Below are 72,089 nucleotides of genomic sequence, written 5' to 3'. Positions count from 1 at the left end.
TTCAAACATTCTCGATTCAATAGGAGTTAAAGCTGCTCCTTCTGCTTCCCTCAAAGCATATTCTACTGCTTGTAACCGGGCGTATTCATGAATCACCGCGGTTTTGCTGAATGCGACTTGGATAACATTAGTATTTGCCATCTTGAGAGCCACTTCTTCTATTTCCAAGAGTTTCTCCCAATGTTTGTTACCGCTCATCACCGGGATCATGTCCGACAGCTTTGTCTCACAACGGAGTTTGACCCATAAGTGATATGGTGATATTAACTCACCAGGATCTTTGTCCATATCCCTAATGAGCCGCTCAAACATCTCCTCCTCTTCTTCTGCGGATATGACAATCTCCGCCTTGGTTATGATCTCAGGTTGGAAACCGGTTTGAATGACATATTTTCCCTTTACCATGGAATCTTCGAGTAAAACATCTTTACCTTTGTTAACCTGAACTGGACCTTCAGGTGTTAAAGTTGAATTTGCTGGCCCATCTTGGGCCGATTGGATCGTTGTATCGATTGGAACGGACTTGTTCCCCACTGAACCGGATGGTTCCTTTCTTCATTATTTCCCTCCTGAGTCGGAGGGGTGATGTACACAGTTTTGGCCGTTTCTTCGACCGAATGAATTTCACTCTGACCGAGTATCTCAACCTGATCAGCTGGCTTAAGACGACTTGACACATCGTCTTCAGTTTCTTTAACAATGCTTTGGACTATGTCCACAATGACTTCTGAGGTATTTAAACCTACGTCGGCCATTATCTCGTCGATGTTCTTGTTGGTGGAGTTTTCAGAGTGAATACTAACCTCTACTTCCTCCTTTGATGCTGACTCGGTTTCGTGGTTCGCCGAGGGTTCGATTTGCCTTGGTGATGGGGAGTCAACATTGATGGGACGAACGGTGTTGATGGGAATGGGTTGGAAGACGTCTCCAGTTCTCTTCGGCGAATTGTCCGAAGAAAGAGTTTTCTCGGAGTCAGCCGGTTTGTTGGAGCTCTTCTTTGCGGAAGACTTCTTCCTTCCCTTTTTCTTCTAGGAGGCTTCGGCTTGAACCGCCTTCCCCTTCGGTTTTTCTTGTTTCGAACCTTCTTCAGCCGGAGCGGAAGAGCTGGTTCCCTTTGAAGACTTCGTTCTGGATGACTTCGGTTTAGTCGTTTTGGCAGTCTTCTTACTCATTGGCTCTGAGTTAAGAATCTTATTGGGTGGAAGCGATTCACCTTCACCAAGTTCCACATTAAGGAACTTAAGAATTTTGACGATTTGCAATGCGAAGGCTTGAACCCGACCATCCTTCTGTATCACCATCTCACAGAACTATTCGAAGATAACGGCTCCCCAATCTATCTTGTCACCGCGGACAATAGCCATCATCATTTTAAGCTTAAGGTTGTTCAGGTTATCGAAGTTACCTCCTCTACCTTGAATCGAACGAGAGATGATGTTCAGCAACCACTTGAACTTCGGTTTCAGTTTGTTCTTCCGGCTTGAGTGAATCACCAGATCCTGATCGTCAGCCGATATCACCAACCGGACCACATTAGATTCTGCATCGGTCAGGTTAGTCTTGAAGTCCAAACCGGTGTTCGGCAAACCGAATGCTTCAGAGAAAATCTCCTCCGTGATGTGAACCTCTTTGCCGCTGACGGTGGCGGAGACTTTCCTCTTCGTCAAAGTCTCTGTCGCCAGAAATTCCATAACTGCCGTCGGGTGGACGACGAACGGACTAGACAAGAACGCCTCCAATCCCGAATCTCTTAAAGAATGAAGCACAACCTTGTTTTCCTCCCCGGCGTGTTCGTCGATGTCGTTGAAATCGACCTGCAACATCCATTGAAAATGTGCTTTACCTAGAGCCATGTTGATCTTGTGAAAGAAAAAGATGAAGAACAGCGATGAACGGAAGTTAGAGAGCCTTTGAAGATTTGAGAATTTTTAGAGAGAGAAAGCTTGTGTTGCATATGAACTGATCTGAACTTATATAGGAGGCGGTTGTGAACGGTTGGAAGATGAAGCGTCACTTGATTATTTTTGGCGCCAACTTTCCCTCCAAAAGTTACTGCAGTAACTTTCGGCGGTAAATGCGGAGAAACAATGGGCGGTAAATTTTGTGCGGTAAAACCGTGGGCGGTAAGTTTTTCAAACTTTTCATTTCTGCTTGAGATTCTGATTTACCGGAAGCTTTGTTAACCGGAAGTTTCGTTTAACATGAAGTCTTGTGTTTATTGAATTCAAAACCGGAAAGAAAAATATTGAATAACCGGAGACTTTAAAAATTAGAGAATTTTATAAATAAGTCCGAAAAAGGAAGTAAGGCGGTTTTCGGTCGTACAACAAAATGACCTAAAACCGGAAAGAAAAACAAACAACTTAGTCTAGATCGATCCAATCCCCTTCTACCATTCTGACAAGCCACTTGGCCACGGTGTTGTCGGGTGTCCGTTCCTCAATCCTCGATATCCATCTATTCAGCATGGATAGAGTCATAGTGTTGGCCGATCCGACAGGGACACCGGGCCCAAGGTTGCGGCGATGAGTCTCCAAAAATCGAGAGATTTGTGGAGCGTAACCGATCTTTCCTCTTGGAGCGGTTATGAGCTGCTTCAAGTTGTTGAATAGATAGGAGGACCAGTTGATTGCCGATTTACGGATGATGGCTATCATGATGTCGAATGTCTCCCGGTTGTAGTTTTGGTTTGGCATTCGGCCCATGATAGACCGCTGAACCAAGTCATGAAAGACTTGGTAGTGAGGGGCGAGTTTTTCTTTCTTCCCGTGGTCGTCGACCGGTTCGATGGAAGAGGAAAAGATAAAGACGAAGTCTTCCTTAGCCGGAAAGAATGGCGTTGGGAAGTTAGAGAATCCTTCGGTTGGAAGGTTGAAGAAAGCAACAAAATGCTCTTCGGTAAACCGAAGAAATCTTCCGTCAATGATGGTCCTTATACTACCATCGTCGAGAATGTGCCCATTGTTGAAGAACTCGCACACTTCCTCTACAGGATGGTGTTTGAGCCTTCAAGGAAGTTTTGAAGCCCCGATTCTATGATCGGTTGGAAGATGGTATCGTGAAACCGACCATCTTTGATTTCTTCGAAGTTGACTACGATTGTGTTTCTTAGTTCAGCAGACATTTTTGAAGATGAATGAGAATGAGAATCGAAAGGAGTTCTTTTGAACTTTCAAGATTTAGAGAGAAGAGTGAAGGAGGCGTGTTTGAAGATGCAGGATTGAGCCCCTTTTTATATCTTGAGCGGTTGGTTGCATTAAATGAGGATATTTTGAAAAATCAGACCGTTTATGTCTGGTCATAAATGTTTTGTAAATTTTCAAGAGGATAAAGGCATGTCTAGTCAAATCGGATCAGACATGCTTCTTGAAAACGAATATTTCTGTTTCCAAGAGTGATTTGATTTGGTTTGATACGGCGCATTAAATGTTGGTCATTTACTTTATGATTTTTGATTTTTTGACTAAAATGGAAAGAAATGATCATCATTAATTCAATGTACCAAACCGGTAGTACAACAAAATTACCGGTTTGGGAAAGGATAAAAGGATGAGGGATGATTTAAACATTAGATGACCCAGCCGCTTGATTCCTCTTTGCCTTAGCTGCTTCCCATCGGTCGATCAGCTCTTGGACTCTCTCCTTAGTGAGCACGTGCTTTGGATGGAGAGTGACGAAGGGTCCGGAGTGGATATCCAAGCTAGCACAAAAACCGCTTAGTTGAGGAGCGTAGCCGGTTTTGTTTGAAAGAAGCATCTTCTTCATGTTGTTGAAGATGATCCAGGACCAATTTACCGGTGTCCCAACCGTAACAGCGATCATCATCTCGAAAAGTCTTTGGGTGTAGTAATAGCCTTTCTTTTTGCCCAGAATGGACTTTCCCAGAATCTCACAAAGAAGCTGGTACTTGTGAGAGAGTTGGCTTTAGCACCCCAGGGTCTAAACGGAATGTCAGAGTTGGAGAACCGATGACACATTTCTTCCATGGTCACCAGAGAGTAGGTTAAGTCGGTTACCCTTTCAGTGGGCAAACCGTAGTATTCAGCGAAATCCGTCTCGCTGAATATAAAGGATTGACCGTAAACTTGTGCAACGATTATGTCTCGATGCACCTCCTTTGCGGTCTGTAAGAATTCATCGACTACTAGGTAGTCGAGAATGAATCTGTTTTCAAGAAACCCTCTTAGCCCGCTTCTTTCAACGGCTAAGAATATTTATTTGACATCATGATCTTCGTATTGGTAGATCGAGTTGAAATCAGCCAATAGAATTTTCTTTGTTAGTGAGTGGGAGTTCATGTTCTTGAGATAGTTTAAGTTCAAGACAGTTTTTGTGAATAGTGAATTTTGTGAGGATTTGAGGGTGCTTTATATAGCCAAGGGTTCGGCTAGATCAATAGGTTAAGCATGCTTAGTGATGTCATCAATTAGTTAATAGGCTTTAACTTGTTGAAGTGTATAATGTTTGTTTCCAATGCAAAATTAATTATTACCAAGATATTCATGATGACAAAAATCTATTGACAATATGTGAGTCTCCCTCTCTTGATGATGGACACATGTCGTCATCTCGATTGCGGTAGACTATTTTTATTTATTACAGGCTTCATTTCTCAAGGTATGCATGAAAACGCGGTTAGTTGTTTCAAGTTAACTGGAAAAGTTCATTTCATCAAAACCAGAGTGCATTTGTACTGAGCGGTTTTCCATGACCGGTTTTAGTTGGATATTTTGTTCCGATTGTGAAGAAATGTTGAGTCACATCAAAATTTGTTCAACTTTGGATTAAGTATATCCACTTCTACAAGGTCACTTCAACCGTATAGTAATTATACACGTGATTTGACATCATGAAGTGATCAGGCATAACCGGAGACTTCCTCCCGGTTAGCATACTTGAATTTTCAATGGCCTATTTGAATATGGTTTGAGAAGCGAGAACTTCTCCCTGAACACATATCTCGGTTTTTCAGTGTTACGTATGTAAGCAATATGCATGCATGATCATGATATAAGTTGCTTAACATCAGTAATTCATAGAATATTTTTGAAATGAGAAAACTTAGCTTCCTGTAGCGGTTTTGTGAAGATGTCTGTTACTTGTTGCTCGGTCGAGACGTATTCCAACCGGATGTGTTTCTCCTGAACATTCTTCCGGATGAAGTGATGTCTTATATCAATGTGCTTTGTTCTTGAGTGCAACACTGAATTGTATGTGATCGCTATCGCGCTGGTGTTGTCACAGAATATTGGAGATTCCTTGGCTTCTACACCAAAGTCCCTTAGTTGTTATTGGATCTAGAGGAGTTGTGCACAGCAGCTTCCGGCTGCTATATACTCTGCCTCTGCGGTTGATGTTGCAACTGAGGTTTGTTTCTTGCTGCTCCAGGTGACTAACCGGTCACCTAGGAACTGGCAGGTTCCACTTGTACTCTTTCTATCGATCTTGCATCCTGCATAATCAGCGTCTGAGTAGCTTATGAGGTTGAAACTTGAGTCTTTTGGATACCAAAGTCGCACTTCTTGAGTTCCTTTCAGATATTTTAATATTCTTTAGGCCGCAGTATAATGTGATTGCTTTGGATTAACTTGGAATCTTCCGCATACTCCAACCGCAAACAAAATGTCAGGTCGGCTGGCTGTTAGATAAAGCAATGATCCAATCATTCCTCGATATGTTGTGATGTCAACGGCTTGACCATTCTCATCTTTGTCTAAATTTACAGAAGGACTCATTGGTGTAGCCGCCTCCGCGCATGTATCCATTCCAAACTTCTTCAATAATTCGGCTGTGTACTTCGGTTGGCTTATGAAGGTTCCGACTTCAATCTGCTTAACCTGAAGTCCTAGGAAGAAACTCAGTTCTCCCATCATACTCATTTGAAATTTGTCAGTCATCATTTTTGAGAATTTATCACATAATTTTGGTTCGGTTGATCCGAAAATAATATCATTGACATAAATTTGAACAAGTAATATGTGTTCCTTTCTCTCAAATTTGAAAAGTGATTTGTCAACTGAACCTATTGTAAACTTGTGATCAAATAAGAATTGTGTTAATGTATCATACCAGGCTCTTGAAGCCTGTTTCAAACCGTAAAGGGCTTTGTTTAGCCGGTAAACATGGTTTTCGTGTTCTGGATTTTCGAAACCTGGAGGTTGATTAACATATACCTCTTCATTTACTTTACCGTTTAGAAAAGCAATTTTAACATCCATTTGAAAAACTTTGAAGTTTTTGAAAGCTGCATATGTTAAGAATATTCTAATGGCCTCAATTCTAGCTACAGGGGCAAATGATTCTTCAAAATCAACGCCTTCTTCATGTTTATAGCCTTGAGCCACTAACCGGGCTTTGTTCCTAGTAACTAAACCGTCTTCATTGAGTTTATTTCTGAATACCCATCGTGTTCCTATAACCGGTTTATTTTTCGGTCTAGGGACTAGGTACCAGACTTTATTTCTCTCAAACTCGTTTAATTCCTCTTGCATTGCTAGGATCCAATCGGGATCTGATAGTGCTTCACCCACCTTTTTCGGCTCAATTTGTGATATGAAAGCTGAGTTTTCATAGTGTTCCAAATTTTGTTGCCTAGTTCGGACGGGTGAGGATATGTTACCTATTACTAGTTCAAGAGGATGATTTTTGTTCCTTCTAAGGTTTATCCGAGACGTGTCTATCAAGCTTTCGGTTGGCTGATCAAGGTTAGACTGATCGGTAGGTTGAACAGAGTCAGACCGACCGATTTCTTCAGTCGAAACTGAAGAGTCAACTTTCTGCGGTAAGGCAGCTTATACAGGCTGAGGTTCAGCATCAACCGCTTGGTCATTGACAAATCGTCTAAAAACCGGAACCTCGTCTTCATCATCAGAATAGATATTGAAATTTTTCATTCTGTTGTGAAGGTCGAAGGGTAATGCAGTGTTTCGTTCAACCGATTCATCAAAAACAACGTGGACTGTTTCTTCAACTGTTAAAGTCCTAGTGTTGTATATCCTGTAGGCTTTACTTACAGCTGAATATCCCAACATTATTCCCTCATCGGATTTAGCATCAAAAGCGGTTAAGTAATTCTTGCCGTTGTTGTGAACAAAGCATTTGCTACCAAAAATTCGAAAATACCGTATGTTTGGAATTCGATCATAATATATTTCAAAAGGGGTTTTGGAAAAACGTTTAGTTACTAAAGATCGGTTTTGTGTGTAGCATGCAGTATTGATAGCCTCAGCCCAAAACTTTTGAGCAATACCTGAATCAACTATCATTGACCTTGTGGCTTCTTTGAGAGTTCAGTTTCTTCTCTCAGCCAGGCCGTTTTGTTGAGGAGTTCTGGCACTAGACAACTCGTGTCTAATACCAGAATCATCAAGAAAAGTGGTTAAACTGCTATTTATAAACTCAGTTCCTCTATCACTTCTGATTTTGTTTACTCGAATAGATTTCTCATTTTGTATTCTCAAAATCAATTTGATCAGTTTTGGAGTTGCTTGATTTTTAGAAGCTAGAAATGTTACCCAAGTAAATTTAGAATAGTCATCAATAATTACCATAGTATAATGCATGCCTCCTAAATTGGTTACTTTAACCGGACCAAACAGATCCATATGCAAAAGTTCTAAACACCGTTCAGATTGATAGTTTCCTTTACTTTTGAAAGATGACTTTATTTGTTTTTCCATTTGACATGCAGCACATACTTTGTCTTTTGAAAACTTAACATTTAGAAAATCATGAACTAGTTCTTTGGAATATATAAAGCTTATTGTTTTGAAATTCAAGTGGTTTAGCCGTTTATGCCAAAGCCAGTTTGGATCATTTTCGGCTATCATGCACACAGGTTTTTCAAAATCAGTTTTCTAATTAACTTTGTAAATATTTCCCATTCGGTTACCGGTTAAAAGGATATCATTTTCCTGATTCTTGATTAAGCATGCATTTTTATGAAATTCAACTTTATAACCCACATCACACATTTGACTTATATTTAATAGATTAAAATGCAGTTCTTCTACCAGTAATACATTATTTATGGATAGGTTACCATGGACAATCTTACCCTTGCCCAAGGTTTTACCTTTCGAGTTGTCACCGAATGTTATGACTGCTCCGGTTTCATACTTGATGTCGGTTAATAGTTCATCGTTGCCGGTCATGTGTCTTGAACATCCGCTGTCCAAATACCATTCTGAATTCTTTAGCCGGTTGCTTCTCCTAGCCTGCAAAAGAAAATTATTTACACCTTTTTGGTACCCATATTCAGTTGGGTCCATGGTTGATTAGTCCCTTTGGGATCCAGACTTGAATAAGTCGGATCACTTTCCCGGTATATGTTCTTATAATGTTTGGCTTAACTTCTTGACCATTGCTCAAGAATGCCTTATGTTGTGGTGATGAGTTTCTTTGAGACCGAGATTTGTTTGTTTTATTTTGTTTCCGGTTGGTTTTCCTTCTCTTAGGATGAAGCCAGTTTTCTGATTCAGTCGGACTTACATACTTAAGTTCTTTTTCCGGTTTTAGATCATGTTCTTCCTTATTTTCGGTTGTAGAACTCTTGAAAAATCTTATGAATGGAAGATTGTCTTTTGTGAGTTTCATCCCGTTAGGTTGTTTTGATTCGTTTTGTTTGTTTGGTTCGTAACCGATACCAAATCTACATTTAGGATGTCTTTTATAATTACACATCTGTTTTACAGCTTGACGAGATCTCTCCCACGCAGTCGTAACATACAGTGCTCGTTCATCAGTTTCAGTTACCGGTTGAACTGTCTCCTCATTGTCTAAGTATAGTTCATCAAGTTCATACATTGCAGTTTCACATGTTTTTATAGCAATACTACTTGACTCTACGGTTTTAGGTTCTACCGGAGTCGGTATGTATGCAGATATGTTTCTGAACTCAGCGATCATTTCGTTGAGTGCAGAAATCAAATCTTCCTTAGAGAACTCATCAGAAGAGAAATCAAATACCTCTTCGTCGTTTGCCATGAAGCAGATTACTCTTTCTTCATTATCTTCATTGTCGGAGTACACCCACTCGCTTCCACCGTCGGATGCGATGAGTGCTTTCTGAATCTCCTTCCCTTCGTCAGCATGCTGGTCATCGTTTCTCCGATAGTCGTTCCGTTGGTTGTCATTTCTCCGGTAGTTGTTACCCTGGTACCAGTTGCCTTGATAGTTGTTGCCTTGATAGTTTCCTTCCGGTTTTCTGTCGTCTCTCCTCGGTTTTCTGCATTCTGACCTGAAATGTCCAAAACCGTCACAGTTATAACATCTTTTATTTGATTTATCTACATAATTATAATTAAAATCGTTGTTAGATGGAGGCTGATTCTTCTTCATGAATCTCCCAAATTTCTGAGCTAGCATCGCCATCACATTTTCACTGATCTGATCAGCGTTTTGACTGGAGCCGGAATGGTTGATACTTGGACTGTCGGTTCCACCGATGTAACCAAAGATCTGGTTGCGGTTGACGTGGATGCTTCATCTTCGATCCGAGACTTAATCTCGAACTCGTAGGCTTTTAGATCCTCAAACACATCATGCAACTTCATCTGCCCGAGGGTGCTTGATTCCCTCATCACCATGGTCTTGATATCCCATGTGCTCGGCAGTGATCTTAAGGCTTTGATGATTACTTCTCGGTTGTCGTACTTCTTTCCGAGTGTTTGAAGCTCGTTGACCACACTGGTGAACCGATTACTGAATTCCTTCATGTTTTCCCCCGGTTTCATCCTGATGTTTTCATATTTCTGGGTAGCCACCAAGATTTTGTTCTCCTTTGTTCTTTCGTTTCCTTCATGGATCTAAATGATCGTTTCCCAGGCTTCCTTTACATTATCGTAGTCTGATATCTTGTTCAAGGTGTTATCATCTATAGCCTTATAGATGTGCCTCATGCAATGGTTGTCCAGGTTACTCCGTCTTCGATCTTCATTTGTCCATTCGTCTATCTCCTTGTTTATCTTGATTGGCCCCTCTTTCAAGACTCGGCTCATCTCATCATCTAACGTGATCAGATATAGATACATATGTTTCTTCCAACTGCTAAACGCTTCACTATTTAGCATTAGCGGCTTGTCGCTGTGGGTCATGCTTCCCATCTTCTTCGATTGCTTGAGTGCTAAGAACCTCGCTCTGATACCACTTGTTAGGATCGGGGACGTCCTTGGAGGACCCGGGTGTTTCCGGTTTCAGGAAGGGTGGCCGCTTACACAACACACAACACTTTGGTGATAGTCCGGTTAGAGACTATAACCGTTCTCAACACTTCGCAAACTGTCACAGACTCTTGAACCGGGTTCAAGGGCGGAAATGTCTGTTTTAGTCTGAAGCAACGTATGCGACTTAGATGATGTTTAGAAGGAGTCGGTTTTAAAGATATGAATGGACCGGTTTTTGATATACGAAGTAAGATTGTTTTGGTTAGATTAAGTGAGTAAGTAGTAAATGAAGGAAATAACACGAGACAAGGTTTTTATGGATGTTCGGAGCAAACTCTCCTACGTCACCCCTTCTTCTCAGGTTATGAGAAGGATCTCCACTAACTTTCAACGTTACAACAATTACAATGCCGGTCGAGCCCAACTCGCTACTCGCCGGTTACACCAACTCACTCTTGATGTAATACACAATACAAACACACAAAGACAAAGCTTCCGGTTAATGACACAACGGTTTTTGGATCATAAGATTTTCTTTTATCTCTCTAAGATTTTCGTAACTTGTGTCGCCATTAATGAGGTCGCTTCATCTTCCTTTTATAGTGAGGACGATCCCAACGGTTACTTTCTTCTCTCACCGTGGGATTGGTCAATCCAACATCACGCCGGTGCAGGGAGGTTGCTTGCACATTTCACCTTCCTCAACACTTGGCAAGCATGCAGACACCTCTGAGTATAGGATGACGTAACCGGTTTGCAGATTCGGACACGTGTCAGGCATGCACCTTCCAGTTGTCAACGTCGGATCAATAAATCATCATTGCTTTCCTCGCATGCTTCTGATCAGATCTTATCTTCTTTTATTTCTTCGAGACACGTCTATTTCGTCATATTACGTCATCTCTGCAATTTGTAGTTTCTGGTTGCTTCTTACATAGTATGGTCCGGTTTGAATGTAAATTTTGTCTTTGCTAGCCGGTCTCTTGAGAGAGTAAAAACCGGTTCCTCTGATCTTGACTTGATCACTTGGAACTGGATTTCTTTGAAGTTTTCAACAGCCGGTTTATGAGGCTCCATCCGGTTTATACAATTTGATATGTTCCTGCACATAGAAGTTAACAGTTGTTTAGTTTTTCTAGCCTGTTCCAAAAATTAACTTAATTTTTCTCATCAGAGTGCCATTCATTTGACAAAGAATCCTGTTTATCATGGCAGGACGAAGCATATACATGTTCGTTATCATTTCATCCGATCAACTTTAGAAGATGGAGTATTAGCTCTTGAGAAGATTCATGGGAGTGAGAATCCAGCTGATATGTTGACGAAATTTGTGACAAATGAGAAATTAAAGTTGTGTGCAACTTTAGTTGGTCTTCTTCGTTAAGACATTGGATGGAAAGCCGCCACCGATCGAGAGATGATGAAGTTAGTCTCTAAGTGGGAGATTGTTGAGTTATGGAGCCTACATTTATAATAAATTCTACATTGTTAATTAGAGTTTATTGGGTTTTCTTTTTGGTTTTGGGCTTGGGCCTGACCAAAGTTATTTAGGTTTATTAGCTGAATGTTTACCCTATAAATATGTGATTATTAAAGGTTTACATGGGAACATAGAATTCTAGAGAGATAAAGTGTGAGGCAAACACTTTGTATTCCTTCTTCTTCTTCATAGTAAATCTGGTGGTGCCTGAAGTGGATGTAGCTCAATTTGAGTGAACCACTATAAATCTGTGTGTTCTTGTGTTTTTACAGATTGTTTTCAAGTAGGTCGGATTTGGGAGATACAAATCCTAACATGATTGTCATCCTTTAATCACATATAGAATTTGTCTACACTTGACCTTCCCACTTATGAGATTGTAATGATTTTAACCGTTTTCTAAAAAAAAAAACTAATGGTGAATTTTTCTGAAATTGACTAAACTAAACCGTTTATACCGCTAAAAAAGAGATTAAAATGATATAGTATTTGATAAAAAAAAATGCATACTGTAAAATCCTTCCTCAATAATGGGTAATATTTAGAGAATAATGAAAAATTAGTGACTTTCTTATCAACTTGTAAATTATCTAGTGAATGATGAATAAAATATTAAGTAAATAATACATTACTTTTATATTACTTTGATTAATATGAAATATATATTTATATACATTTATAATTAGTGTTTTTTTTTTAGATTTGCAATTTATCTAGTGAATGATTTAATTAACATAAATATTAAGTAATATATATATATATATATATATATATATGGGAAAAAAATTTGGAAGAAGAATTGATAAAGAGAATGAAATGATCGCGCAATTTAATTGACTGAATAGATAAAAAAATAATCTTATGTCCCTTTAAACTTTTTCATTTTTCCAGATTTCACATATTTCCCTCTCCCAATTTCTATTCTCTTAGCACTCATTATTAGGGAAATAGAATTTGAGGAGAGATTTAAAAAGAGAATGAGTGACCATGCAATCTATTTGACTGAAAAAAAAATCTCATTTCTCACATTTTTCTATTTTTCATCACTCCCAAATTCTCTTCTCCTATCATTCCTAAAATTAATAATAATATAAAAGAAAACACAATTCATGTGGACCAATGAATGAGTTTCGCATAGATTAAAGATAAAATGTCGTTATCCTCCACGACAAGGTCAATTGGGTCAATAGGACACCCCAAAACCTCAAAAGCCCATTAAAGTTTTGGGACGTTTGGTCTTTTGCCACAATATTGTTGTTCGTGTATATATGTTCATATATTGAATGCGTATAAGATATACAAACTAAGCGGCGGGGTGCTCAATTCTTTACCCCTTGTGCTTTCACCAACCAACTATCACATGTCGACGCAGGAACAAGCTCTGACCGGATCCTCTACAATTTGATCATAATTTGTATGTGATCATTCATTCATCTGTTCAACTAAGGTATTCTCTACAAATATATCTCTATCAATTATATATATATATATTTTATCTTGGGTCTGTGTGAATTAAGCTATATCGTGATCTTAAATATCACTTTTAAAGGAAATTGTTACCTTTCGTTGACTAGGTATCTAAATAAATAGATCTCATTGGGGCTATCTAAAATTTTGAAGACATGAATAATTTATTTGAATAATTACAATAAACTTTAAAGAATAATTATTGTAAGGATAAATTTAAAATTATTAATTGGAGATATTGGATTTAGTGCTATAATTATTCTAGAAAACATAATATAAGTAGATTAATTTAAAAAGATTTTAACTAAATCATTATTATGCATTATTTACAAAATTTATAAAATCATTTTTTATATACTTTTCACTTCTTTTTTTCTTTTCTTTTTACTTTAAATTTATTTACTTATTTTAATTACATATTTTATATCAGATATAAATAATATTATTTTCTTATATATTAACATTTATAAAAAATAATTGTGATTATGAAATAAATTATCATAAAATACCACTTTTGAAAAAGGTTTTTTTTATTAATTATTTAATATTATTTTTTGATAAAAAAATATTTAATATTAATTTTTAGGATAGGTATACTTTATTTTATAGATTAAATTATTCTTTAGAGTTGTTATTTTTATGAATGGTGTGTCTAAGTAATGTATGAATTATTTATTGAGAGATAAACAAAATAAATATATTTTATTATTTTAAGCGTAAATAAAACTATAATTTTAAGATAATTATAAATAATATTTAAAGTAAATTAAACATTAATATTTAGAATTTTTAAATTTCTTATATATAAAATACTATTATTATACATATTGTCAAATAGAAAAAAAAAAAAAAAAAAAGGCACATAGTATATGGATTTGTTTTATTAATATTTTATTTTTCTAATACAATATCTTCTTCCTTGACCAATTCCTCTAAACTTTTAGAAAGCAAATTCATTAATTTATGTATTATAATTATTTGGTACAGATTATTAAAACTTTATTATTTAAATAAAGAGACAACTATATAATGAAAAATATTTTATATAAAAATAAATAAATAATAATATTATTATTATCTAATAAAATTATTTCCAAACCTGTTAATTTAATGCTAGGTCATTGTTTGGTTATGAATATTTTAGATAATTTATGATTATTTTAAATAATCTTATTTGATAAAATTAAATTGAAAACAAAGTATTTGAATAAAAAGAATTAACATAGATAATTATATAATAATAAATTATATAAATACGAAGTTATGGTATTTTGTGAATTATTTAAATGATTTATTCAAAGAAATAATATTTGAGTGATTTGGCGAATAAAAATAATTATAAAATTAATAAAAATTAAGTGTAATATTATCCCTTAAACAAATTAATTTGCTTAAAGATAATAAATTAATTTAGTAAAAAGATAAATGCATTTAATTTACTTGTTATATCTATTTATTTTTATAATGAATAAAAATATTTCTATAAAAATTTCAATTAGAAAAAAAATGTAATTATATATATAATTACAAATTAAGGAATTTTCTTTATAATTCATATAAACTTAAACTATATTTTTCATCGTTAATTAATTACCAATATATTAGACGATTTCTTTTCCTTTTATAACATTTTAGAATTTTATAGCAAATTACAAATATTTCTGATCTCTTACCATAGAAATCACTTTCTATATCTAAAACAGATACTTTATTAAAAAAAAAGTTAAAATTTTGAATATTTTCAAAATAACTTATTTTTGATTTATGGTGTTTTGTTTGAATGATAATAAACAATTTCAGGATGGGTGTCACTATTGAGGTTATGTATATTACTAATTTTATATGTATATTATCTCAAGAGACTGGATCTAAAAAAAGATTATTTGATAATATATTTATATATATGGCGGTATATATATAATTGAATATTAAGATAAATTTGACAATAATAATATTGGAGAATAGTTATTTTAAGAATAAATTTAAATTTATCAATAATATAATAAATTTTACCATATGATAATTTGTGGATTTATATAATTTTTGGTATTTAATTTTTTTAAATGACAAAATTAAAAAATATTATTTATTTAAGAAATTTTTTAACTAAATCATTATTTTGCATTATTTACCAACTTTATAAAATCCTTTTTTTTTATCTACTTTTCACTTTTTTTTTCTTTAATTTTTACTTTAAAATTTATTTATTTTAATTACATATTTTATATCAAATATAAATAATATTAATTTTATATATTTTAACATTTATAAAAAAATAATTGTGATTATGAAATAACTTATCGTACAATACCACTTTTGAAAAAGGCTTATTTTATTAATTATTTAATATTATTTTTGGTAAAAAATATTTAATAATAATTTTTATGATAGATATACTTTATTTTATAGATTAAATTATTCTCTAGAGTTTTTATTTTAATGAATGATGCGTCTAAGTAATATAAGAATTATTTATTGAGAGATAAACAAAAGAAATATATTTTATTATTGTAAGTGTAAATAAAACTATAATTTTGAGATAATTATAAATAATATTTAAAGGTATATTGAACATTAATATTTAGATAATCATGTATATTTCTTATATATAAAATACTATTATCATAAATATTGTCATATAGAAAATAAACGATAATGTATGGATTTGTTTCTATTAATATTTAATTTTCTAATACAATATCTTCTTGACCAAATCCTGTAAACTTTTGAAAGTAAATTCAATAATTTATTGATTATAATTATTTGATATAGATTATTAAAATTTTATTATTTAAATAAAGAGACAACTATATAATGAAAAATGTTTTATATAAAAATTAAATAAATAGTATTTTTGTTATTATTATTATTATTATTATTATTATTATTATTATTATTATTATTATTATTATTATTATTATCTAATAAAAATACTTCCCGTCTCCATTTAATGCTTGGTCATTGTTTGGTTATGAATATTTTAGATTATTTCAAATAATTTTATTAGATAAAAACTAAGTTGAAAACAAAGTATTTGAATAAAAAAAAATTAACATGGATAATTATATAATAATAAAATTTTAGTGGATTATTTAAACGATTTATTCAAAGAAATAATATTTGAGTAATTTGGTGAATAAAATTAATTAAAATTTAATAAAGAATTAAGTGTAATATTATTCCTTAAACAAATTAATTCGCTTAAAAATATCAAATTAATTTAGTAAAGAGATAAATGTAATTAAGTACCGTTATATCTTTTTATTTTTGTAATGAATAAAAATGTTTCTATAAAATTTCAATTAGAAAAAATAATAATTCTATATATATGATTACAAATTAAGGAATTTTCTTTATAATTCAAATTAACTTAATTATATTTTTCATTATTAATTAATTACAATCTATTAGATGAAATCAAGTTACAAATATTTTTGATCTCTTACTATATAAATCACTTTCTATAACTAAAACAGATATTATGTTAAAAACAAGTTAAAATTTTGAATAATTTCAAAAAACTTATTTTTGATTTAAGGTTTTTATTTGAATGGTAATAAATAATTTCTTTTATGTTGTAAACTTTTAAGTATAAAAGAGAGTGCCTAAACAGTCAATTCACATCCACACCTTCTCTCTCTAAGACACCTACGTTCTTTGATTAAAAAAAGATTTTATCATAGAAAGGGATCCTGCAGCGAATCCAACTGCTCTCACTCTCTATTTTCTCGTAAGAATTTTTCATTTTTTGTTTTTTTTGGGGTTGATTTATGGAGAAATCTTGAAAAAAATGGTAACTTTAAGATTGATCGATTCCTTTTGATATAATTAATAGTTTTATCTTTCACCCAAAAAAACAGGCTGGAAATTTCTGGCAGGAAGGTGGTTTCTGCCGTCGGTAGGTGACACTTTGGCTGGAAGGGCTGATGACGAAATAGACAAACCAGCTCAAAGGACATAACCAAGGCAACTTGGTCACAATACAAGTGAGTTCTTCTTTACTTCCTCATTCATATCAGTCTAATTAGATTAGAAAATAAGGAAGCAGACAAGTGTCACAATCCAAGAGAGTGGATGATCTTGATCTAAACAAAAATATTTGATCAAGCTATATATTTATATTTTAGGTATGTATAATTGGAGTTTAAAATAAATTTGACAATAATATTTGAAGAATAGTCATCTTAAGGATACATTTTAAAATTATCAACAATATATTAGATTTTACCATATGATAATTGGAGGATATATATATATATATATATATATATATATATATATATATATATATATATATATATATATATATATATATTTGTATTTAAATTTTTTAAATGATAAAAAATAAATTATTTATAAAAAAGATTTTAACAATCATTTTTTTGACATTATTTACAAATTTTATAAAATCATTATTTATTTCTAAAAGCCTTATCTTCAATCATCTTTTCATTAAGTGAAATTTTATATAATCACCATTTTATTTTAAAAATTGATAAAGTAAAACATAAAAGAGACTCTTATATTTTCTAAAGAAATATAACTGAAATATATGCATAAACTTTTTTAGTTGAAAATCTGAGGAATAAATAAAGTACAAAATATATAATTTTTTAAATTTTTTTTATTAAATTTGTAGATCATATTACATAACAAAAAGTTCAAATGATATTAATTTACCAAATAAATATGTATTTGTTTACCATTTTGATGAAAAGAAAAATATGAAGAGAATATCAATTTTAGGATTAAATTACTTTTCTATGATGGTTTAAATATTTAATTTATTTGTGTTATTATTTCACTAAAATACATTTTTTTATACAGAATTTGAATTATTGTGAAGAAAGGCCAATTTACCCATTTAGGTGCCATCAACTTCTCCATCTGGTTCTCATGGTTGAAATCTCATTAGGTTCTTATAAGTATGCAAAAACAATGTCAAATAAACCATTCAAATTTCACTAAATGATTAAATCAACCTCAATACTTTTTTATTGTGTAATTAAATTATCATAGTTTGTATTCTTCTATTCTGGAACCAGAATTTGACTTAGTATTGTGAAGAAAGACTCATTTGATTACTCATTTTTAACCGTTATAAATCACTAAAACGCTGTGTTGCTGTGTTGCTGTGTTTAGAGAAACACAACATCCTAGTGAATTATAAATGGTAGAACTGAGAAATCGAATTGACCTTTCTTCACACGAAGTCAAATTCTAGTTCCAAAATACAAGAAACCAAGCTAAGGTAATTTAATTACACAACAAACAAATAGTTGATTTGATCATTTAGTGAAAGTTGAATGGTTTATTCGACATTGTTTTTGCACGCCTTACTAGAACATAATGAGATTTAAACCATGAGAACCAAAATGGAGAAGTTGATGATAGAAACAACTACCTTGAAGAATAAATGAAAATAAAAAATGATGACACTACAAATTTATTATAGAATAGGTATGGTCTTTTCATAAGACAATTTATATATTTTGGACATATCAAAAGGCTCATGACGGTTATAGATACATAGAGATCGGGCCGCATGTTAGCACGACTTCACGTGTGTCAGAAATAGAGGTGTACAGTATTATAGATTTTTTTGGTGAAGTTATTGACAAAGATTTTGTCGAGTGAAAAATTTGAGGCTTATTGGCGAAAAGCGGGTTTGTTGGAGCCCACCATATAAGCCGGATATGAAGTTTGTTGGGTGTCCGACCCATTGGACTTGGACTAATAATATACTATAATAATAAATTATATATTATTCTATAATATATAATAGGCAGCATAGCAAGATTTTCTATGTAGATGAAACATAGACAATAAACTAGACAGAAGAGGAGGACGAATGGAGACGTTAGGAAAAAAAATATTCTTCTTTTCAACTATTTTCAACTATTTTCAATTATATATGTATGTGTTATCTTTAATGATAATATTTTTCTTAAATATTTAGATAATCGGATAGATTGTAAACATTAATTTGTAAATACATTATTATAACACATTATAAGTAATATTATAGTGGATGGTTTAAGTGTCTTGCTGCGGATCTCGTAATTTTAACTCTTGTTGAATGATTTTCCACGCTAAAGTTCGTCTCTTTATTTCTATTACTTGTTTGGTTGAACGAAGATTGATATTTTTAACTCTTGTTGAATGATTTTCCACGCTAAAGTTAGACGAACAATTTCTATTACTTGTAGTTTTTTATCTTTGTGAAAATGGAAAAGATGGGAGAACATGTTTGGTTGCAAAATATTGAAAATGGTCTTGGAATAGTAAATAACCAAGATTGCATGAGAGAGTTTCGATTCGGGAACTCGACAAATGAAAGTTGTGCCCAGATTTCGAAAGAGACCGTTAATGACATTGCTAACATCACTCCCACTACTATATCGAGATCGATTTTGACGAACTAAGCGGAGTTGTCTACTCCCTTGAAAATTCCCTAAAACAGAAAAGAACAAAATAAGCTTTAGTTGTAAAAAAATAAAGTAAAAAATGAATGTAACATATTAAGACAACCTAACAAATACAATCATTGAGAAAGTAACAAATGAAAATGTATGTATATGTTGTGAGAGAGATCAAACCTAACATATGCAATATCTGTGTTATCTGATTTATTTGTAACATGACTCTTTTGTTTGAATAAATCTTCAGAATTTACAGGTATTTAATAACCTCTCAAATTAGAAGGGGTTGCGTTTGATAATATACTACTAATTAATAGATAAGTCCAAAATATGAACTAAAAACCCAATAAAATAACCATAAAAGGACCAATCACTTCTTATTCAAAATATATATATTATTATCTGCTACCAAACTATATTAGTAATGCTGGGGTGATGGTATTAGTTAAGAGATCACTCTAATTGAATCCTGAATTAAAACTACATATACAAAAAGAAGATATGATAAGATTTCATAAATTTACATATTTTATTTTATTTTTATGCAGTTATTTCACTAATGTTTACATAAGTTCAGCTACATAATTAAGATCGCAACTGCAATAGATATTAGAGCAATACATGTTGCAACGGTTGCGGTGTTCTCTACTCCTTCCGATGAAGAACCTGCTTGAGTTGATGGCACTTTCAGCTATGTAAACTTCTGGCTGTAATCAATTAAAAACTAAATATTAAAATCATTCCCCTGCAGTTCTTCTCAACCAAAAATCAAAATCAGTTACCTGGCTGGGTAGAATCCTCAAAAGAGTCTTCAAAGTTAGAATTTTTCTTTATGAATCATAAGCTTCTTTTAAAATTGACAAGTAATTCTATCTTTCTCAAAATTGGTTTATCTCTACAATATGCAATTATGTTCAATGATTAATACCAGGTCAATTAAGCAACAAAATAGAAGTAAATAAATTGCATGTCTATGAGATATTCTTAGACCTTGTGAAAGGAAATGAAGAATGTCACCAAAATCTTTGGTTTAATTAATTGCAATATTAGTTTAGGGGTTTATCATGTATATCAATTTATTAATAAACTCACTCTATTTTTATTCTAGATAAAAAATATTATAAGCACAATTTTCTCACAAAACTCAAACAGTTTCAATCTTACAAACTTCCCATAATCTATCATGGTGTAATTCACAAACTCTCAAATAATTTAACACTAATAAAATATCAGGCAATAGCAATGGAATTTAGTGACGGTAATAAGGTATAATATTACCGTGGCTGTTTGAGAAAAAAAACTAAAATAAAGGTATATAATAACTAGTTACCATAGTAACAGTTATTTTATCCCGTTGCCATTCCTTTTATAAAGAAATTATTAATAGATATTTTAAATAAACTTTAAATCAGAAACCTAATCCTTCAATCTTTCAAACTTCCCATAATCTATCACGGTGTAATTCACAAACTCTCAAATAATTTAATAAATAATTGTTTCAAACTGGAAAGCAAATTTTGTTAGAATTTTTTGTCTAAATCTTTATTTCTTAAGTATATATTTTTAATACTTAAGGATTCATTAGGTCGTTCTTCGGATGTTCCTTTGATCTTGGATCTTCTCTCGATCTTGAATATTCTTGTTCTGAATTTGAACATAGATCGTGTTAGGATTTGTATCTCCCAAATCCGACCTACTTGAAACAATCCGTGAAAATGCAAGAAAGAAGAACACAAGAAGACACAAATTTATAGTGGTTCACTCAAATTGAGCTACGTCCACTTTAGCTGCCACCAAATTTCACTATGAAAAATAAGAAATATTACAGAGTTTTTGTCTCACACTTTATCTCTTTAGAATTATCTCTAACTTATGTAAACCCTTAATAATCACATATTTATATGGTAAACATTACAGTAATAAAAGCTAAATAACTCTTGGTCAGACCAAGCTCAAAACCAAATACAAACCCAATAAACTCTAATTGACAATTGTAGAGTTTATTATAAGTGTAGGCTCCATAACTCAACAATCTCCCACTTGGAGACTAACTTCATCATCTCTAGATCGGTAGCGGCTTTCCATCCGGTGTCTTAACGAAGAAGACCGACTGAAGCTGCACACAACTTCAGTTTCTCATTTGTCACAACTTTCGTCAGCACATCAGCTGAATTCTCACTCCCGGGAATCTTCTCAAGAGCTAATACTCCATCTTCTAAAGTTGACTAGATGAAATGATAACGAACCTGTATATGCTTTGTTCTTCCATGATAAACTGGATTCTTTCCAAATGAATGACACTCTGACTGTCGCATCGCAACACACTTCCCTCATAGTCTTGACCTAATTCTCGCAAAAAGGGTTGTAACCACATCATCTCCTTAGCAGTCTCTGTTACAGTAACATACTCTGCCTCACAACGAGAAAGAGCAACAATTTTCTGCAATTTTGAAACCCAATTGATTGTAGTACCTCCTAGAGTATAAATGTACCATGTTATGCTCTTCCTACTATCAACATCACCACCATTGTCAGCATCAACATATCCTTCCAAACCCATATTAGACTTTCGAAAACACAAATCGAGGTCCGTACTTCCTCTTAAGTATCGTAGTATTCACTTTACTACTTTCCAATGCTGTCTACTCGGGTTACTCATGAACCTGCTAACAACTCCCACTACATGTGCTATGTATGGTCTTGTATAAACTATCGCATACATAATACAACCAATGGCAGAGGCATACGGAATAGTGACCATGTAATTTTTCTCCTCCTCTATTGAAGGCGACTGATATTTAGATAGTCTAAAGTGACTAGATAAGGGGGTAGTAACTGGTTTTGCATCATACAAGTTGAACCTACTAAGAACTTTTTCACATATTTCTTTTGTGAAAGATTGAGAATTTCTTCATCCCTAAAAACTCTCATCCCAATGATTTGTTTTGCAGCACCCAAATCCTTCATTGCAAACTGTTTTCGATTTCATCTTCAACAACACACTGGTATTCTTCGACAGTCGGTATATATTCAACTGAAAATTCTCTCAAATCGACCATATTAGTTTCTTTCAACTTGGAATCATCATCTGATGTCTTCCTAAGACAATCTTTGTAGAGAACCTGTTCATTGAAGATAACATTTCTGCTACGAATGATCTTCCGATTTTGATTATTCCAGAAACGATAATCAAACTCGATATCACCATAACCAATGAAAAAATATTTATTAGACTTTGGATCAAGCTTGATCCTATCACATTCATTAATATGAACATATGATAAACAACCAAACACTTTAAAATAAGAAAGGTTTACCTTTTTATTTCTCCAGGCTTCTTCAAGAATTTTAAATTCAAGAGGAATAGAGGTATCCCTATTTATCAAGTAAGCAACAGTATTGATAGTTTCTACCCAGAAGGTTTTAGGCAACCCTGCATGTAATCTCATGCTCCTAGTACGTTCGTTCAATGTTTGATTCATCCGTTCAGCTACTCCATTCTCTTGAGGCGTTTGAGGAACAGTCTTCACCATACTAATCCCATTTACTCCATTCTCTTGAGGCGTTCTGATTGATATATTCACCTCCGTTGTCGGATCTCAAACACTTAACTTTCTGATTTGTTTCATTTTCAACCAAAGCCTTCCATTTCTTGAAAATAGCAAATACTTCAGATTTATGCTTCATAAAATATACTTATACCTTTCTTGTTGAATCATCTATAAATGTCACGTAGTATTGTGATCCGCCAATAAAAGAAACAGGTGCAGGTCCCCACATATCAGTGTGTACCAACTCTAGCCTTTCTTTCTTGAGCTTTTTCCCAATCTTTATGAAACTCACCCGTTTTTGTTTTCCAAGAATGCAATTTTCACATAACTGATGTTCAACAAACTTCAATTCTAGAATCTGTCCATTCTTCAAAAGAATTTTTTATCCCTTTTTCGCTCATATGACCCAACCTGCAATGCCACAACTCACTTTTTTTCGAGTCATCAACTACAACAAAAACTGTTTCTCTACAAGTTGAAGTCGTGTATAACGTTCATGTTTTATGAACTCGAGCAACAACTACTACTCCTTTAGTCACATTCCATGCACCATTTCCACAACTGAAATTGTGACATTCTTCATCAAGTTGTGTAATAAAAATCAGATTGCGCATTAAACCTGTAATGTGTCTCACCTTATTAATCTTTCAAACAGAACATTTTTTTCATCTTCAATTTTATATCCCCTATGCCAACAATATCCAGTGGCTTACCATCCGCGAGATAAACTTTCCCATAGTTTCCAGCCATATAATTCTCCATTAATTCTTTGTGGGTAGTGGTGTGGAAAGACACTCCCGAGTCTAAAACCCATGAATCTATTGGGTTATTAACAGATAGAAGTAACGCATTAGTGATAGTTTTTATAACAACGTTGGCTACATCATTTTTATCATCACCGTTTCTCTTTGGTGCTTTACAGTTCCTCTTCAAATGACCCCGTTTACTACAATTCCAGCATTCAAATGTCCGCCCAGACTTAAACTGACTCCTCTTGCTCCTCGACATAGATCTGCTCTTACCTCGGTTGAAATTTCTATCATTACCTCTGCTCCTATTTTCTACATTCAGAGTAGAACCGTTAAACGTTTCACCAAAATCAATTTTACGAACCTCTTCAGCAAGAATACGATCTCTAACTTTAACAAATTTTAGTTTAGCATTTCCAATTGAATTATTAATTGTTGCCCTCATAGGTTCCCAACTATTTGGTAAAGATGCTAACAAAATCAGAGCACTAACTTCATCCCTAAAATCAATCTCAACAAATAGCAATTGATTCAAAATTGTATTGAATTCATTCAAATGAGTAGTGATAGAAGTATCATCAACCATTCTTAAGTAAAAGAGTCTTTTTTTTGGAAAAACGGTTAAAACCATTTCATTAAAATCTCAAAAGTGGGAGGGTCAGAAATCAAAGCTAGACAAACCCTAACTATGATTAAGGATGATAATCAAAAGACCTTAAAAAACTGATTAGTAGCATTGATACATTTTAAAAAACAGTGATTACAAACAGAAAAGACTACATTCAAACCTAACCATCCCAGCCTGGGATTTTCGCATGCCATCTATTTTCATTGAGATGCATTCTTCGTCTTCCCCTTCCTTTTCCTCTTCATCTTCCTTTAACGATAAAAGGAGATTGTATTGAAGAGGATGATGAGTATTGTTGATTCACATTTTGAATTCTCTCTTTGTACGAGCCCGTTCTAATTTGATAGAAAGAATTATTTCTGAGAATTTCAGGGCTTTTACCTTTGTTATCTTCAACTTGAATTTATGTATTATTGTCTTCAGCTTCGGCTTCAGACTCCACATTGGTTTTGGAATCTTCTTTATCGACTTTAGAATTCTCTGTTTTAGCTTTGAAATTTTGGGTGTTTTTCTATAGAGTTTCCTTAACAACAACTTGAGGTTCATCTTCCCTTTCCATCCTGATCCTTCGCATTACAGAAAAATTTCTTTTCCTCTTCACCTTTATTCCCTTTACTTGCTTTCTTTTGCTGCTTTTCTTTTTCTCGGAATCCTTCTTGCTTTCTTACTCTGCATTTTCCTCATTTTTGTCTTTCTTATCACTATCCTTAACTTCTACAATATGCTCTCCCATTCTTGATTCTCCCGTTTCATTGTCCTGCTTTTTTGCTTCCCAGGCTTTCATGATTTTCTGTTCTTCCTCAATTGCTTTTGCGCATTTAGTACTAACATGTTGGAAAGTATTGCAGAAGGAACACCTTTTTGGCGTCCATTCATATTAGATTTCCATGACTGTGTGCTTTCCATTCATATCAACAACTGTCATGTTTTTTGGCAGTTTACTTTGAGGATGCACTTCAATTCTTATTCTAGCAAAAATAAGGTGCTCTCCTTCCTCTGTAATTGGGTCCATATATAATGGTTTCCCCAATAGACTAGCAAAGTGACTTAGAGCTTCTACATTATACATGCGTGCTGAGATGTTCCTAAGTTTGAACCATATTTGGGTTGTTTCCTTTGGCTTGCATAGAAGGCTCAATTCTTCAGACCATCTCTCTAACTTCATACAGTTAGATCTAATATAAGTATGCCCAATTTTCAGAATATCATCCAAGTTCGTTCCCTTTTTGAATTGTAGAAAATAGAGATCATGGATGTTTGTAGAAACCTTCTCAAGTCCCTTCTGCTCCCATTGTTTCATTAGTGATTCCTTAGTGTTTGGAAAAGAAACACGGTTTTTTCCTATGTAGTTCCCAATAACTACATTTTCCCATTCTTTGACGCATTTCTTCTCCACTTCAGTGGGCAATTTAAATTCAAAAGGAGAGTTGAGAATCTCAACTTTTGTTTTAAACTCACCCAAGTAGATTTGACCTTTGTATGAATGATCTTCTGCTTTCTTTTCTGCATTCTTTTTCCAGACTTCATTTACCTTCCAGTTGGAATTTCTCTTGATAGTACAGGTCTTTAATTTTGGGGACTTCATTAGCTCTCTCATTGTTTCCACTGACTAGTTTACTATCTTTTTGTATTCTTCCTTCTTCAGTAGGTTCCAATCTTGAAGATAATGTATATTCAATTGGACGGTTGTTTGCTCTATTTTCTCTTTGTTGAGTACAATCTCTCCTTTCTTTGCATGCATCAGTAGCTTTGTGATTTGATTTTTTAGTCCAAAGAGGTTTTCTATTTCATTATACCCATTCTTCCATATTCCTTCATTTTCCCCCTATTTTCCCACTCCATTTTCTTCAAAATTTATATCAGTAATTAATTCTTTACCTTTGCTGCATTCCTGTTTTTCATGGATAATTTCTTCAGCAATTCTATCGATTTCTTTTTCAGCTACCTCCCTTAAACCCTCCATCACAAATTCTTTGACTTCCTTATTCTTATTGCTTTTCTTTCTTCCCATTTTGATGAATAGAAAAACATAACAACAAAACAGAGCAATAACAGAATAGGGTACACTAGAAATCCTAACTATTACAGAACAGGGTAAACTAGAAACCCTAACCTTCCAATCAAGCTTTACAGATGAATAAACGACCTAGTTATTAGAGTCGATACCGTGTCGTTCGTGCTGAATGTGTCGATTGTGCCGATCGTGCCGATTGTGCGCACGTTCTTGAATTTACAAGCGACTTTAAGCGACTAGCAATCGCGACTACAACAAGCGAAATCTTGACCTTGATACCGTGCCGATCGTGTTGTTTTTCCGTTCTTGTTGATTGTGTCGATCGTGTCGTTCGTGCCGATCGTGCCGTGAAATCTCCAAAGGTTTCTCTCTCTTTGTGACTGTATTTTTAATATTTGATAAGTTTTTAAAAGAGTCTTTTTATTAAGTGTACATTGTTGTTAGCAGATGGTTTCTCATACATATCAGAAAGAGCTTTCATCATACCCATGGTGGTATTCTCATTTGCTACATTGTGAGCAACCTTCTGGCTAGCGTCAATCAGACAACTCACAAAACCTATCTATCAAGGAGTTTTCATTCAGCTTGGTTTCTCACTCAAAGAAACATGAAGCTTTTTTCTATAGAGATAATCTTTAATCTGCATTCTCCAGAAGGTATAATTTGTCTCATCGAATCTTCCAATCCCATGTCATATACTACTCTCGTTTGTCATACTTTCCAATGCTCAAATCTAACCTAGCTGCTCTGATACCAGTTTTTAGGATTTGTATCTCCCAAATTTGATATTCTTAAAACAATCTGTAAAAACGCAACAAAGAAGAACACAAAAAGACACAAATTTATAGTGGTTCACTTAAATTGAGCTACGTCAACTTCAGCCACCACCAGATTTCACTATGAAGAAGAAGAAGAAATACAGAGTTTTTGCCTCACACTTTATCTCTCTAGAATTATCTCTAACTTATGTAAACCCTTAATAATCACATATTTATAGGGTAAACATTCAGGTAATAAAACCTAAATAACTATTGCTCAGGCCCAAGCCCAAAACCAAATACAAACCTAATAAACTCTAATTTACAATTGTATAGTTTATTATAAATATAGGCTATATAACTCAACATATTGTAATGTTTGATGTGGGTGGGGTTTAAGTCTTCCAACCCTCTATTTATAGCCTTCTTGAGTGCTTTTGAGAGATGAACATAAGCATTTTGTCTGATGAGAGAAACATAATATGTAGAATATCTATATAAGTTGTAGTATTTAATTATTCTTTCCAAATAAATTAATTATATGGAGATATTCCATAAATGTTTGTTTCCAAATAAAGAGAATATTAAGTAGGTTTTTATTTCTTCATATTTAATATGAATTGTCATTGTCTGCGCCGATATTTCTTTCACCATCAATTGGCCTTTGACAACTAACTCAATCTTCAAATAAAGAGTATCTAATAAAATATTTCTTTATTTTCTCATCTTTAATTTAAATTATCAATGCCCATGCCGGTGTTTCTTTCACCATCGATTGACTTTTGACAACTAACTCAACCGTACATCAACACATTTACTTTGGATAGTAATACTGAAGTCCACCATCAAATGTGTATGAGTACCGAAGTTAAATTACTCCTATAACAAAAAAAATGTAATGTGTATTCTTTTATTCACCACTTTCTTTAGTAATTTTTTTTAGGTGTAGCATCTGTAATTCCTACAACTTCATTACTGTATTATTATCTTTTATTTGTCAAATGAACAATGTAATTGACACTGACATTTATGGTTAACATTTTAAATCAAACACAATTTTTTTTTTTATAATTTTCATTTGTCTAATAATAATTATGGAATGGATTGACGTTATGTAGGTCATATTCATATTCTAGAATATTTGGAAAGTGAAAACATATCCCTCTCAACAAATTATCCATAAATAATAAGGGTAGCCTTTGGAGTTAAGTATTGAGCTACAACACTACAACAACAATATGCTAACTCTTCCACTCACTAGTAAACTGGTAAAAAATATTTCTCTCGTCCAAATTGGAAAGAGAACAAAATTAACCGATTTATCACTGAATTGTATTTGTTGGGGTTTTCACCACAAATATATCTTTCCATTTTCAGAATATTAAAACCGTGAAGAACTTGCATAGATGATATCAAAGAGGAAAATCATCATGATATTGGCGCAAAAATGAAGGCTATATTTTCCGCTCATTTGGGGAGTGAAGTCTCCATAAACTTATCAAGTTAACAAGCAATAAAGATGACATTAAGATTTTCTTTAGGAGGAACGCAAATGATCCTGAAGAACCTATTAGTATGATCTTTGCACGGTTAAATCCACATGGTTACCGCTCCCTCGACTTACCTTGTTTGATTACCTTAGAGACACAAGCAACAAACACGAGGTTTCACTATTTAGTTTCCTCCTTGATTGTGTATTGTCGGATTCCACCATAATTAATTAGGTTAACATTTTTATCGAGGGTTGTAATTTTGAATGGAAAGCCAGCTCAATCCATAATAACCTTAGCCGGACATATCCAAAGCAACATTGGCATAATACAAATTAGTTCGAAAAAAATAAATAAATATATTTTTTACGGTACAAATGTGACATTCCCTATAATTTCTTAATTTTTTTTATTTAATACATTATTTTTTTTTTATCTAATTTTAAAAAGAAAAGGCAAACTTACATTTATCTACTCTCATTTTGTTCATAATTTTCTTATTATTATTTTAAATCCATTCTAAAAATATTTTAAGCCCACCCAACTCGGATTCTTGGAACCATCTCTGCATATTTGTAAACTAAATTGACAATAAAGTGTTACTAACACATTAATTGAACAGGAAACTAAGGGAAGACATATGAGGATAATACAAGATAATTCCTCTAATGAGTTTGAATCAATATTTGTATTCACATCATTGAACAAGTTCGCACTACAACCCAACTCTACCAATGACAATTCCAAAACTCTCAACTTTTTCGATTCTTCAAGATGGGTTGGAGTCGAGACCGATGGTGTTGGATAGTTTGATGAATCAACAAGATAAGAATATCATATCAGGATATGCTTAAGAAGATCAAGGACATCCTAGATGTCTTCTAACCCTAGCTCTCAAATAATGGTTAGCAATTCTCCAATGGACGAGCTGAGTATATATGGATTATGTGGATGTTATTAGTAAGAGCTTGATGTTAAGAAACATTAAGAAAAGCTTCATGTGTAAGTGAAGATGGATCCATGCATGTGAGAATATTAAAAGATTTATAATGCTTTTGTTGTAACGATTATATCGGTTTAATTTTTGTATATATAAATGTATTTTAAAAATTAAATAAAAAACTTATTTGATTTATAAATAAATTTTTAAGCACTAAATTTTATTTAATAATTAAAATATCATAACTTGCTCATATCTGGAATCTCTTAAAAAGAATAGAGACTAAAATTATATATTTGAATAAAAATATTTTTAATTAATTAAATTTTAAATAATTGGAATTTTAATTTTTAGAATTGCCACTTTATTTTAAAAATTAAGAAAATATTTTACGTGTACAAACGTAATTTCTGATATTATTTTGAATTCGATGTTTGGTGACACTCAAAAAAATATATGTGCGGTTATTTTTTCTCAATATTAACATGATTTTACTTTACACCAACTCAAAATCGGTTGGAATAGACTTTTTTTTTTATTAGTGGGGCTTACATGTTATATTCTTGTACTCGTTAAAAACGGTCTCTTCACAAAATTTTAGCTATTTAAAAATTTTGATTCATGCGTTTTATTTATTCGATTATTTTTCTAAATTCTAGTCATGTGTTTAAGTTTGACATTTTAAATTTTAAAATATTAAATAAATGTCGATATACTCTATTGATGTCGAAAATGGTGGAGATTGTACATGAAAATATCAATTAAAGTAGTTAGATTTAATAAAATAAATTCAAACGAGTCTTTTATAAAATATTTCTTTTGTAAATATTGTAAATATATTCTAAAAGTGTTTTCTATTTGTTTTGAATTTTTAAAAATAATTTAGAGCCTTTAAAGGTTAATTTTTTTTTTTTAACCAAAATATTAATACACACAGGCCCTAGGTTAGGAAATGCGGTTTTTCTTTGGTCGAAGGAGCGCGGTTCGGAAGCCTGTTGGGCCAGGGTCAATATGGTTTTGCTTCGGTCAACGCAGGGCGAGACACGCGCGGGTGGTCTATGTGAGTCACTGTTGACTATATATGACGTTAGAGGACGGGTTTTTTTATTATTATTTTAATTACCTGCAAAAATACACATAAAAAATTTAATAAATAAAAATAATTAAGTATTTTGTTAATTTGACTAATATAAAATATAAAATATATTAGCTTGAGATTAATAAAATATAAAAAATTTTAATTAACTTGAGATTAATAAAATATAAAAAATTCTGAAATAATTATTTAATTATTTTGAACCAAATTTTAATTAATTTGACATGAATGAATATAACATTTTTCCTAAATAATTATTAATTTTATTTTATTTTGACATTTATTTTAATTATTTTGAATTTAATGAATAAAATATTTATTTTATTTTAAATCCCGAGTTTATAATTTAAAACAAATTATTTTAATAACTTGGAATTACTTAAAAACATTCTATAAATAGGATGTGTCAATATTAGTATTCTATAAATAGGATGTGTCAATATTAGTATCTAAAGTCTTATTATTGTTAACCTTTTTTATTTTTATTTTTTCTGTTTATAACAAAAAAAAATGTTGAAACTTTATTAAAACTATTTGTTTCTCCAAGTACTTTTTGTGTTTTTGGTCTTTCGAGAATAAAAAGTTCAATTTTTTTTTTAATATTAAAGGACATCCTTATATGTTGTTCATGTTGATCCTAATATACATAAATAGTCAGTTTGAACTAATATCAATATATATGGATATATATTTAAAAGAGAATAAGATAATAAGAAGAGTTTATTTTTTATTCTTTTATTTAGATCTTCACTTATGTTATATTTCATTTGTCTTCTTCAACAATTCTCTGACATTTTTCATTTAGCGATTCTTCCATCATTCTTTCCCGTCGTTCATTCATAGTTTGCCCTCAACAACTTAACACTTTTAATTTTAGATTTTTCGATTATTCTTGTTGGGAAAAACACTGACAGAAACACAAAAGAAGAAAACAAACGAAAGAACACACTAACAGAATTTAACAAAGGAGTTCAGCCAAAATACGTCTCCGAGCACTAAGGCTATCAATTAATAAAGAAGAAAAAATACAAGTATTTGGTGCAATAAACTAAAGAAGGAAGAGTTTCTTTTATACAATAAAAAACTTCCCCAACTCACATCATCTTCCGACCTGGGATTCTATTCTAATTGTGAATATAGTTTCTTTTATATATACTAAGAAACTTCTTTCATTCTCATCATGTTCCGATGTGTGATTTTAATTGTGACAAAAACAATAAATTCTCTCTTTTTAGAATTTGGTATCGTGGGTGGTGGTGATTTAAGTCCATTTAACACGGATCATAATGTGTTGGAAGTTGTACAACTTTTTAAGAATTATTTATAGGTTACTATTTACCTTAGCCTTGTTGCACTAAATCAACTTCTCATTGTGTTCCTCTTCCTCTATCTCGGACAACCACAACGAATCCAATGGCTCATGTTTCTCCTCGGACAACACTATCGAATCTCGCTTCTTGTGTTCCTTCTCTTTGGACAACCGTATCGAATTCAATTGCTCGTGTTTCTTATTGGACAACACATCGATTCTCGCTCATCATTTTCCTCCTCCTCCTGGAATAGTGCCCTCGAATCTAAATACTCGTGTTCTTCCTCCTCAGACTAACACTATCAGATCCAAATGCAAGTGTTCATTCATATCCAAATCAATTCACTATAAAATAAATATCGATAACAAGTAATATTATAGGCTACATCTCTTCATAAAACATATTGAAGATTTGTGTCACTCAATTAGGTCACAAAATCAATCCACCTAAACTAACTCTTAATGAAAAACTTGCAATAACATGTAAACTACAAAAGATAACTGCAAAGAAGAAAATGGATATTATTAGAAAGAAGTCAATGTCTAGGTCTTAAGAAGAAAATAGATATTAACTCTTGGTCGAGCTTGTTCTTTAGACTTTGGCCTTTCGAGAGGTTATGCATATTCCTTTGGACATGGCTCGACTAACGTAACGAAGAAAAAAACAATATAAACTATTTTATTATTTATTATTATTATTATTATATCGATATATTTTATTTATTCGTGATATTTATTTATTTTTTGAGTGTCAAAAATTAATATCTAAAACTACTTATTGTTGAATTCTACAAACCCATAACACTTCTTGCTAGCAAGCCCCTAGATCTTCCTTGTAGGCTAAAACACAGTCTATACAACACTCTAAAACCGAGTAGGGCTTTGCCCAATTCTCGCTCAATCTTCTCAATTTTGGATTTCTTATTTTCCCCCCTAACTTTTCAGGTCAAAATTAAAAACTATGGCTGATTACCGAACATAGGGTTAACGTAGTCGGATTCCCTATTCTCATGTGAGACTTTTCCGGGGTCGATTTGGTTGCATATGGAAAATTAAGATTTAAAAAAATGATTTATTCTTCCTTGATGTTCGTTGAGGGCCGTTGCATGGAAGAAGGAGACTAGGTCGCAGATGCACATTGGGTAGAGAGATAATCACGCGTGCATCGATCTTCGTGCTTCGTGGGCATGGGCTTTGTGCCTGGGTTAAACATATGCGCAGTTGACTTGCCCGACTAGGTGGAAGTCTAGCTTGTCGCTAATTTCTTCGCATCGTCAGCCGCGTCTATCGGTCGTCTATCGGTCTATCGGTCCACCGTGGGTTTGTGCACTACGGTCAACGACCACTTTCGATCAACAATATTATTATTTATTATTCTTTGAAAAGAATAAAACGATATTAATACTAAATATATTTATTATGTCTAGTCTATTTATTTAATTGTCTATTTTGGAGCAATGGAATACAATGGTCATAACCTTGAAACCTAAAACTGCGGTACCTGAGAAAGTACAAAATTTCAAACTAATTTCCTGCTGCAATGTGATTTATAAAATAATTTCAAAAATCATTTCTAAACGATTTAAAAATGTCATAGGAAAAATTATAAATCTTAACCAATCTGCATTCATCCCTGGTAGGACAATCTCTCATAATATTCTTCTCATGCAGAGCCTTTTAAAAGGCTACGGAAATAAGAAAATATTATTGAGAGTGACTTTCAAAATAGATATCAAGAAAAGATTTCGACTCTGTTAAATGGAAAATTATTCGAGACTTTCTGGTTGTATCTGTTTTTCCTATGATTTTTATTGATTGAATTATGCAGTGCGTTTCATCATCCTGCTTTGTTGTTAGAGTCAATGGAGTCCACGGAGGCTATTTCAAGGGTGAAAACGGGGTAAGACAAGGGGACCCCCTCTTTTCTTACCTTTTTGTATCTATCATGGCGATCTTTGAGAGCATCTTCGTGATGTTCCGAAAGAATTGTCCATACATCTTTTACCCATTCCGTGAGGTAGAGGAGGTAACTCATTTATGCTTTACTGACGATTTGTTCATTCTAGCGCACGTAGACATTGATTCCATTAAAACTATTAGAGTTGCACTAACGTTCTTTTCTGAGGTTACAAGTTTAACTATTAATGAAAGTAAAATTGTGGCATTTTATGGAGGCGTGAATGACGAAACGAAGCAGGATATCTTCAACATCATGGACATCAAGGAAGGTAGTTTTCCCGTAAGGTACTTAGGAATTTTGTTAACCGCAAAGCAGATTAAGATCTCACACTGCAAGTCGCTGATTGAAAAGGTAAAAATACGATATCTGGCTGGGCAGCGAAAAAACTTTCTTATGTAGGGAGGATCGAACTTATCAAAATCGTGGTCATGGGCATAGTTGGCTACTGGGCGCAGTAAATGGTCATTCCGAAGAAGGTAATAAAGAAGCTCGATACACTAATGAGGAACTTTATCTAGGGCAGTAGCGGAAGAGGAGGAAAAATGGTCAAATGGACCACTCTCTGCAAACCAAAGGACGAGGGAGGCATCGGCTTGAAGAACTGTATCGAGTGGAACAAGGCTCTCACCTTCAAGAATTTGTGGGCTTTGGAGCACAATTAGGAGTCACTATGGATCAAATGGGTGCATACGAGGTTTATGAAATACAAAACCAACATTCGGACCTGCAAAATTCATGAAGGTTTGAGCTGGTCTCTAAAAAAGATTCTTAAACTAAGAAGCAATATTACAGATCTTTATTACATCCGACTATGGGATGAGAAATACACTATATTCTGGCACGACCTCTGGTTTGAAAACCAACCTATCATCCACAAGTAAGAGTTTCAAAATACCCACATTAGAAGGGACTTCATAGAAGCGAAAATTAGAGACATTAAAGACGGGAATTGGGACTCACTCATAAGAAGAAATTCAGAAAGACATGGGATACTTGATCATATAAGTAACATACAACTACACGACAGACCGGATATTCATGAATGAAAAGCTGAGGACAATGGGAAGCTGGTATTGAAGAAAATATGGGAGGTAACACGGGAAAAGCACACAGAAAGTAGAATGGGTTCCTCTTGTATGGTCAACGAAGATTATCCCTAGACACCAGTTCATCCTATGGCTCGCCTTTTGGGAAAGACTCAGCACTCGTGATTGTATCAGCAAGTATATGAGCATCCCGGACACAAATTGTCTTCTATGTAGAGGAAATGAAGAAACCATAAATCACCTATTCGGGAGTTGCTGTATTGCTTTAGAGCTTTGGGACAGATTCTATAAAAGTCTGGAGCTGATCAGTTTCCTGAGCGAATAAAATGAAATCAAAGATGCAGCACTACTCAAAGTCAAAGGAAATAGATTTGCAACAAGCGTGTTCAAGTGCGACTTTGGAGCAGTGGTATATAACATTTGGCAAAAACGAAATGTAAGGGTATATGGCAGAACCCGCAGGAGCGTTGAAGAGTTATGGAAAGATATTGTATCGGATTGCAGCGCCCTCGCGGGAACGTGGACAAGAATTCCAAGCACGGAGCAGAACTGGAATTTACCGTTTTTTAAACTCATTAGAATTGAAAGCATTGTAATCAGATAATTCATTACATTTTTAGCTTTTTAGCTTTTATTTATAATGTTACGACTTCAAAATCATTCTAGGCCTGTCTAGAATGATCTCTTAAACTCGTGGTTTTTTTTTCTTATTTTTGAGAATTTTTAATGAAATGACGCTAAGTCGTTTTTCCAAAAATAAAAATATTTTGGAGTCTAGTCATTTACAAACTAATTATTTCTTTTAATCTCATGCATTGAGGTCGTATATAAATTTTAGAAAATAAATTTGTTGAATCGAAATTATTTTAAAATTATAAATTATGGCTAAAAAATTGAATGTCCAACCTAACGATTTGGTTGGTCGGTTTAGTGGTGGTCGAACGTACCGTTAAAACTACTCATCAACTAATAATGATTAAAATTTTAAAAATATACATATTTTGATTAGAACTTATATTTAATACTTAAATACTTATATTAATAATTAAGTTTCATCATTTAAGATGCATAATTATATTTGTTTTTCAAAACAAATTTTAGGTATACTTATTTATTTATCGCACCAATCGAACCAAATGGAACAATTCACCTAATTGAACTAACTAATAAATTGAAATTGACTGTTTAAAATTTTTTAAATATTTTTCGGCGATTTGATAATGTATTTTAAGGTACAAATTGGTTGAACTGAACTGCTTATACTATAAAAAAAAATTAAAACATTTAAAGATGTATTGAAACTAGAGTTGGACATCGTGCATAAACGGTCGTATTCGACTCGGACAAGTCGTGTTAGACACTCAATCGTATCATACTATGTCGTGTCTTAATCTTATATGTGTTGTATCGTGTCTTGACCCACTCAAAATATTATGATCTACGAGCTATTTCGTGTCATGTTAATTCGTATCCACGAGTTTATTCGTGTCGAGTTAAGTCGTGTTTAAATTCATATTTCGTGTTATTTCGACTCATTTGTATCGTGTCAATGTCCGTTTTCATGCGTGTCGTGTCGTTTATTGACACACTCATATTAATTAATTATTTATTTATATATTAAATTATATTTTTAATAAAAATTGTAAAATATATTTATTTAATTTAATTTAAATTTTTTTAATTAATTTGATAAATTAAATGTGTTAAATATATTATTTAAAAAAACTAATTAATATGTTAAATATGTAAGATGTGTAGATATAAATTTTAACATATAGTTTCATAAATAATCATTTGAATATCAATTATTTAAAATATATTTTAGAACTTACAAATAATTATCTAAATAAAAATAGTTAATAATTTATTAATTGAATGAAAATGTAAATATATTTAGTTGAGAATGTTAATGTAAAAGTCGGTAGTTTGGGAAGGAAATAAGAAAGATGTGGATAGTTTGAGGAAAGAAATGTGTAAGTTGGGTAAATATTTAATGGATTTGTTGTTGACATATTTATAAATATATATTATTATATTATAATTTAATGAAAAAGTGGGTAAAAATAATAAATATATATTATTATATTATTAAAATTAAATTATTATTATATATTTATTATTTAATGTTTTAATAATAATTGATATTATAAAATTATTTAAAATTTTAAAACTAAATAAATAAATTAATTAATAAAAATAATATAGGAAAGAATTATTTAAAACTCACATTTCTATTCATATAATTTATTTATTGAAATTTATATTTATTTTAATTAATATTATTTAAATTAATATATTATTTTAATATTTTAATTTAGTAGGTTTAATTTTAATTTATATATATTACCATTATAAAATAAAATATTTAATTAATTAAATGAGAATCTAAATAGATTTAGATAAAATGTTAATGTTAAGTTGAGTAACTTAGGTCTTGTAACTAATTGTGTTTATGTCATTTCGTGTGTATATTCGTGCTCGTGTTTATACTCGTGTTGTGTCCGTGTCGACTCGTGACTGTGTTACGATCCTATAAACTCATAATCGTATCGTGCTTGTGTCATGTCCAACCTGTTGTTTTTGGCACAATTAGAATCCCACATCGAAAGATTATAGGAGTGAAAGAAGTTTCTTAGTATATAAAAGAAACTATATTCACAATTAGATAAATCACACATCGGATGATGATGGGAGTTGGGGAAGTTTCTTAGTGTATAAAAGAAACTTTCCCTCTTTGGTTTATTGCACCTAATATTTGTATATCTTCTTCCTTATTAATTGATAGTCTTAGTGCTTTGAGACGTAGGCAACATTTTGGTCGAATTCTGTTATCAAATTTTGTTAGTGTGTTTTTTCGTTTGTTTTCTTCTTTTGTGTTTCTGTTAAGGTTTTTTCCAACAAGTGATATCAGAGTCAAAGGTTTTTCCTTGGCATGGTGGAGTCTTCAAAAGGGGCATCAACTCCTTCGTCATCCTAGACAAGGACATCGATGTCGAATTTCAAGTTTGCGGTGGAAATCTTTGATGAAACTGGACATTTCAGCATGTGGCAAAGTGAGGTTCTAGATTCTTTTTTTCAGTAGAGTCTAGATGTTGTTATTGAGGTCGGATAACCAGATAGTATAGAAGAAAAAGAGTGGAGTATCATGAATCGGTTTGCGTGCGGGACAATTCGATCATGCTTGTCTAGAGAGTAGAAGTATGCTATGAAGAACGAAACTTCTGCACAAAAACTATGGAAAGCATTGGAGGACAAATTTCTGAAGAAGAGTGGTCAGAATAAGCTTCTTATGAAGAAGCAATTATTCCGGTTTGATTACCAATCAGGTACTACTATGAATGAACATATTATTAAGTTTAATTAGTTAGTAGCAGATCTGTTAAACATTGATGTTAAGTTTGAGGATGAAAATCTTGTTTTGATGTTGTTATCGTCCCTTCCTAATAAATTTGAACACTTAGAAATAACGTTACTTCATGGGAAGGGAAATGTTTTTTTTTATGCTGTAAGTTCTGTTTTATATAGTCATGAATTGAGAAAGCAAGACAAAAGGAAAAACAAAATAGGTACAGTAGATGAAGCATTGATGGTCAAGGACTGTCAGCAAAGCAAATCAAAAGGGAAAGGAAGAAGATCTAAAAGTAGAGTTGCCAAAGATGAATGTGCTTTCTGTCGTGAGAAAGGACATTGGAAAATTAACTATCCAAAGTTAAAGAAGATAGAGAAAGATTTTGAAGATGCAAATGTTAAAAAAACAAAGGTGATGAAGATTCAGAATACTGTTTATCGATGTCACACATAACATCACATTCTGAAGCATGGATATTGGACTCAACATGCACTTATCATATGATACCAGTTCGAAATTGGTTCTTTGACTTTAAGGAGCTAGATGGTGGAGTTGTTTACATGGGATATGCTAGTATATGTAAAATAAAAGGGATAGGTTCAATCAAGCTGAGAAATGATGACGGATCCACTAGAATTATTAGAGATGTTCAGTATATACCGAATATGAAAAAGAATCTTATTTCTTTGGGGGCTTTGGAGTCAAAACGCCTACATGTGAAATTGGAAAATGGAATTCTTAAGGTAATTTTTGGAGCGCTAGTGGTGTTGAAAACTATTAGGAAAAGTAATAATTTGTATTACTATCAAGGTAGTACAGTTAATGTGACAACATATGTATCAACTTCCGGGAGCAGTATGGAGTTAGAGGAAACAAAGCTATGTCATATGCGATTGGGGCATGCTGGTGAGAAATCTATGCAAACTCTTGTCAAGCAAGGATTGTTGAAAGGTACAAGAGTTTGTAAATTAGATTTTTATGAACATTGTATTATGGGAAAACAAATGCGAGTAAAATTTGGCACTGCTATCCATAACACTAAGGGTATTTTGAACTATGTGCACTCAGATGTTTGGGGACCTTCCAAGACTCCTTCTCTTGGAGGTAGACATTATTTTGTTACTTTTGTTAATGACTTTTCCAAAAGTGTATGAGTGTTTACTATGAAGAATAAAGGTGAAGTGTTTGAGATTTTTCTTAAATGGAAAACTCAAGTTGAAGACGAGACAGGAAGAAAGATCAAAGTTCTCTACACTGATAACGGTAGAGAATACAAGAATGATTCATTCTAGAAGTTATGCCAAGAGTGTGGCATAGTTCGACACTTCACAGTCAGAAAAACACCACAACAAAATGGAGTATCGGAACGTATGAACAAGACATTGGTGGAGAAAGTTCGTTTTATGTTGTCTAATTCTGGGTTAGACAGGAAATTTTGGGCAGAAGTTGTGTCATACGCTCAACATTTGGTAAATCGCCTACCATAATCTACACTTGGTGGCAAGACTCCATTAGAGGTATGGTCTGGAAAACCTGTAACTGATTATAATTTTTTTGCATATTTTTGGTTCTACTTTATATTATCATTTAGTTGAATCAAAGTTGGATCCACGAAGAAAGAAGGTTTTTTATGGGATTTACTACGGGAGTTAAAGAATATCGCCTCTGGTGTTTGGATGCAAAGAAAACCATTATTAGTAGAGATGTTATTTTTGATGATTATTCAAATTTGAATAAGGTAACACCAAACAAGATTGATTGTACTCCGCAACAGGTGGAGTTTGAGTAGATAAAGATAAGTCCAACTATAAGTGACTCTCCGACGACAGACGAAGAGTTAAATAAGGAAGAGGTTCCGACCCAAGAACCTTTAGAACAACGTGAATCAATTTCTATGAACAGGCTAAGGCGAGTTATTCAAAAACCAGGTCGGTTTGTTAACATGACGGCCTATGCACTTCTAGTCGTAGATGATGTTCCATCCACTTTTTCAGATGTAAGTCGAAGTACTGAAAATGGAAAAAGGAGAGGTGTTATGGAAGATGAGATGCAATCTCTTTAGAAGAATGAGACATGTAAGTTGACGCATCTACAAAAAGGGAAGAAGACTATTGGTTGTAAATGGATCTTTTCTAAGAAATAAGGATTTCTCGAAAAAATTGATGTTCGCTAAAGACTACGCTCAAAAGGAATGAGTTGATTATAATGAGGTACTTTCTCCTATTGTTAAACACTCTTCCATTAGAATTTTGTTTACCTTGGTAGCGCAGATGAATTTGGAACTAGCTCAACCAGATGTGAAGACCGTAGTCCAACACGGTCATTTGAACGAGGAAATCTACATTTATCAACCAGATTGATTCGAAGTTGACAAATTGAAGACTCAATTGGGTAAAGAGTTTGAGATGAAAGACATAAGAAAAAACAAATTTAAACATTGTTTGGATTTGGTAAACACCTTTCGCGTTTGAGTCGGCGCTGAAGAGCGCCAATTAGAAGCACTTAAGAACTATTTTTTAATAACGAAGATTGTATTTGGATATTGTGCCAATGTGGATATTTGTTGTTGTTGGCACAATTAGAATTCCACATCGAAAGATTATGGGAGTGAAAGAAGTTTCTTAGTATATAAAAAAACTATATTCACAATTAGATAAATCCAACATCGGAAGATGATGGGAGTTGGGTAAGTTTCTTAGTTTATAAAAGAAACTCTCCTCTCTTTGGTTTATTGCACCTAATATTTGTATCTCTTATTATTATTAATTGATAGCCTTAGTGTTTGGAGACGTATGCAACATTTTTGGCCGAACTCCGTTATCAAATTATGTTAGTGTGTTCTTTCGTTTGTTTTTTTATTTTGTGTTTCTATTAGGGTTTTTCCCAACACAACCCACGACCCAAATTAGATTATATTATATCGTGTCATTACGTACTAATATTGTGTTGTATCGTGTCGGTTCATATTGATCCAATCCATTTCCTGGCTCTAATTAATTGAAACAAATAAAATTATAAGCTTAAGGTACAACATCATTTTCTGTTGAGTGATATTACTTCAAAATTTGTAATTTGTAATGTTTATAGAACAATAAAAAAGAATCACTTTCTTTTCAACTTGTACTTTATCTAGTGAATTATTTAATTTGCATAATATTAAGTAAATAATACAATAGTTTTTTTATTACTACTATTAATGTTTAATTTAGATATATATTTAGTTATAAACTCCCACACTTGTCAAGCAAATTTGATAGTATGATAAATTAGATAAAAGGAAAAGAAACCACAATCCACGTGGACCATTGAATGAGTTTCACACGGATTAAAGATCAATTTTAATCAACGGTAGATGTGGTACGCGCCTAGGGTTCCTTAATTGGGTTGATGGGACGTCCAAGCCCATTAGGGTTGGTAGGTTGGTCTTTTGTCACATTATTATTATTCCTATATATATATTGAAGGCGTATAAGATATATGAATAAAACGGCGGAGTGGTGCTCAGTTCATTACACCCTGTATCATCATGGTTGCAACCAATTATCACAAGTCGACGTCCTGAACAAGCTCTGATCGCATCCTCGTTTGCGTGCACACTCTTAGCGATTTGATCCTAATTTGTCTGTAGATCATTTGTTGGCAAAATTAAGGTATTCTCCATAAACATAACTCATTAATTATATATCTTACGTTATCTTGAGTTTGTTTGAATCAAGTTATAGTGACGAGATCTCATATATCACCATTATAGGAAATTGTTGTCGCAATTAACATATTGCGCCCACTACGATCTAAACAACAAATAGATCTGATCCGGCTAACTATTATTTTGAAGTTATGTATAATTAATTTTAATGATAAATTTTACGCTAACTTTGAAGAATAGTTATTGTAAAGGTAAATTTAGAATTATTAGTTGCAAATATTAAATTTCATACTATAATAATCAAAGGAGGCATATAATATATTTGTTGTGAACCAGCTCTGATAGGATCCTCGTTTTGTGTGCGCATTCATAGTGATTTGATCCTAATTTGTATGTAGATCATTCGTTGACACAATTGAGGTATTTTCTACCAACATAGGTCATCAATTATATATTTTATCAATTATATATTTTATGTATCTTGAGTTTGTGTGAATCAAGTTATAGCGACGAGATCTCAGATATCATCTTTATAGGAAATTGTTGTCGCAATTAACATATTGCGCTGACTACGATCTAATCAAATAGATGTAGATCTGATCCGGCTAACTATTGTTTTGAAGGTAAGTATAATTAATTTTAATAGTAAATTTTACACTAACTTTGAAGAATAGTCATCGTACAGGTAAATTTTCAGTTGCATATATATATATATATATATATATATATATATATATATATATATATATATATATATATATATAAGATTTCATGCTATAATAATCAAATGAGGCATATAATATGTTATTATGGTAGTTTAATTAAATATTAAATTCTAAAGTTTGTGTGAATGCTTATATATATTATGGATTAATTTGAAATTATCAGTTTTGAAGGTAGTTATTGCTAAATTTATAAGTAGATTATTTATTTTATAAGTAGATGATCCTAAGAGACTACGTTATCTTAATTTAAACAAAATAATATATACAATCATATATTCATATATATATATATATATATATATAATTAAGGAAATTAGCATGATATCTACCGTGTTATGGTCCCACTTCAATCCAACCTATATATTTATATTTGATTGTATGTATAATTTGAATTTTAAGAATTTGACAATAATATTTGAAGAATAGTTATTTTAAGGATATATTTAAAATTATCAATATAATATGTTAATTTTACCATATAATAATTGGATATATATATATATATATATATATATATATATATATATATATATATATATATATATATATATATATATTGTTATTTAAATTTTTTAATTGGCAAAAATAATAAAATATTTATAGATCAAAAAGATTTTAACTAAAATAGTTCATATCATAATTTATAAATTTTATAAAATTATTTTTTGTTTTTAATTTTTTTATTTATTTTTATTTTAAAAAGTATCATATATTTCAATTATATTTTATATTTTATATAAATAATATTATTTTTTACTTTTATCTATTTTTAAAGTATATGTGATTGTAACTATGATTATTATAAAATAATACTTTTCAAAATGGTCTACCTTCAATAATTTTTTTCTAAAAAATGACATTTTATTGTAATTATTATCACAATCGTAATTCTTTTTTAAAAATTAATAAAGTAAAACATAAAAGAGACTTTTATATTTGATATAAAAAAATATAAAAATAGATGAATTTATTTTAATTGAAAATGATATAAATAAAACTAAATAAGTGTTAAAAAAATATTAAATTTGTAGATAATGTAGCATAAAAAATGATATTTTTACTAAATACATATTTTTTTTATTTGGTAAACATATCATTTTTATATAACATTATCTACAAATTTAATATTCTTTTAAACACATATACTTTTATTTATATCATTTTCAATTAAAAAAAAATCATATATTTCAATCATATTTTTTATATCAAATATAAAAGTCTCTTTTATGTTTTATTTTATTAATTTAAAAAAATGAATTGTAGTTGAGATAATAATTACAATAAAATCTCACTTTTCTATCAAAGATATTGAAGATAGGCCAGTTTGAAAAGTGTTATAATAATCATATTTACAATCACAATTACTTTAAAAAATATAAGTAAAAATAATATTATTTATATTTGATATAAAATATATAATTGAAATAAATGAAATTTTTTTAAATCATAAATAGATTAAAAAAAGTAAAAACAAAAAATGATTTTATAAAATTTATAAATTATGCTATAAAAGTTTTTAGTTAAAATCTTTCTGATAAATAAATATATATATTTGCTGCCACTATAAAAATTTAAATACCAAAATATATATATATATATATATAATATATATATATATATATATATATATAATATTGATAATTTTAAATCTATCCTTAAAATAATTATTCTCCAAATATTATTGTCAGATTCTTAAAATTCAGTGATACATATATATATATATATATATATATATATATATATATATATATATATATATATATATATATTTGTTTAAATTAAGATCTTGCAGTTTCTTAGGATCATGTACTTATAAAATAGACAATCTACTTATAAAAATAATATTATTTATATTTGATATAAATATATAATTGAAATAAATGAAACGTTTTGAAATAAAAAATTTATAAAAAAAAGTAAAAACAAAAATTGATTTTATAAATAACTCAGTTAGAGAATAACACCATGTTCAATGTCAAATCTCTCTCCTTAAATACACCTTCTTTGACTAATAAAACATATATTACTATGGAAGGAGGCAATCCTAACCCTCTCAGTCCTCAGTATCATAAGAAATTTTCATTTTTTTCCTATTTCTTTCAATTAATCTTTAATCTTGAAAAATAAAAATACTATCTTTAAAATTTATCCCCCATCCATAAAAAAAATTGGGTAAGAATCTCCGACCGACAGAGCCCGGATCGCCAATGTCTACTTCGGTGGACAGGGTGATTTAGGAAAATGTAAGAAAATTGTTATCATTGAACAGAGCATGGAGGTGGTGGATGTTGAAAAACTTAAATTAAGATTTTATTTTTTATGTTTAATATTTCTATAATAATAATAATATTGATTTTAGTGAGGGGATAACTAAGAGATTACTTTATTCTGGTATTTGAAAAGTCAAGTATAGGAAGAGTCAATACTTTTTTATAATGACTTATAATAATCTATTTGAGATGAAAAAAGAAGAAATATTTTGTCCTCTTTACCAAAAATTGGTATTAGAGCCATTATACATGAGGTGAACGTGAGAAAATATGTCAGTCTCAAAAGAGAACGTCGCGGTGTGCGCTAGCCGAGAGAGAAAGAGGAGTGATCGAGAGATTTGTGAGGTGTGTGTTGAGTGTAAACACTTGAGAAAAATGGCAGGTCTAACTAATGGCATCCCACTACTCAAGTTGACAAAAGGCGTCAACTACAACAAATGAAAGGTGTAAATGAAGGCCCTTTTTGGCTCCCAAGATAATTGAGATGTGGTCGAGACTAGGTATGAGGAAACGACGATCATAGATGGGCATTTAAATACCCAGCTAAACACGTTGAAGGTCGGTCAAGCTTAAGACAGGGCGACTCTATATTTACTATACCGATATGTCGAAGAATCTAGTTTTAAGAAGATAGTCGACGCAAAATCTTCCAAAGTAGTATGTGATACACTCGAAATAGCAAACAAATGATACAAATGGTTGAAGCAAGTCTGGCTTCAAACTCGAAGGGGCAATTTCAAAAACATGAGGTAGTGGCATATGTAGATTGTAGTAGAGGAAGAGGAGGACGGGAGAGTGAGCAAGTCGATCAACAGAACTGGCATGGCCGATGTTAAGCTCAGGGTGGTCGAACAAACACAAACAACAATATTAAGTGTTATAACTGTGGGAAGTATGAACATGTTACCAAGGAATTTTACTCGATAAAATGCTACAATAGAGTAAAGTTGGATCATATTTTCAAATATTATAAATCCGAGAGGAAAAAAGAGGAACCAACAAACTTCTTTGTTGAGAAAGAAGATGAATGATTGTTTCTAGTGACAAAAATTCTAGAAAACGAGATCAAACTGAGTTGTTCTAATAACTCGTTTTGGTACACTATCGCAAATAACCATATGTGTGGTGACGAGAGATTATTCAAAATACTCTCAAAGGTGGAATCTGAATCCATTTCTTTTGGTGATGCTTCAAAAGTAGCTGTCAAAGATCGATGAATGATCATGTATCAACAGATAAATGGGGGAATTAGAGAGATCAGAGATGTTTACTATGTGCCTAATCTCAAAAGCAACATACTGAGCATTGGACAATTGATGGACAATGGATACTTGATTTGGATGAAGGACCGAGAACTACAACTAAAGGATAAACTCATGAGATACATTTCCTAGGTAGAAATGGAGAAAAATTGCATGTACAAACTTGATTTTAAATAGTTCAAGACAAATGTATGCAACTTGATATGGAGGATTAGGCCATGAAATGGCATTATTGGTTCGTTCATCTTCACTTCGGGGTTGACCGAGATGGTGAAAAATGAGATGGTACTTGGACTGCCTAATATTAAATTTGAAAAGAGGTTTTATGAAGAATTTGTGATCGGGAAGCAAGTAAGGACTTCTTTTCCAAGTAGTTTTGAATACCGAGTAAAAGAGCAACTCGGACTAGTCCTTACCAATTTGTATTTTGATATAGGGTGTATTTTGTTTTAAGAATTAAACTCGTGATATTTGATATTTTAGACGTGATCTTAACTATCTTAATATTTTATGTTATTTGTTTTTAAATCAAATTTTAGGTATACTAGTAATTATTTTAATCGATCAAATTGAATTGACGTCTTAAATTGACTTTAACGATTTGGTGGTCTTAAATTGACTTTAATGATTTGGTGGTGAATTTTAGTGTACAAATCAACCGAAATGAATCACTTACCCTTAAAAAATTAATAACAAAGTGTATTTAAAGGTAAAAATAAAATAAAAATGCTTTTAATAAGCAACAATCTTCCCGAGCAACAAAAGATTAAGAATATGGTAGTTATGACCTTGAGATTATGATTGGTAGAATGTATTAAACCATAATAGTAAAATTGTAAAAATGTTTAGTTAGATTGATTTTATACCTATTGTAAAATCAATCGTAACATATCCCTTGAAAAAAAAAAGTATAAACTAGTAACACTCTAAACTGTCTTACAAAAATATTAAATTCTTAATTTATTTTTACTATATTTTATCCCATTTTTTTAATATTAACATTTATTTGTTTATTTAATTTTTTATTGAAATTTAATTATTAAGCTTTTATTATTTTTAATTATTAGGCTTTTATTACTTTTTTTTAAATAAACTTATTTTATTATTTAAATTTTATTTATTTTTTAGAAAAACATAATGCTTGTTTTATAATTAGTAGTATAAAAAAATAATAATAATTATATTATTAATTATAATTATTATCTCTCAACTAATTAGCTCAATAATTTAAAAAAAAATATTATCTTTCATATTTCAAACAAAATTTTGAAATAATATTATTAATTTTAAATAATAAAATGATTATATTTTTATTTATGTATTTGATATAATATTAATAATATTTAAAGTAATTAAAATAGTATTAAAATATCAAAAAAATATTTTAAAAAAATATTTAAAAAATAATTAACAAAGATAAAAATAAATTATTATTTTATTCTAATACTTAACTTTTATACTATATTTATCAAACAAAAAATTTATAAATCTATACCAAACAATAATAATTGTATGTATATATAAATTATACTTTTTATATCTCTTTATAGTTTATATCCACTATAGTAGTTGCGCAAATTTTTTAATTTATCGCTTTAGTTATGTGATTGACATTACGATGTTCGAATACGGGTTATTTAAATAATCTGGTTATTTTACAAAAAAAATAAAGATTATAATGGTTTTGAGAATTGACTTTTTTATTTATAAAAAACTTAAAGAGTATTAATATATAATAAAATTTAAAATATAGAATTTTTAATATTTTAATTAATAAATTTAGTTATGTGATAAAAAAAATGATGTTATTGGTTTTGATTATTCAAATAACCACACCTAAATAAGATATAAATCATGGTTTTTCTTGTTGCGATTATATTGTATTTTATTTAGATTTGGAGTAATAATTAATTAACTTGTGAATAATATATTTTAATTTTAGACACAATCATTTTATATAAAGATGAACAATGTCTAGTTGTTAAATATATGTAAAACACATTAAGAAACTTACAAAAAGATGCTTAAAAATAAGAATCATAATTATAATTTGTTATGTGATTTCCGATTCGAATTACCTCACTAAAACGATTTTTCTCCAGTTTAATCAGGTATTTTCAATTCCAACATTCAATTTTTTATTTTATTTTATTTCTAAATTAATTTTGAATTCAAATTATTCGAATTAGATATCTTATATACTAAAATATTAAATATATATATATATATATATATATATATATATATATATATATATATATATATATATATATATATATATATATATATATATCACTCAAACTATTATATTCTTAGAGCCATATCTAGGTGGGGTGAGCGGAACACAGGGTAAACTTTTTAATTTATATATATATATATTAATGTTTACACATATTTTTAAAATATATATATATATATTAAAATAAATATATTTTTAGTGATGATAATTTTTTAGTAATAATATTTTTAAAAAATAGTTGAATTCTAGATTTAGTGATAAAAAAATAAAACTCATTATACTTAGTTTGGATTTAGATCCTAAAATTAATTAATTATTTAAAGTTGAAGATACTTCCAAATTGATTAAACCTATTAGCCAAAAATTACAGCAAATAAAAATATATTATTTGAGATCCCAATTCCAGTATTATAAAATTAATATTTCTCGTAATGAGAATTTTTAAAATACGTCTTCCATCGTTATATCTGTCGCAAATTAGTTGAAATAAACAATTCACAAAATTATAATTTGATTGATAGATTGATTAAACTTGTTTTAACTTTATCAATTTTTATCGTTACTATAAAAAAAAATATTATTTTTAGCTATAAAACATAAAATATGTGAAAATTGTTTAACAATAAGATAAAAGAAGAATTTTAGTAGATACTAAGATGATTTATATGAACGACAGTTTTTTTTAAGATAACGATTTGGATTTTTATATTAAATGAATGTTATTCTAGAAAAAATAGAAGTTGTAATTTAAATAATAGGTAAAAATTATTATATTTTATAGATTTTCTTTTGTCTTATTTTATATTTTTAATAGTACATGATACAATTTAAAATATATAAATTTTCTATTTAAATTGGGTATTATATCATTTTTTAGATTTCGTATATATATATTTTATTTTAGTAGATGTATTCATGGATCGATTCAATTAATATGCTTATTTGTTAATGGTAATAATAAAATAATATTTATAACCATGGAAAAAAATCATGGATTAACTCTTAAAAACAGTGTTAGCGACTACCAATATATTAATGGTGAAATAGCTAAATAAAGAGTTTTAGAGATTTTTATAGTTAAAGATGAGGTGAGTGACTGGAAGGACCATGAATGTAGGAAGATGGACGATTAGAGGGAGGGAAAATGAATGAGGATAGAATGTCCATGGTAATTTAATATATAATTATTTAATTATATATAATAAATTATATAATATATAATAAAATAAATAATAAAAAATGAATTCGATTTTCGGTTTGGTTTCGAGTTGAAATTTAAAATTCGAAAACAAAACGAAAATCGTATTTGAATTAAAATCAGTTTAATTTTCTATTCGAAAATCGAAAATAAAATTTGAATTCAGTTTATTCAAATTTAATCGGTCGAATATTCAGTTTAGACAAAATATTTAATCCCCTTTTTGACTAAAGACGTGGCAGGATAAAACACCCTAATTATGTAATAAAAGTTAAATTAAATGGACAATACCAAATATTTTAGACCATAAATTTTATGTAATAAATATATTAGATTACAATCAATTATCCTCCAATTATTTAGAGTTTAAGCAAATAATTTAATTTACATATTATTAAGTTATATAGTTGAAGGCCATACTTATTACCATTCAATGAGATTCATCAATTGGCCAAAAGGAGCACCAAACCAATTAGGGTTTTTTTTTTTCATTTTATCTTGTGTATATTATCATCTAAAACATATATATGTTAATTACTTTTCTTATATTTCTATTTAAAATAGAGTTAAGCAGCGAGATTTGATAGATCAACTTTAAAGACACTCATGATAATTTTATTTTTAAAAAGGAAATTATCTCTATCCTAAAGAGATTTCCAACAATCTAAAAAAAAAATCTAATCGACCTATATATATCAGATACGAATATTGATTTTTGTATGGATAATTATTACATTGATTTAAAAAAAATAAAAAATTATTATTGCGAGGGTAAATTGAAGTATTCAACTTTTATAAAAGTTGTCAAAAAAAATATATATATATATATATTATTTATATATAATAATTATTTAGCAAATAAATTGTGTTATTTGATTTTTTATATATAATATGATCTACAAATTTGATAAAAAAAAATCAACCTTTTTATTAATTTTAACTTTTTCATTTAAAATATATTATGTATTTTAATAAAATTTTCCATATCAAAAAAATACTCTTAATCTTTACTTATTAGTTATTAAAATTATTTTTATATATAATATAAATAAAATTACTTTATTTTAATAATTATGAAAAGTTATTTTACTTACAATTATAATAAAATATCAATTTCTAAAATATATATATTTAAAGGATAAATTTAAAATTATCAACTTTTAGGGTAGGTATAATTAATTAATTTTATAGAAGATATTATTGTGATCTAAACAAAAATCTGACCGGCATATTTATATTTGATGATATTTTTACAGATAAAATTTACATTAATCTTTAAGGGTAAATTTTTAAAATTATCAAAAAGATATTAGAATTTACAGATGTAATAATTAGATAATAGGTTTTCATGGTAGAGTAATTAATTAGACATTAATCTCCAGAGATGTGATTGCATTTATTTATATTATATAAACGAAATTAAATTTGAAATTAAAGTAAGTATAATTAAATTTTAAGGTAGGTTTGACTCTACTTTCTAAAGACTTATTATTTTAAAAGAAATTTGAAACTATTTATACTTTTAAAGGCAAGTAGTTAATATTTTTTTTTTTATAAGAATGATAAGTGATAAATTTGAAGATTGATATTATTAATATTTAATAATAAATGCGTGTATAAAAATTGTACAAATCCATTTATTGAGGGTTAAATGGAAAATAAAACATTTTTATAAACATAAATATATGAATCAAAGTTGATTACAAAAATATTGTAAAAACCTCTTATTACATCATAGTTATTTTGTTGTAAAGTAATAAGTTTTGTTTTTATTTTTTTCATTACTTTTTTGGTGTTTTTTTATTAGTTGGTATGATTTGTTTAGTCTTTTATATATATTATATATATATATATATTTAAATTATCTATAATTTTGAAATAAGTATAAGAAATATTTAGAAATATATCCAAACAAGCCTTAAAACTTTGGAAGCAGATTAATTAATGCATTGACTGCTTTAAGGTCTTTAAATCACACGGTGATAATTTGGAGATTATCATTCCATAATGTTTGGAACTTATTTCGGTTATTTAAGATTATTTTAATTAATAAATAAATTGTTTAAATAGAAAATATGGAATATGAGATAAAAACATATAAAATATTATGTGAATAATTTGATAATTCATAGAAGAATAAACTTAAATGAAAATTAATAAAGAAAGTGTAGTATTAGTTCTTAAATAAATAAAAATCATTTAATGATCAAATTAAGTTAATAAAACTTAAGTGTAATTAAGTTATCTTTTTATTTTCTAGTTCTTTTAATAATATATAATATTATATATATAATATTATTACTAATTAATGCATTGTTTGATGATTTTTTTTTTTTTTTTATTTCAAACTTCATCATTACTTTTTATCTAAGACATTAAAATTATCAATTAATACATTAAATTAATATATTATTTTAAAATATTAAATGATAAAGGTATTTTTAATTAATTATCAAATAACTCACTTTCTATATATATATATATATATATATATATAAATATAAAAAAACATAATTATTACAAAATTATCCCATATCAAATGAGTCCATAATCTCCATAAATATTTTTTTTATATTGTTTTGAATTAATTAATGTAAAAGTACTTTATTTGAATTATTTAAAAATGTTGTATAATATTTTAATTAATAAGATTAAACAAAAAGTAATCTTTGATAAGATTCTAAATTATTTGAAATTAATTCCAAATTTTAGGCAAAAACAAATTACATATAAACGCATCTATGATCTAATCCCCTCTCCTCTCCTCTCTTCTCTATCTCTCTCTCTTTCAGAACATTCTTTGATTACAAAAAAAGAGCTTGAACATGGGAAAAGACAATGTGTCTCTCACTCTGAGTCTTGTAAGAATTTAACCCAATTTCTTAATTTGTCTCTTGTTTTCTTTCTCATTTAATCTCTGGCCAAATCTTGAAAAAAAATACGAACTTTATTAATTTTTAATGGTTTTGTTTATCTCTCACCCAAAACAAACAGGGAGGAAGTTTCCGGCAGGAAGCGGCGGATCCTCCGGCGGAGGAGGTGGCAGAGGCGGCGGCGGGCAGTCTGGGCAGAAGAGTTGATTCAGGAAAAGGAAAGGAAGTAATGGGTGGGCAGTCAGGGCAAAGGAGGGAGACGGTATTGGAGATAGGCAGAGTAAGATCAACGGCTAGAACTCTGTCAGAAGAGGAGTACGTGGATGAAGAAATTGACGGCGGCACCGGCGCCGTCGCCGGCAGGAAGAGGAAAAGGTATCACCGTCACACCGCCGACCAAATCAAAGAAATGGAACTGTACGGAATCTCTCTCACCCTCTATATTTTATATTTTATATTTTATATTTTGATTTATAAATTTATTGATTTAATCCATAAGGGATATAGATGTTAAGAAGATTGATTATTTAAATAATCAAACGAGTTATTCTAACAACTTTTATCGAACAATGTTTCTTCTAACAGAAGAATGAGTTGAACTCGGCTGTTTTAGTTGGTCTAAAACAATCTGAAAAGGAGATTTGCTTAACAAAAAGATAATAAAAAATTAAAAGTTTAAAGTTAATTTTATTAAATTATATATATTAGGGATTATAATGAATAGAATCAGGATAGATTTCTATTATCTTCTTTATTTATTTGAAGATCTATTTGTTATCTCTATTTTGTTTATATATTTTTTAATATTATAAATAAATTAGTATTTTAGTTTAAGATAAATTTAATTATAAAATTATTTTATAATAATCTTAAAATAACAATCTTTTAAAATTTGATTTCACATCAAATATTCTATAACTCATACTTTTTGTTTTTATTAGACATTTGTGCCATGTTTGTATACACAATTTTTAATTGCTTTGATTTTTCAAACTTTAATTAAAAAATTATATAATTTCAATTTTTCTTTAAGAACAAGTTATTTCTCTCCTGTCATGTTAATTATAGTATAGAATAAATTCGGAGATTATTAATGTTTTTTTTGGTTACTTTATAATAAATGTTGTATTTATCTTTGTTATTATAAATTATTATAAATTTTTGGTTGAATTTTCAAAAGTAAATCAAAATGTTGTAGGTATAATTTTTTTTTTAATTATATATGTAACTATTATTATGACAAAACTTATTGATATTAAGAAGAACTTAAGTTATGGATTTTAATTTATATTTTTTTTTTGTCATTAGTTGAGGAACATTTCATTTTTAGTATTACTTTCTCTTTATTTCGGGTGCATTTAGTAACACTTTTGACCACTTATTTTGTATTTCATGTATATTTAAATTATTTTAAAAGACTCTCTCTTTTATATATATATATATATATATATATATATATATATATATATATATATATATATATATATATATTGTTTTTATATGCATATTTGTTTTCCAATTAGATTAAGATAATATGTATTATGTTATAATAATAATTAAATTGTTTATTTATATATATAGTCTGTTTAGACACTCGCGTCTTCCTGACGAGTTACAAAGGCAGGAATTGGGAAATCGATTGGGGCTCTCTCCACTACAAGTGAAATTCTGGTTCCAGAATAGAAGAACCCAAACTAAGGTGACTAAATTGCACAATAAAATTTTATTAGCTCGATTTAAATATTTAATAAAAGTTTAGAAGCTTATTTGATATTTTCTTTTGCAGGCCATGAATGAGCGTAATGAAATTTCATCAATGAGAAACGAAATGGAAATGGTGAAGGAAGAAAACATCTTCCTTAGAGAAGCCATTAGGAAAGCTCTCTGCCTTAACTGTGGATTTCCAACTATCGATTCACAAGATTTGAGGATCCAAAACGCCCAACTTGTCGCCGAGGTTTGTTTAATTCAAATTTAATATCGAATAATCACCTTCTTTATCGTGAAAAAATCATTAAAAAAATTGGGTTTTCTTTGTTTTTCTAGTTTGAAAAGCTAAAAGCGCTCATGGGTGTGGATATATCGGGATCGTTGTCTGCTAGCGCAAAAAAGTTGTGCGTGCTAGGAATAGAGGTGTCGAAGATTATGAAACTTGTTGGTCAAGCTATCAATGATCTTATCAATATGGCAACATTGAATGAACCGTTTTGGTTGCGCGATATAGAAAATGGAAGTGGCATAATAAATAATGTCGAGTATGTTAGAAGGTTTCAGTTAGGGAACTCGACAAATGAGAGTCGTGGAATGCGTATCGAGGTTTCGAGGGAGATTGTGACTGTCTTTGCTGACATCACTAAGCTTGTTGAATGTTTTATGGACGTGGTAAAATGCTTTTATTAATGATTTATCGAGAAAATGTTTTTATTTTTGTGTAGATTATTATTTATTAATTATTTAATTTATTTTTGTAGAATGAATGGAAAGATATGTTTCCTAGCATTATATCAAAAGCTACAAGTGTTGATGTTATTAGTGAAGGAAAAGAGAATCATAGAAATGGTGATGTGCAATTGGTAAAGAGCCGAATTCTATTTATTTACACCCCTAAATTTGTTTGTTTGTTTGTTAAAGTTTAAGAATGAACTATATAATATTGCAGATGTCCGCGGAATATCAGATGCTCACTCCGACGGTTCCGACGAGAGAAGTGCACTTCGTTCGACATTGTAAGCAACTGAGTTCCAAGAGGTGGGTAATTGTCGATTTCTCCATCGACAATAATATTGATGTTTCCGCAGTTAAATTTAGAAAACGTCCATCAGGTTGCATTATCGAGGATATATCGAATGGCCATTGCAAGGTACACTTGAGATTGATATATATCATGAAATTAAATTTTAAAAAAATGTTTATAGTTTTCATTTGTCTAAGCGATGAATTGTTATTATTTAGGTAACGTGGATTGAACATTTGGAATGTGAAAACATCACTATCCCAACAAATTATCCCGGAATAATTAGCGCAGCTTTTGGCGCTAGGCATTGGGCTACGGCTCTACAACAACAATGCGAGCGACTCTTTTATATGATGACCACTAACTTTCCAACTTATGAGTCAAATGGTAATCGAACTCTTCATGTCTTTAGGTTCTCTTACTAAGTTTTGTTGAGGTATTTTCATCCTAAATAACGTAAATTGTGAATAAATTTGAAATAATGAAAATGTACATCCACAATAAAATAAAATAAAAACTAACCAACTATTTTCCAATTTATGCAAACCGTATAGGACTTGCGTCTGCAATGGAAGAGAGGAAAACTATAATGGTATTGGCGCATAAAATGAAGGCTAATTTTTGTCGTTCGATTGGAGCGTCAAGTCTCCATAAATTGACAAAGTTAACAAGCAAAAATGAATATGACATTAGGGTTTCTATTAGGAGGAACTTAGATGATCCTGGAGAACCTATTGGTGTGATCCTTTGCGGAGTTACATCTATATGGTTACCGTTCTCTCGACTTGTCTTATCTGATTATCTTAGTGATGAAAGTCGAAGACATGAGGTTTGACTATTTTCCTTTGCATTTGTGTATAGATCGTATTGGATTATGGTGTAATTAACTAGCTTAAATCTTTTGCTTTTTGTTTATAGTGGGATGTTATATTGAATGGAAAACCAGCTGAATCCCTAGTAAACATGACCAAGGGAGGCAACTCGGTTACAATCCAAGTAAGTTCTTCTTTACTTCCTAGTATGGGCCATTTTGAAACACTTTTTTGGATATAGGTTCATTGACAATTTCACATATAGAGACGAATACATATCCATAAAGTGTTTTTAAATGGTCGAATGTCCTCCTAAGTTTGTATAGTTTTACTAACACATTCAATCCATATAGGGGATTAAGGGGAAAGAAGACGACATGAGGATAATGCAAGATAGCTCGACTAATGATTTCGAATCAATGCTGGTTTTCGCATCGTTGAGCATGTCCTCACTACAATCCAACTCTACACATGGCAACTCGGGGGAAATTGCCATGCTTCCCTCGGGTTTTTCGATTCTTCAAGAAGGGTTGGAGTCAAGGCCTATGGTATTCGATTGTTCGATGGATCAAGAGCATATGATTAAATCAGGAGGGGCTGAAGAAGAAGGAGGGCGTCGGGGATCTCTTCTAACTCTAGCTTTTCAAATTCTGGCTAGCAATTCTCCAATGGACGAACTGAGTATGGATTCAATGGAGTCTGTTAATAAGCTTGTTTCGCTCACGTTAAGAAATATTAAGAAAAACCTAAAGTGTGAGTGAAGATGGATGCATTGGTGAAGATTTAGAGACTTCTATTGCATTATTAATTTAGACTCATTGAAGACCATTTTTATTTTTCCTTTTCGTTAAAGAAACATGTATAATTTTACCAGGAGGAATTTTTCTTCAAGTAGAATTATTAATTGTGGCTGATTTCTACAAACTTGTCACAAAATTTTATAAACTTGTTTGTTTTTGCAATTTATTTAATTCATGCATTGTCAAAACTTTTGTTATTTTTTTTAAATGTCTCTAAAATGGTTGATATATGAAAAATAATGGGTGTATAGGGATTATTTATTTAAGGGTTGGGTAGATATTAGGGTTCAATGAGACGATGATTTAAAATTTTTTTATTGTTCATATTTAGTGAGACGGTACGAAGTCAAAGATGTTTTTGTTAATGAAAGAAATTTTGAATGTGTTTAATAAAAAAATTCATTTTTATTAAAATATAGAGAAATATCTCAACTTATCTCAAATTAAAAGTTCGTTTTTTTGTTGAAACAACATTAAACTTGTCACACCGATAATAGTATTGATCATTAATGATGAACTTATAATTCACTCTGTTAAAAGACCATTTTTAAGAAATATTTTATTAGTTTTTTAATAAGTACTAAATTGATATATATATATATATTTTTCATGTATATACTATGCACCGGAAACATATTATTTTAAATTATTTTTCATGTATATACTATGCAATATGCAAGACCTATATTTTGATAGTATGCTACCACATGGACCATCCAATTGTCGTTGTCAGTTTTGATCCATTTAGTAATTTATAAGGACAATAATTTTTCTTTGTCGTCGTTATTGACCAAAGAAACAAGTAATTTATCAAAACGTCCTGACTAATAACGAAAGTAACAATATTGACAACTCTAAGGATTAGAAACGAAAGTTATAGTTACTGTGTTATTGTTTAACTATCGTCGCTATTAACTTTTAACAACAATTATTTGAGCAATAATGACACATTTTCCATCGCTATTTCTCTTCTGATACTAATGTCAAAAAATAATAAAATCAGCGGAACCAATGGAATGACATATACAACACCAAAGAAACATGTCAGGAATTTAGTCATGGATGCAAGAGAGAAACTCTTCCAGCTGAATAAGACACGGAGTTGTCAATAATCAATAATCCTAATTAGAAGAAAATTGGGGTTGATTCGTTTCACAAGTGAGAGAAGAAAAGATAGAAGCATAAGAAGTATTTGGTTACGATTTTTAAAAGTATGTCGCCACAACTAGTGAAAAATGTGTTTTTAATGGCAGTATTTAAAACCGTAGTTAATACCTTATTTTTAACTACGGTATATAAAATCGCCTTTAAATATCTTATTTTTAACTACGATATATAAACCGTCTTTAAAAGTCTTACATTTAAGTATGGTATATAAAAACCGTAGTTAAAAGTCTTATCTTTAACTGCGGTTTTTTATACCATAGTTAAAGTCTTATCTCTAACTACGATTTTTTATACCGCAGTCAAAAGTCTTACGTTTAACTACGGTATATAGATCCCCATTTAAAAGTCATACGTTTAACTGTATAAAAAATGTTATAAGTCCTAAATGTTATAAGTCCTAAATCCTAAATCTTAAATCCTAAATCCTAAACCAAAAACCATAAAAAAAAGTTTATTAATAATTTTTATTATTTTATAAATTGATTGAAATAAATTTAAAAAAATTTGTGTATACAAAATTATAAAAGTTTAATTATAAAGAATTAATAAATATATTTGTGTAATATAATAAATATATATATATATAAATTATATAGATTTAGTAGAGTAATATTTATATATATAATATAATGTTATAAATATAATTAAATTATTTATAATTATATGAACGTAATCTTGCCAATGGCATATGTTATAAATAAATATGAAATTATAAATTAGATTTTTTTATTAATTAAATTCTTATTTTATAAATTAATTAGTAATGAATTAATTTATAATTTATAGTCTATTTAATTATTGTTATATTTATTTAAAATAATATTTTATTTCTAATCAATATTTTTTTTAGTATTAATTCTAAATTAAATTTATGTAAAACTATGAAACCTCATATTTTATATATTTAAACAATATAGAGAGAATATAGATAGTCAAGTTTAAATTTAAACTATATATTCATACTTAAATTTAATATATATATATATATATTAAATTTAAGTATTAATATATATATCATTTAGAAAAGTAGGTTAGATATTGCAAAACTATATTTATCAAAAAAAAAAATTAAAAAAAAAATAATAATAAAAAAAAATAAAAAAATACTTATCTTCAAACAAAACCATTTTAATGAATCTTATCTTTTATATATACCAACCTCTTCATATATAGAATATTAGATAAGTTAATTAATAAATATATATACTTCTAAAATTTTTTTTTTATGAAACATTAGTTCAATAAATATATCTTACATGAATTAATAATGAAAATGAAAGACGAAATAATAAAATATTATATTGAGACTTAATATTTATATATAACTTTATATCCTTATAAATAATCCTAAAAATAATATTAAATTTTATTAATATTTTTATCTCTTATAATTAATGACGAATTAAATAATAGATTAATTTATCACTAATTAGTTTTATAAAAATATATATATATATAGATAAAATATTTATTATTTTTTAACCCTTATAATTTGGTATGCACTATTATATTTTTTAAGTCAAATAAATTTTAAAAATATAAAAAACTACTTATTTTATTTTATATACATTATTAAAATATGTTTAATAAAAATTTGATATTATTAAGACTATTTTTTATTGATTAATGGAGATAAATAATTATCAATTATTTATTTAGAATTTTAGTTGTATTATTTTTTAAATTTATATTTTAATTAAATTATATATATATATATATATATATATATATATATATATATATATATATATATATATATATATATATATATATATATATATATATATATATATATATAAAAGATATATATATATAAAAGAGAGGATAGGATGAAAGGGAATGATGTGAAGTTGAAAAAAATAAAAGAGTAGAAGGAAAAATAAAAAAGAGAAGAGAGAAAGTTATTTAGTTTTTTTAAACTATTAATAATTAGGATATCATTCTCTTTTACTAAAGTCTCTCCTAATTCTTTCTCATATGTATATAGAATTTTTTTTTTAAAAAAACAAGTTAAAAATAAATATTGACTTAATTTTTTTTTTAAAAAAGTGACTGAGTAAATAATTATATATTATTATAAATTAAAATATTAACTTATTATATCAGTTAAATTTAAATTAAATTTAGTTTCATAATTTTATATACATTTAGTTTATAAATAATACTAAAAATAATATTATATCTTACTAATATTTTTCTCTTTCGCATTAATTTAATTAATTTAATAGACTAATTCATCACTAATTATTTTATAAAATAAAATTTAAATAATAACAAAATTTTAATTTATAAATTTATATTTATATATATCAAATTTCTTATACAAAGGAATTTGATATGTGAATCACAATTATATAAGATTTTTAATATTTTTTAATTAAGATTAGTTAATGACATTTTTTAATATTTTTTTAAGATTAATTAATTTAATTATTACAATAATATAAAAAAAAAAAAAATTTATTTAAGATTAGTTCATGTAATTATAAATACTTTAATCACATTTACAAATATTATATTTAAATTTCAAATAATATATATATATATATATATTATTCATTTTAATTGAAGATAAACTTTTTATCATTTTAACTAAAATATATTATATATATATATATATATATATATATATATATATATATATATAAACTATTTATCATTTTTGTATAAACTTTTATATAATTTGGTATTCACTATTCTCTTTTTAACTGAAATAAATTCTAAAAATATGGATAAATAGTCATTTTTATCTCATTTAGGTTTCAAACATATGTTTAATGGAGATTTGATATTGTCAAGACTATTTTCTTATTAATTAATGGACATAAATTGTTATCAATTATTTACTTAGTATTTTTGTTGTATTAGTTTTTTAACTTATATTTTAATTAAATTCCTGAAATAATATAATAAATATATATATATATATATGAGAAATGATATATATATATATATATATATATATTATATATATATTAATTAACATTATTAAGACTTTAAACAGTAATTTTAACCACTAATATATTTATTATTATAAAATATATATAGTGATTGAGTCAATAATTATATATTATTATAAATTTAAATATTAACCTATTATATCGATAAAAAAAAATTTGTTTCATAATTTTATAAAAATTTAGTTTATAGATAATACTAAAAATAATATTAAATCTTATTCATATTTAAGCACTAATTAAATAATAAATTAAATAATAGACTAATTCATCACAAATTAATTCATAAAATAAAATTTTAATTAATAAGTCTAATTTATAAATTTATATTTATATAGATAACAAATGTCATAAAAACTAGGTAATTTGTCATGTGCATAACAATTATATAAATATTTTTATTTTATTTTTATATTTAAGATTAATTTTATATTAAATAATTTAATCACATTTGTATATCTAAATTTCAAATAATATAACATTAATAATATATATATATATATATATAATATTTATATATTTTAATTGAAGATAAACTCTTTATCATTTTTAATCAAAATTTATATCTAAATTATTTTTATTAATATATATATTAATATATATATATATATATATTAAGATATACTCTTTTATCATTTTTTGTGTACTTTTATAATTTAATATATATATATATATATATATATATATATATATATATATATATATATATATATATATATTAAGATAAACTCTTTATTAAAAAATTCTAAAAATATAAAGACTAGTTATTTTTATCACATTTACATTCTTAAAATATGTTTAATGAAGATTTAATAATTTCAATGACCTATTTTCTTATTGATTAATGAAAATAAATTGTTATCAATTATTTATTTAGCATTTTGGTTGTATTTGTTTTTGAATTTAGTTTAAACTCAAAAGTATTTAATTTTTAATTTGTTTAATTATTAATAATATTTCTGTATTTTAATTTATAAATTATAAAATACAATAAAAATATTTTCGGGTTTTAATTAATGAAAATTAAAAAAAAACAATCAAAAATTAATTAAGAAAGTGTGTGAAAGTAATTTTTTATTATTTATAATTTATAATCTGATAATCATTAATAATAATACAAACTACTAAAAAAATATAAACTTTGTAGCAATACAAGAATATAAATATTTTTATAAAAAAATATTGTATATAAAATTTATAATTATCAGTTTAATTAATATCAATGTATTTTTTCTATAATATGTGTACTTATAAGTAGATAAAATAAAATTATATTTATAATTTTTAAATACGAATAAAAAAAATATAAGAATTTAATTAAAAAAATGAAATGCATATAATATCTTTGAATTATATAATATGTAAATTTATAAATATAATTGAGAATTATTGTATTTAATATTATGTAAATTTTAATTATATAAAATAATAAAAATATTAAGGAATTAAGGGTTTATCTATTTCACCCAGTCCTCCATTTTCTTCTCCACGGTTCACCTTCCTCTTTGTGTGGAGCTTCAACCTACTCTTGTTTATCGAGCACTATCTTATGTTCGTGCATTATCTACCTTCCCTAATAACATTATATACATTCCCTATTATCTTTTCTCACGCTTCACCTTGCTCCTAGTACATTTGAAGAAGATTTATGCATAGCTTTACCTTGTTCCCTGGATACATTTCAAGAAGATTTCTGCATAATTGTAAGTATAGTACTTTTCTTTCATCGGTCAGGTCCTCCATCTTGGAGATAATGATTATTTATAGGTTTGTAAAGATTCATTGATTAAGTTGTGTTAGTGTATATTAATAGAAGCATGACAAGAAATTGGGTTATTGAATATAATTAACTTTATTTATGAATTTTAGGTTGATCATAATGTGGTTTTCATTAATATAAATTTGAAAGAATTAATGAATGTTCAAGAGATAAATTCATTTCCTTATTTTTCTCCATGATTTTATTTCATGATTTCTTTTGTCGTCCAATTTAAGACAAGGACAAATAGATACAATAAAATTTCTTTGAGGGAAATTTTTGCGCCGCATTAGCAGGTTAGTTTGAATTCTCTCTTCCAATGAATTTATCATATGTGATTTATATCAATTTATTTAATATAGGAAATATTTTACTTAGTTCTTGCTCGTTAAAAGAGAGTAAAACAGTGTAATTTGTTATCAATTGATAAATTTTTATTTTAATGTTTTATAGGTTCGGAGAGAAGGAAGAGAAGTTGTTTAAAATTTTTGGATCTGATCATTTTGTTGATATAATAATATTTATTTGTATGAATTTGAATACTATATAATTATATTTTAATGTAATTATATTTGGATATAATTATATTTTTAGATAATATTATAATATAAAAATGGAGTGTTAATTATATAATATTATTTTGAATGATTTTTATTGCTGTCAATTGACTATTAACTACACTTATAACCCCCGCTATTTTTAAAACGTAATTAGAGACAATTATTTGAGGTAAAAATATTGCTTTTATATATAGACAACTAACTATTACCTTATGACCACTATTAATTGCGGGTTTTAAACAGAACTTAAAAACTATTACTTACGTAAAAATATCGCATTTATATATAGCCAACTAACTATTAACTACGGTTTTTGTACCGCCTTTATAGTCAATATTAACTGCGGTTAAAAACCGCAGTTAAAAACTATTACTTGCGGTGAAAATCCCGCATTTATAAGTAAACAATTTACTACGGTTTTAGGAACCACACTTAGAGACTATTAAATGCGGTCTTATAAACCATAGTTAGAGACTATTAACTGTAGTTTTATAAACCGCAGTTAGAGACTATTAACTGCGGTTTTATAAACCGCAGCTAAAGACTATTGTTTTCGGTAAATTTACCGCCCTTAAATGTCAAAATCTCTTTAACGACGGAACTATTAACGATGGTTGACTACGGTAATTTTACCGCCGTACTTGTCTTTTAACAGCGGTAAATTATGCAATAAAGGCGGTAAAAACTGCCCTTAAATGTTACTTTTTTACTAGTGGACCTTGAAGGAGAGAAATGTCTTAAAAATGATTGAGTAGATTGATCAAAGAAGGTGCGATTGCTTTGAGTGCTGGAGAGAAAAAGATTAAGAATGAAGGCTTATTAAATGCATATTTTTGGATCCCGACTTGAAGAGAAAATTCGTATGTTGATGTGGACGGAATTAAAAAGCCATAGAAAAAAGTATCAAATTTTGTTATTATAGATGATGACAATCAAAGTCACGCAATAAAACTTTACATCCCATTTAAATTAGAATTGAATTTGAAATTCATTTTAATAATACAAAATAATTTATAACATACAATATTATATAAAAACTATGTGTAGACTATAATAAATTATTCTCAAAATTCTTAGATTAGTGGAATGATTTAATTTGCATAATTATTGAGTAAATAATAAAAAAAAAATTATATTAATATGATTAATAGGATATTTAGTAATAAACTCAATTACTTTTCTATCAAATTTGATAATAATGTAAATTAAAAGAAAACACCATCCATATGAACCATTGGATGATCTTCACATGGATGGAGAATCAACGTTTGTTGTCGCACTCTTCCTCATTTGGGTTGTTAGGACCTCTAAGCCCATTAAGGTTTTGCACGCGTATAGGATTCCTCAATTGGGTTGTTAGGACCTCCAAGCCCATTAGGGTTTCACAAGCGTATAAGGTTCCTCAATTGAGTTATGAGGACCTCCAAGCCCATTAAGATTTCCCACGTATATAAGGTTCCTCAATTGGGTTATTAGGACCTCCAAGTCCATTAGGGTTTTGGAGTATCATGTGTTTTGTCACGTTGTTATTATTTTTATATAACAAGCGACAAAGTGATGCTCAATTCTTTACTCCATTTAGACTCAATGTCGCAACCAATTGTCACATGCCTACATCGTGATTAAGCTTGGACCGTGCAATCATTTCCTCGTCGTTGTATGTCTTTCGTCAATTTGATCATGATTCGTTTGTTGATAATTCGTTGGGTTCAAATGAGGTATAATCTATAAACATATCTCAAATACCTCTTATATCTTAGGTTTGTGAATCAAGTTATATTGATAAGATCTGACAAATCCCTTTAGAGGCATGCTGTTTTTTGTGCTTGGTTTAGATGTCGTGAGAAGAGGAAATTGATTGTTGTGAAGTGTTGCCTAATTCTTTATTTCACGTGTCGTCAATATTGCAACCAATTGTCACATGCCTATGTCGTGATCAAGCTTCGATGGTGTTCTCATCGTTGTTCGCCTCCCTAGCGATTTGATTGAGATTCGTTTGTTATCATTCATTGGTTCAAATGAGGTATTATTTAAAAGCATATTTCAATTACCTTTTGTACATCGAGTTTGTGATTCAAGTTACTTTTCATTCTTAGTTTAGACGTGAAAAAAAAGAAATAGGCTGACATTGTGATCAAGCTTCTACTGTTCGATCCTATACTCTTCGTTGTGTGTTTTGTTAGAATGTTTAATCTAAATCTTCTATAATCTTAATACTTTAAGTCGATAAATTGAGATAAACTGTAATTTCGGAAACGTACCTAGATCTTAAATGAAGAACGATTCATTAAGTCGTTCTACGTTGTTCTTCAAATCTTCTCTTGATCTTGGATCTTCTTGTTCTTGATCTAGACCTAGACCGGAATGTGTGAGTTGGGTTTAAGTCTTCCAACCCTATATCGATAGCCTTCTTGATTGTTTTTGAGAGATGAACATAAATCTTTTGTCTGATGAGAGAAACATAATAGGTAGAGTATCTATATGGGTTGGGGACCTAGCCCTAATACACCCATTTATTATTCGGCCCATCAACGAAATAATAAATGGTATTTCTTCTTCTACACAAATATGTCCCCATATTTATTATAAATGTCTAAATAAGCCCATAATCTTTATACTTTAATATATCACATTAATTAGACTTTAATCTTTATATGATAACAACTAATACACAATTAATAAATAATATATGTACCCAAATGTTGGAAATAATTCCAGCAATCTCCTACTTGGGTCATATATAGATTTCCTTCAATTGTATATTATAACCTTAAGAACTCAAAATATTGTTATCATTTCCGAATACATCTATATCAATCTCGTCCATTAATTATATCAACATAGGATTAAATCAGTTTTTGTTACATTAATTTGTAACTAAACCCTCAATAGTCACATATGTCAATACAATCAAATGACATAAATTAAACATGGGTGTGTAGTGTAGATTAACATGTATTGTGATCTTTAACATGTCTAATATCAACTGGTCCTCTTTGATCCTTATATAGATCCAACTAAATAACTTATAATCTTGACTTCTTTAAAACTAAAAATTTAATCTTTAATATGCATTTAAATTCCAAATTATAATCATCTAAATATGCAATACCCATATGAATAATATATTCATAAAAGACCTCGGATAACAAAATTTTAGAGAATGAATTCGTAATTTAGAGTTTGTCCAAATATGCTCAATAAATAAATAAATATTCTAAATTCTTTATTTTCTAAATAGTTCTACTTAGTCGAACTCACACATTTAGGTTATTCCCATAAGCGGCCACATCAAGTAAGAAATTCAAATCAAGAATGCGCCACACCAGGTTGTATTTCTCTGTCTCCTTTGTATTTAATTATTTGAGTTTGCAAAGGCGGTGCCTATTTGTTCAAACTTAGACACACGTTTTACTAACGAGACTCTTTTCTCCAAACTCCATCTAAGAGGGGCATTCTATTGATACCCCATCTTTACACTCAAATAATTAAAATAAATCTTCCCGGTCTAGTATGATGATCATACTTGATTGCTTTGATTTTTCTTAATACTCAAGATTCAATTGAATCGATACCTTCAAATCGATTAGTTAGGAAAATCATGAATTTTAAGTATAATATTGTTAATTGATAAAATGTACAGAATATCTACTTTAATGCTCGATTTTGTGCATAAATGTCATTTTTAATAAAATGTTAGAGCTTGGGAGACCTAATACGTTCTAGTCGATCAACACGAGTCAACAGAAGTCAACCGCGCTAAAACTATTTAAAATGTGGAGATGTCATCATCGTGACGTCAACGGACACTTCATTTTAAAAATGCCCAAAAATATATTTTCTTCACTTTGGGCATGAACGCCTAAAGAAGAACAACATTCAACTCCAACTTCAAAAAATCGTTCTATCTTTTACACTTGATGGTTTTAGATGATCTTGGATGTTTTGGAAAGCACGAAGAGACCTTTACAAAGTTTGTTCTACGCGATCTTAGATTTAAGCTTTTTATCACTAGGAATCGTCGATAGAAGATGAAGTGTCTAAAATATGATCAATCCTGACACACCTTCAGTTATAATTCAATATCTTGAGCCACATGGCCTCAAAAATGGACTTCTATCTAGATCCGACCCTGAGTTTTGGGCTGCCCCAGCCCCACATAAAAAAATGTGAATTGTTTTTGGTTGCCCTATGTCTAGTTTTAAAATTGATAAAAAAAATTGTTTTTGGTGAGATTTGAAGCTATAATCAAATAAACATTTTAAGTTTTTATCTTGAAACACTATACTACAATATTTTATGTTTATAAAGACAATAAATTTTTAACTAAATATCCTTCTATTTTAATAAATGGGATGCTCTTGGGAGTGGGCTGCCCTAGACCGAGAGCTTGCTATGCTTACCCTAAGGTCAACCCTACTTCTACACATGGTTAGAAAGCTAAGACACAGACCATTCGAATGAGACAGGTCCCAAGCCCCCATTTGACATTTTAGACGGTTTACACGTCCATACAAGTTAATGCATGTACACTAGTTTCATTCCTGGAGTGAACTGAAGCTATGTACAACTTTAAAAATTCATATCGCTTGCTCTACTCAACAAATTTGAGCAGGTGATCTACAAATAGAAATTTCTTTGAGTTAACTTTCTATTGACACCAAATAACACTCGTGGTTCGACATGTAGCCCACGCTAGGTAGCCCGCGCTAGGTAGCCCGCAAAATAGACTGTCAAATTTAGGTCCACTAACATTCTATCGGGAATTGTTTAGACTAGCGATCTGATTCGGACTTTTTGATAAATATCGGGAATTATTTAGACTAGCGATCTGATTCGGACTTTTTGATAAAGAAAAAAGTTGTAGCTAACTCAATTACCTTTTCAACACATTCAAGATCAACATGAATAGTGGACTGAGTGGAAATTTATAGTCTTCAAAGTCTCGGTTGGAACAAAGTTGCTGAAAGAGAAAGTCAAAAGAAAGGAACCATTAAAAGTTCATAACTTGGTCTTATTTGCCGGTCAAAAAGCTAAAAATCCATAACTACTGATGGCTTTGGGGTATTTAAATGTATTACTCCTCACATTTGAGGCAGCTAACTAGGCCTTGAATCATTTGATAAAAATTCGGTACACACTTAAAGAGAGAACTTGAATAGAGAGCAAATCAACCAATTGAAGAACACCTAAAAGGCGATTTTGATGAGAAGTTCAGCTTCTCCGACGAACTCTAGTCCAACAACTACTTTCTTCTCCTACTTCTGTGACAAGTAGAATTCGCTAACTCTACATATTGTAAATTGACGTTTATTCAATTTATTGTTCATATAATTGCAATTGTTTGATTATGCATTTGATAATTATTTGAATTGTATGATTTCTTGGTGAAATCTAGCTAATATAGTCTCTAGGATAGATTGAGTCTAGTTTAGGAAGAGGTTAGGTCAAGACTAACCTCAATCCTTAGCCTCTATCTGCATCGTCGAAATCTTCAAAACTCGGTCACTAGAGAGGGAAGTATTGAACCATGCTGTAAGCGAGCTCCATATTGTTTCCAGGTCTCAACAAAGGTTGCTTCAAAGCTATTAGATGCAAGGAAGACCACATCAAAGGATAATGTTAAGACACCTTGACAAGAAGAAAAAATCGCAGGTGGAAATCTCTAGTCGAAATCCACATTCGCAGGGATCTTTTTTCCAACTTCTCTTCCCACCCTTCCTGTGAACAATAACATCTATTAACAACGATCATTGCCTATGCAAACTCTTGAAGAGACAAACTCCATATTCCAAGACAGTGAGGCGAGGTTGATCGTTTACCAGAGAATCGGACTTTAGATTGGCAAAAATTACTGAAGGCATGCCTTAGCCATTTTACATAAAATCCAAAAATGCTATTGACTGACTTTCCAAAAACCATTTCAACGTCTTCCAACATCCAAATCCTACAATTCCAAGTTCTTAGATGAAGCATAGATCACGGTCTATTATTTATAAAAATTCCAGATCCAAACTTTAACGTTTGATTCTTAAATGACATGTCACAAAGTAGGCATTCAACCATTTTTGGGGAAAAAATACTTAAGCCATGTCTTAGCCAAAATTTCAAGAAAATCTCAAAACATTCTATTGACTGACTTTCCAAAACTTATTTCAACGTCTTCCAAAGTCCAAATTCGACAATTCAAAGTTCTGAGATGAAGCACAGATCATGATCTATCATTTATAAAATTCATATCCAAACTCGAACGTTTGATCTTCAAATGATATGTCACAAAGTATAAAGTCAACCATTTTTGGGCAAAAAATACTCAAGTCATGTCTTAGTCATTTTTTCAAAACATTACAAAATTTTAATCACACGTTGAATTATAGTAGATCTGGAAGCTTACAAGTGATTAGAGAACAAGCCATTGATATGTAGAAAGCTTTCCTGTTCCCTGAATCGAAGTTTAGCTCGTCGGAGAGTTCTTACAAAAAAACAATCGCTGGAGTTCTTGGCAATTCTTCGATTTAGGCTGTAATATTTGATGATTGTTTGATGGTTTGGAAGAGGAATGACACTCAATCAGGCCGGTTATTGAATTCAATTTTCGACTTCTATTTTGCTTCTGAAATCTTATCCCCTGGATTTTGTTTCGTCTTCGACAGCCTAACTAGGGTGTAGGTTTTGACTATTGATCCTATGGGAATTGAGGCGAGAAAGAGACGTGCACGTTGGCGAAAGAATGGAGGGATAAGGTTGAGTAATGGCGGAGATAAATCTTCTTAAAGATCATCGGCGTGGAGCGTGGCCTCCGGATTTTGCAAAGAAGAACAAAATGACGTTGTTTTGTTTAAACAAAACGCGTTGTTGCATTCTGTTGACATTACGTTGGCACTAGAGCATTTTGACTAACAGATTTGCGCCCCGTTAGTTGGTCTGGTGTGGACCCAAGTGCGTCCGTGCTTTGCTACAACCGGCTATGTGGCGCTTTTCTGGGCGCTAAATGAAAATTCAGCGCTGATTCGATGTTTCTGAATCTTGCTGTAAATTTTAAATATAATTTTTTCTCACAAGATTATTAGTTTATGTTTTTTTTATAAAAAGGTTATTTGAAATCGAATTTTTAACCATTTATTTCGTTTTTCTTTATCAAAATAATATAAAAAAATATTTTGATGACATAATAAAAATTATATTTATTTATTTTATTTTTTGGGTATTTATTTAATTGTTTTATATAATTTATGTTTAAAATCATAATTAAATAATATCAAAACCTTTTGGATAAAATAAATACAATATTTTAACTTCAAATTATTTTTGAATTTTTATTTAATTATTCTAATTAAGGTTTAGTTATCACAATAGTTAATCCAATTTGATTTTTAATCTCTTTTGGTTATTTTGAATTTTAAAAATTCAAAATATTATTATAAATTAATAATGTTATTATAAATTGGGGTACGCTATATTTTCATGCTTACAATAGTCAAGCATCAAACCTTGGTTAGAAATCAAGTTAGACTTTTAAAATTTATGAAAACATTTTGTTCAAACTCAAAATCACGTTATGATGGATTAGATGGATTTCTAAACTCATAATTGAATTCATATAGTGATTTAGGACTCATCTAAACAAACTAGAAGATCTGAGGCTCATTCTAAGGTGAATAGACGTGCACGTCGCAACGAAGAAGATGACCAGAGTAAGGGTGTTCATCCAGCCAGTTAAGACCGGTATTGTCTTTTATTTTACAAACTGGTTAACCTACCGTTAATGGTATCGGTTTTACCGGTTCTGATTCTATCGGTTTTGGTTAGTTCCGATCGATTAACCGAGTTTAACCAAGAACCGATAATTCAATTTTTTAAATAAAGTAATAAATTTATGAAATGATTATTTTTAAAATTATTGTTTGCACTTTCCTATTATACTATTCTCCATCCTTTCTTGTCTCTATTATAATATATTTTATTTAAATATTTAGTAATATGTTATAATATATAATTTTATTGTAACAATATAATATATTTTATAGCTATTTTTAAATTTTTTATATATTCCTTGAGAAAATTCAAATTCATTATGTCGATTAGTCTTTGACCAACCAAGTATATGCGAATATGATTGAATCTCCTTCTCAACCTATAAAACGGGAGGTGGAATCGATAAGTTATAATAAAATAATGGTTATCTGAATAAATTATTTCAGTTTGTTTTTAATTTATTTTTATAAAATTTTATATAAATTATAATATTTTTAAAAATTAATTCTATAAAAATTATAATTTAAAATTAAAAAAAAGATTTATAAATTATTAAATATTATTTATAATATATCTATTAGGTATAAAATAACTAATACAAATTATAAAATATAAAAATATATAATTAAATTATTATCGGTTTATCGTTAAACCGTTAGAAAAATAGGTAAACCGAAAACCGAACCGTTTAACCTGTTAAACGGAACCGTTAAAACCGATTAACCAATAAACGGTTAAAATGGAACAGGTGGGTTACCAATTTTCCGACTTTTTTGCATAGTTAGACCAGAGTGTTTTATTTCTTTTAAATTCTCTCAATCGTGATCATAGTAACATATAATTAATCTTAATCGTCATGAATCATCCTAGGAATCTAGGAGTGACCTCAAATCGACATTAATACCACTAG

The 72,089-nt window shown here is 29.7% G+C and overlaps 1 protein-coding gene across 1 annotated transcript; it reads left to right on the top strand.

The window, feature by feature from the left end:
• The first annotated feature begins 38,062 nt into the window (after positions 1-38,062).
• LOC124944940 (homeobox-leucine zipper protein GLABRA 2-like) lies at positions 38,063-56,942 on the top strand. The gene is made up of 11 exons (XM_047485289.1): positions 38,063-38,131; positions 52,757-53,052; positions 54,217-54,334; positions 54,422-54,592; positions 54,682-55,017; positions 55,107-55,208; positions 55,295-55,495; positions 55,588-55,756; positions 55,924-56,198; positions 56,288-56,365; positions 56,535-56,942. Exons 1-11 carry the CDS (start codon positions 38,063-38,065, stop codon positions 56,940-56,942), a joined length of 2,223 nt encoding a protein of 740 aa, XP_047341245.1.
• The last annotated feature ends 15,147 nt before the right edge of the window (positions 56,943-72,089 follow it).

This window comes from Impatiens glandulifera, chromosome 7, assembly GCF_907164915.1.
Source record: "Impatiens glandulifera chromosome 7, dImpGla2.1, whole genome shotgun sequence".
NCBI classification, from domain to species: Eukaryota; Viridiplantae; Streptophyta; class Magnoliopsida; order Ericales; family Balsaminaceae; genus Impatiens; species Impatiens glandulifera.
This window is presented reverse-complemented; position numbering and strand designations above follow the sequence as displayed.

What these genes read in the sequence shown, in the direction of transcription:
- LOC124944940 (XM_047485289.1), top strand. Translation starts at nt 38,063, where the DNA reads ATGTCGAATTTCAAGTTTGCGGTGGAAATCTTTGATGAAACTGGACAT. An exon ending in CAAATCAAAGAAATGGAACT is followed by an intron (nt 53,053 to 54,216) that starts GTACGGAATCTC and finishes TTATATATATAG; the next exon opens with TCTGTTTAGACACTCGCGTC. An exon ending in TATCGAATGGCCATTGCAAG is followed by an intron (nt 55,496 to 55,587) that starts GTACACTTGAGA and finishes GTTATTATTTAG; the next exon opens with GTAACGTGGATTGAACATTT.